We start from the raw sequence: 72,089 nt of genomic DNA on the forward strand, positions 1-72,089 counted from the left end.
TTGTTTTCTTCAAGAAACTGCCTTTTTGTAAACTAAAAACCAACCAGCCTTTTATTTGCGGAGTTTTCACAGAAAATACCATCTTTCAAATAATTTTCTAAAATTATATGGGAAAAGAATACCTCATGTCTGCTTTTCTGAATATTAAGCTATAACATCTTCAAGCTTTAATGTTATACACAGGCCTATAATAATTATTTCCATAGTCATTATTTGATTTCTAACTTGGCTTTCAGTTAATGCCAATTCCACTAAAATATAATTTAGATTAATATCACTATTAGATTACTATTGTTCTTTAATTGAAAACCAATACTCACAAAAATGAAGATTGTTTAACAGCTGCTGTTAATTTCCAGGTTTTAAAGATAAACTTATCTTTAAAGATAAAGAAACTTACGAGCTTTCCTTTTAAATGTAAAGACAGCACTTTGAGAAACTGTACAAAAAGCTACTGGCGTACCAATACCTAGCTTACTTTCCTCTGAAGTACAGTAAGTATAATGTTGGTTTGTCTATGCAAGTTTAATTATTTTTTAGTAGGTATTTAATACTGTTTTCCTGAAATTTTCAATCATTAGAGAATGTGGTCCTTCAATATGATGCCTAGTTAAAAGCTTCAAATATGGTTTCAGCTCATCTATACTGGCAGCTTTCATTTAGCTTAGTTAGCTTTATCTTGCTTTATCGAAGAATTTTTCAGTTTCTTTGCCTAGATTTTCCCAAGACTTGTGGGCACTTGTGGGGTGGAGGAAAACAGAAATGATATTTCTCTTCACAGCATCACAGTTTTTGAAGAAATGTGGGATTCCCTAGCACTGAAGAAAAATAGGAAAATTATCTACTTGCAGCTCTGAGAAGTTTGTGGGACATTGAGATGAGAAAGAAAAAATCCACTTCTCCAATTAAGCAAATATGGACATATGACATAATATTCATTTGTCCTGCTCATGGAATTCTCAAGATAAAAAATGTTTTGATTTTGGCTTTTTTTTTTTTTTAATTTTGAGTTAGATTTTGTGGGAAATCTTCAGAAAAAAAGCTGATCTCCTCAAATCACATGGAACAATGGTAAACTCATGCCTCAAGCCCCTGTTCACACACATACCCAAATAAGTGGAAACAATTTTAAGCTGACAAGAATACTTATGTGCTCAGACCATTAATGGAATCAGAGCATTAAGGTTCGTAATTTCTTTAAAACTAATGCTGTTGAACAGAGAGATTAATAAACTTAAGAAAATAAGCTTTGTCTGTTGTTTCAACTTACAAGCATTACAAAGTTTTTGGTCTTAATCTGTAATTGTATTTGCTGGAGCTTCATTGTTGCTTACACATTCTTTTGAAAGAAGCTAGAGGGAGATCATGTAGGAAAGTAGCAACATTCAGTGTCCTATGCATGCAGACCATGTTTTAAAACCCAGGGATACTGCTTACTTTATTGCTACAGTTGTCTTAAGAGAAGAAGATCCCTATATGCAAGTATTCAGGTATATAGACTGAGGGCATCCAAAAAGCACAAAAACCCAAATGTCAGTACCTGATACTTAGCTGTATGTTGCTAGATATCCTGTTCCATGTCTATATCTGCTTATTTTTCCTATTTAAAATAAATAAAAACAAAACAACAACCTCCTATAAGCAAACTCAGTCTGATGGATTATGAGGTGTTTGAGACTTGCTTTGAAAAATTCTGAAGTACTTTTTTTTTTCTTTGCTCTAAAGCAAAATTCAAAAAATCTCCTGAGAAAATTAGATCCTCATTTTCTTACGGCATGTTTGCATGACATCTCTGATGTTTCAAAATCCCTAAGTAAACACAAATGAAATGAGACATAATAAATATTAAAAAAAAAAAAAAAAATCAGAGCAAAGCTGGTAAAGTGAGATTTATATTGCAATATGTAAATGTGTATTTTCCTGCCTGAACTGATTTATTAATATAAGACTTGCAATAATATTAAAGTAAATAAACATGAATATTTGCTCAGAGGCAGAGAAGGTCCTTCAGGTTTTACATTCACCAGAGCAGGATTTGGCTCCTCCTGTGTTTTGTACAATACCAACCACCGCGATGTCCCATCACCAGCTGAAAATGTTTAAACTTTAATGCAACATATATGATTAAAATAATAAATAAATTTGATTTAGTCAGTGCTTTAAAGAGACACATATAAAAACACAGCATCTCTGTGGCCTTTTTCTTCTTCCCTTCTCCACATGGTCTTATTCTCCTTTCACTTAGATTCACATCACACTAAACTTCAGAGGAGTTATTCTTCAAGTACACTGATGCGCAAATTGGCTAATTCAGCTTCCAAATCATCAAGGAAGTAGTAAATCCATCATAGACAAATTGTAGGAAATCTGTGCCCCTCAGTATGAGCACACGGCTCTGAGAACCAGCTGGTTTTTGTGTTATTTTCCAGGTGAAGGAAGAGCCTTCCCTCCATGCAGTAAGGAACTACTGCCTTTTGCATGGCATCCCCTCTGTGGCTCCTGAGGGCCAGGTGTCCCCAACCTTACCAAATTGTGAGGGTCCTGCAAGAGGTAGTTAAATGAGGCAATTCGCTGTACCCTTTTTTATTGGAATAAATCAGGATTGCCTTCAAGACATCCACTTTCCTTAAACCCCGCTGAACTGAAAAAGAGCAGTATGAATCATGGCTCTATATGATCAAGGATAAATAGAACACTGAGTGATAGTAAATTAAAATGTAAACTTAAAGGGCAGACACCTGGGTAACCCTACATGAAATGGCTTAGTGTGGGCTCCACGGCTGTCCATATTTTAGCATGGTTTTGATCTCTGTCAGCTAATTCACTCTTCCAAATGAACACGTGAACCATGCTGAGCATGGTTGGGATGATCTGTCAGTGACCCTTCCCTGAACTTTAAGCACAGTCATTCTTTTTGATCACGTGAATCTCAGCCAGGGTACACCATTTGGCCTCTTGGCCAGAGTATGGCTTTGGCCTATTTTCTTACACAACTATGTCTTAAGAGACAAGAATGTTTTCAGAGCTCTCTGACAAAAGTGGTACTTGGAGCAGTATTGTACAAATAGCCAATAATAAAATATTAGGCAATGGTAGTTAAGTTACACTAGATAATCACAATATAAGCATAGGAACAGGCTGCCCAGGGAAGTGGTTGAGTCCCCATCCCTGGAGGTATTTAAAAGACGTGTAGATGCGGCGCTTAGGGACATGGTTTAGTGGTTGACTCAGCAGTGCTAGGTTAACGGTTGGACTTGATGATCTTAAAGGTCTTTTCCAACATAAATGATTCTATGATTCTGTGTAAAATGTAGTCTATAAATGGTGAAAATCTAGGTCATAAAATGTGATATACTTACATGACTTTCTGGATGAGATTAGTGACATTTTGTGTATACTTTGTATATGCAAAGAGCACGTTTCTGTGCCAGTTGTAAAGTTTCAGGGTTTTGCCTATAAAACATTCAATAACACTTTACTATATGGTTTTATGCATAGGTATGGTATTAACAGACAAATGCCTTTAATATAGCCAGAAGTTAAAAACTCATATCTAATATAAGACAGCATTGCACAATGCAGTCCCGTGTAACTACTAACATCAGCATGAACTTTATATCCAGAATATATTTCGTTTGATCTGCTGGATTCTATTAATTTTTGGCAGTAATTCTTTTTTAAGTAATCATAATCAAGCAAAATCCAAAGAAATGTAGTGCTATTAAAATATCACATGATAAATAATCCCAGAGGAAGACGGGGACTAAGAACAGTTGGTTTACCAAGGCATTGTAGACCATGGAAGTAGTTCATCCCATAACGAATTCTTCCTCACATTGCCGTCCTCATAAGCAACAACAGTTCTCCACCAAAAAATAAAACCAAAACAAACAAAAAATCCCAAAATAAACAAATAAACAAAAACAAGCCACCATGTAAGTATTTAAAAGTCGTGTAGATGCGGCACTTAGGGACATGGTTCAGTGGACATGGTGGTGTTGGGTTGACGGTTGGACTCGATGATCTTAGGTCTTTTCCAACCTTAATGATTCTATGATTCTATGCTCCTCCCCACCCCAAACTAAATAAAGCCTCAACATTTAACATTTTAAGGAAGGCCTCTTAATTGAACGGGCTGGCAATTACTTTAGCTGGCTAATCTGATAGTATCTGAAGGAAAACATCTCATAGGTCTGGCAAAACAGCTCACCTGGCTCTTTTGCAGATTATCTCCTACAACAGTTTGACCCACCTCTAGTTTCAATGCAGCAGCCATGCACACTGATGCTGAAAAAGCTTGTCATGTTTACAGTATATGTTTATCGTAGGAAACCTGTGCTCCTCAGCAGGAGCACACCGCTCTGAAAACCACCTGCTTTTTGTGTGTTTATCCAGAACAACACTCTAAGTGAAAGTTAGGTAGCCAAAGCTCCACACTTTTAACAGGAATCATCTTTCATTCAGAAAAAGGTATCTACAAAGTTACAGCAACTGGGGCTAATTCTAGACAAGACTCATAGAGTTTTAGCATCATATCTTGACAAAAACTTGCAAAATGCGATTATTTAGTAAACATATTAGTAATATACTAATTATGTAATAAATAGTAACTATGTCATAGTAATAGCAATAGCAAGAATAAGATTAAGAGTAAGAGTAAGTATAGTAAATAACAGCAATAAAAATAGCAATAGTAAGCATAGTAATTATGTAGTAAAACATGCAGTATGCAGGCAAAGTTCAAGACTCCATAAGCTCCATATGAGCAGTTTCTCACCCATGGCTGGAGCCCAGATGGTTTCACTGATGTTTTAGGCAGATAAAACTATTTGCCTATGAAGAGTGCAACTGGAAGGTCTTCGGTGCACGGACTGTCCTTTCTTCAGCATTTGCTCCCAAGAACGAGTAGCAAATACTAGTGACATATGTGTTATACTTGAGGTATCTAGGGCATACTTAGGGTGTGGGTATACTTATGGTTTAATGCAAAATAAAAATCATTATTATGCTATCTCCAGTCTTATTCTTTGTATGTGTCACATAAAAATATGCAGAGGTATGTAAGTAAAAAGTATCATGTGACATCAGAATAACTGTTTCTGATGACGTCATCCAATGGCACCATATCTATGACAACTAACAGCTCCATCCATGGGATCCACCTCACTAACTGTCTTGTGAGGCCCAGGCAAGCAGAAGAAAGTAGAATGAAAGAAGGGGCTAGTAGCAACTCTTCTCCTCAGTAACTACAGGTTTGTACAAAGAGTAAACCACTATGGGAAAGTAATGACTGTGTGCTTCCACCAGGGAATATTGTGATGATCAAGGCACAAATGAAATTAAAACGAAATGTATTAACAAATTTTTTTTGTGGATTTTATGTTTTTTGGCACCAGATGTAAACATTTTTAGTACAGAAGCAACCAATTAGGTCCAAGATAATGGTTCAGTTTAAGAAGGGAGGAAAAGAGAAGTAATTGATGTCCATAGTCTGAAACATACGTTCTCACTTTCCTTCTCTTTAACTAAAATTTGAGCCCAGTCTCTCAGCAGTTTACTGTCTGTGCAAAATAATGGGAGCTATTATTTCCTCATGAGATATTTGTGAGGGGATTACTCATTTTGTTATAAGCCATTATGATGCCAAGTCATGAAGCTCAGGAAAGAATCACAGGAAATCATCTTAATGCCCCATGCTTAAAGCTTTTAAAAAATTCCCTTCAGAAAGTCAATCTCTTCTGTCATTTGCTGTAGTTTTCAATGCATTTCAAATAACACTGGGTCCTTTACTGTTGTTTCTGATACTGCAAGTAATGCCACTGGCACAGCTTTTCTAAGGAACATTTGAGATTTTCCTTACCTACTGAAATGTTCAAGTGGAAAATCAACAAGATACAGGCAGATGGTAGAAGATAATAACACTTTAATGACTGCAAAAATTCAGCCTGTATAGTTGCATGTCATTAAATTATTCAATGCTTTGCAGTTAGGCACAATAAAGCAGTAGTTATTTATGCGAAAGCCATAAGAGGTTTTGTACAATAGACATAAGACCAGAATTCCACTTTTGACATTTAAGATGGCAATGAGCTCATTGATACAGGAACAGCAAACAATGGTGCAACTATAAACCGCCACAAAAATCCAAGACGTTTTCTAAACTAGCTTTACAAGTGACAGTGATAATGCAAATGTAACTCTAAATACGGTATAATGATCTGACAGCAGCAACTAAGTCTCTTCAAAATGGCAACCAGAGATGCTGAGATGAAAGCTGCAAGACACCTGCTGGTTACCTGGTAATCAGAGAACCATCAATCAAAAGCACACTGCCTTAAGATATTTAGCTTTTGAGAGATTATATGCACATACACACAGAGGATACACTCTCAAGAGAACTAGGACATATTTCTGCTACAAAATTTTAATTGGGTAGCAATAACTGTGTTTATTCAATAAGCTTTGCTATATTTATTTTCTCCAGTTTGCACATCAGCTGGGGGTAATTTTCTTTTTTTGTTTTGCTGCTCCTCTTGGTTCAATTACTTGTATCTCTTTTACATTTTTCAGCACATCTGAATCACTTCTGTGTGTTGCTTCCAACACACGGGAGGGAGAGGGCAGGAGGTTCTCACCCACATTTCTCCTGCTCTTTTCAAAAAACCCATCAGATTCAGAAAGTCAGTATTCTGTACAAACTCTTGACTAGTAGGAATTTGGCTTACTTGCAATGAATTTAACACAAGTTTCATCATATTATTTCAAAATGTAGTGATAGGCAGACCCCGGTGGCAGAGCAAGAAACAACAGGCACGAGTTGCAAAGTTAGAAATTACAATTAGATGAAAGGAAAAAGTTTTTCACTATGAGGATGGTTAAATATTGCAACAGGCTGCCCAGAGAGATTGTGAAATAGTCATCCTTGGAAATATTCAAAACTTGCCTGGGTGAGGCCCAAAGCAGCTTGATAAATGTTAGCCCTGCTTTGACTAGGGGAGGATAGGGTTAGGGATCACAGGTCCCTTCCAAACACATATACTATTTTATATGCCCAGTGGAATCAGTAACGTGTTAGACAAACACGCTAAGAAGCAATGATTTTTCTTTTTTTTTTCTGGAAGTTTTCGTCAGGTGTCCATACTGCAAGCATTTATCACAGTTCTCTTTATGGACGTAAGTATGAACTGCATGAATATTTTTGCTCCTTTTCAGCAGAATTTTGCAGTGCTGAACAGAAAGCCTTGCCCAGCTGTGAGAAAGAAAAAATGACATTTGATCAGATGGACTGTGCCATTTGGATAATATGATCAAGTGTTTTAGCATTCTGTTTTCATTTTATTATGCCTGTGGAAATGACAGAGGACATTAAAAAGGTTCTGCCCCAACTTCAAAAGAACTGCAAACACAAAAAAAAAGATTCTTGTTAAACTTAGAAGCTCTCTTAAAATTAGATGCTCAGTAGCAATTTTATTAGCTTGTCCTACACCCATCCCCCTAAAAATGTGATTTTCAAATTGTCTGCTATTTTGGACAAAGAGAAGCTTCTCTACTCACATATCTATTCATTTACCATTGTGATTTTTCTAATTCTACTTCAACCAAGGCAGTTTTCATTATGTATTTTTCAATGAAGGGCTAAGTTTTGACCTCAGCTGCAGCTGCTCTGGATTATCGCCTCATGATGCTGTGGAAGGTGGGCAAAGGAGTTAAGCAGAAAACTTTCCAGGGATCATCTCCTAGACTTTGTTACTAATGGGCTCTCTGATATGGGAGATACTCACTGGACATGAAGAATGGTGTCCTACCCCCATAATGTCCAGGAATGATTTGTTTCATCTCAGCTACCGACATTCAGATTGGTTTACAATTGTTTTCTTTCCAAACTTTGCTTAGCTACATCCAAAAGAAATTTCATTTACTTCAGTGCTGGAATTTGTAGAAGTCAGAAATAGAGGAAATGGTAAACATGATTTGAAAGTGACACTGACATCTTAAAATAAACCACTGTAAAATAAAAGAAATTTAGCAATTTCCTGTAAAAGGATATAACTATGATCAGTATTTATTTAGGTAACCAAAAAGCTTTTAAAAAGTACATTATATTATGACAGCTGATGAAATGGTTTCTAGTAAATACAATGACTATTACATAATGAAGGTGTTTTTATTTTTTATTTCTTCTTTAATTTTATATTGACAAAAAAAAGATTTCTTTCCTTTTTCTTTCTAGTATCCTTGTAACCTGCACATTTGTCATTATGTCCATTCATTTCTAGAAAACAATTGTTTATACTGTTAATTCTACTACAGTGATAACACTGTGAAAGGTCTTCAATCCAAATGTGTGATAAAGAGAATTTGGTTGTTCTTATTTTCTGGAAAATGTGGCTAAGACTTAAAGTGCCTACAATGATAATATAAATCATGCATTGCTACTCCTTTGTTATAAAAATATATTGTACCTTTACTGTCTTCTTTACAAAGCACTTACTCCAGTAGGAAGCAAACGTTCTTTATGGAAATAGCTGGATTCAATAACTTGATTATTTTGAGAGTAAATCTGAAATCAATAATTGGTCTCCAGATTGCAACCAAAGCAATGGGGAATGTAAAAACAGAGAAATGTCGTGATTCATATAGAGAATGCTGTACTTAGAAAATACCCAGCCCAATTTCTAATCTTAGAGGTACAACTATCTTTTGACTACCATATCTACCACTAATGTAATATACATGTTTCTGATTAACTGTTGTGTGCATTCATTTGTGGGTTTTTTTGCAGAGCAAAGCAACATAAAAAATCACAGAAAACAAGAATAAGAAGAGGGAAGATGGATTAGTTGCTTGAATAGTTAAATCTTGAGGCTGTTCACACCTCTGTCACATATTCTTTCAATTAACATGGTAAAGTTTCTTATATGGTCTTTTAGCTCACTATCCTAGAGGTTGCTGGAAAGACTAAAAGACCACATGGTGTACCAATACTGTGGAGAAGTATCAGGAAAGTAAAAAATCTAGGAAAAGCTGATAATATAGAATATTTTTTTGATCTTCTGCAAAAGGAATAAATCACTGTTAATGCAAAAAAAAATATATTGGGAATTATAATGTCTTCTGTCATGGAGAAAATGAGGGGCAGAACAATTTTTTTAACATATACATACATTATTCTCTGAATAATAATCCACATTTAGATAGACGTTCAATAGAAAATAATTCTGCTCATGTCATTCTAATTTCCTTTTTCCCTTTTGTTTAAATGTATGTATGTATCTCTAATAGAATGGCAGCTTGACCTATTCTTAAAATTTAATGTATTCAAGGTAGACCACTAAACAGAACATTTTAAAATAAGAAAAAAAAGAAAACAAAAATATAGTCTTTTGAAGGACATTGTAAATTCTGCAAACATACATGTGAGTGAAATGTCCTAACCTGAATGTTATTAAAAGTCAACAGTAACAACCTTGTCTTATTTTTTACCATTCCTGCCATTTGTTTTGGAACCATTCAATGGAAACACTAGCCTTTAGTGTATCTTCCTGCAAGTATTAATTCAAGCCTGTCAATAGGACTAGATAAGACAATTTCACTCTCTTTGCTGACAGTTCACTCTTGTTTATTTCTCCACTATTCTGTCTGCATTTTTAATATAAAGAGGAAAGCTTATATATCCAACCGTTATGTTCATAGATTTTTTTTATGTAATTGAAAAAGATATCTATTTAATGGATGTAAATGTCCACATAAGTATAGAACATAAAATATTAAGATATAAGATGAAGTAATGTGTAGCATATTTATGTATGTGTATATGTATGTATACATATATCAAAACAAGTTACATATTAAAGGCCTTATCATGGATAATATTTTAATAAGAAACTTCACATTTTTCATTTTTTTTAGATGTTCTTTGGACCTCACCTACACGTACCTGGCAACCAGTTCATTTGCATACAGTGGCAAGAACTCCCTCACAGAGGTTACCAGTGGTATCAGAAAAAATATCAGGTATTTCTGGATGTTCAACAAAAGACATTATTTGACATTATTAAAGACATCCAGCAGTACAAGATATTTTTATTACTTCGTATGATGTAACACCATTTGAAGAAATGTATGTACAAGAGCAGATGAAACTGCTTCAGATTGCACCTGGCACTAGGTGATCATAAAAAAAGTCTGAAAAAATAATTATAAAATAAATTTGGCTGAAGAAAAAGGTTCAGTCAGAAATTCTAGCTTTAGTTATCCCATTATATTGACCAGGTCTGAGCATTTGAGTGTTTTTTGCAAGACAGCAATGACTATCATAGTCCACCAACTATAAGAATTGTTTTATCGGTCTCAGTATATGTTCAAAATACTAATTAAATCACAGTTAAACTGGGAGAAACATGGACCCACACAAAATGAGCTAAGGAAATAGTCAAAAGGTAAACAATTTTGACAGAATTATTATCAAGGTAAAATAAGTAAATACATTTACCTTCAGATTTATCTTTGTGAGCTCTTTATACCCAAAAAGTCAGAAGCTGGTCTTTATTTATTCTATTTTTTGTCTTATTTTTTAATTCCACTGTGCTAATTACAGACAAGTTTGGTATTATTAGATGTTTATAATACCGCAGTAACATCCTCTAATCTCTCCTTTCCCTAGATAACTACCTCACAGCTCTGCAGATTTTATTCCTTTAATCACTTCCTACATAGCAACACTGTAGTACATGACTAAATACAGTCATTGTGACCTTTGAGAAATACCTGGATGCACATATTCCCCAAGCACATATTATCTCTCTTATATGTTACATTCCCTTCTAACACTGCCTTGTCAGTTCCTTTTTTCCCTCCTGTTTTGTACACACAGGACACATCAGCCCAGTGGGCACTGTTCTGTTGTTGAAATATTCTCCCACTTTTACCTATTATCAAAGGAACATGCAAAATTGACCTATTTCCAAAATTTCCCTATGCTGTAACTTTGCAGTCAGTCATGTCTCATTTACACCTTTCTCATGACTTGCTTCACTTAGTTATCAGTCAGTTTTATAAAGTTGCACAACTTTTCACAATGTGCTTGTTTTTAAGTTTTTTCTTTTACTGTTAGTGTTGTTAATAGCTGCTGTTTCTTCTGTCTTCTCAACATGTTCCATGATCTATCTGCATTTACATTTTGCCTATTTTAATGTTGTAGGTATGATAAACCCAAGACAAAAATAGTTGAAGTAATACGTTACAGAACTACAAGTCCTTTAAAAATCTCACCTGACCTTGAAGACAATCTATTTTACGAAAAAACCTCTTCTTTAATTTTTGTGTTCCCAGGAAAAAAAAAAAAAGGCTCAAGGAAGTAGCCTTTTACCACCACAGAAATCATTTTGCACACAATACCCTTTACTGATTTTAATCGGGATTTTTCTGTGGCCTTCACAAGGCAATTGCTCTCCTCCACCGACTTAATGACTTCCTCATTTCAGTTGCTAATGGTTTTTTCTCTTGACCTTGGAGGTGCCCTCAACTTTGGGGACCTTTCCATCTTCCTGCAGCTGCAGACCACCACTGCAGCTGTGTCTGTCGGATGTTTGTTACAAGTGCCAGTAACCTCATTTCATCTATCTTGTGTCATCTGCTCACTACCAGCGTCTCTCCTACTTTACAAATAACTTTTATCTTACATCTCACTTATTACCAGATACTAACACGCCGCGAGCTTTACCCCCTGTGTCTGCTTAGACACATCTTTAAACGTTGTAAGTGAATACAAATGTTAGCATGCCACCCACATTTACAATGCTAATAAATAAACAAGGAGGACCACTAAATAATGTGGGGTGCTGTTTGTTTTTGGTTTTGTTTTTTTCAGAAAAAGCTAAACATCACTACATGACATTCATTGTCTAAGCACAGCATGTTAAAATCACAAGCTTAAAGCTCTGTTTGGACAGTTAAGCTGAAGGTATTAAATCTCAACATTAGAATCCTAGAATTAATAAGTAAAAAACCCCTCAAAACCAAAACTAAAACCAGTTCTCAAATATTCTTTAACTTTCAGCAGTACTGTGAATAAAAATGTAAAACATTTACATTTCAGTTTAACATTGGACAAATTTCAAAGTTCCTGAGCATTTAACAGACAAGTATGTAAAATAACATAATAATGAAAATAAGGAATATAATTCTGGATATGATAGGAATGTAAGCAGCAGACACACAATAGCAGGTCTGTGAGATTGGGAGTCATTTTAGTGGCAGAATTACAAGAAACAGAGGAGAGTGTGGGAGTGGCTGTGTGTGTCACTCCTAGCAGGGAAGGAGATGATGGCTGTAGCATTACAGCACTGGCAGGTGCGAAAACACCCATCTTTGTCCTGAGTGCCAGTGGCACTTTTATTATCAGAAGCTTGTAACTGCTCCCTGGCTGTGAATGATTTCCTGCACTAGCAAAATTCTGTCTGATTAACAATTATATGCCACCTTTGGACTGTAGCTCAGAGTACCTGGAGAAAAATCCTGCTCACAAAAAGTAGAGGAGGAATAGGCTGATGAAACCTGAATAAACTATTTATAAGGATTATTTTAATGGATGACAACCCTGTCTTCAAATGGATGACAACAGCCTCCTCAGAGATATGTAGGTACCTAATTCCAATATAAGAGTCTGCAAAGCCAGAGGGATGTGGGCACCTGAATACAAATCAGAAGCCAGCAGCCCTGGAGAATGAAAGGCATTGTCTCCACTTGTGTGCCTCATATTACAAAGCATTCACAAACAGATGCAAGCTGTCCAACTTATTATTACCTGAGTTTTTCTTTAGCACATAATAATTACCAAACAGCTCTTTCTGGAAAATTCACAGTTTGCTCTATTTTCATTGTTACAGTAATAGGTAATACTATTTTTATCTTCTGATTAAAGATTTAGGAACTTACTCAATTAAAATGAAAAGCAAATAGTAAATACTATGATCTAATAGACAATTTATGCAGTATTGCCCGTATTAACTTGTCAAGAAAATAAACTAGAATATATGGCTTGTATGCCTACAACATTCAAGGTGTGTTTGGTTACATGATTATTTAATATTGACTCTTTTCTGCGTCTTATTTCAGTATGCAAATTTATACAAAACACTGTAAACTGCAAACTTGAAATTTGTCTTAACGAGTGTTTGAATGTTTATACTTTTAAAGAAATCCTTTTGTGAACATTTGTCCTTAGTAAAACATAAAATATTTAATATCTATGGAAAACTATGGGTAAATATGGCCAATGTGTAACTAAAATTCCATCAGAATTAATTTTCAAGAAATAATTTCCCACTTTTTGGAAATTATTTATTTTTACTTGTGAAGCTATTAGTAGTTACAGATCTTTTACACTGCATGTAAGGTGCAGGGGTTGCATATCTTTAGAGAAATCAGACAATTGTTATAGCAAGGTATTCTAATACAGAGCACTAAACTTTAGATCAGTGAGAGCGACAACTATATTTGTGAGAAACCAGATCTAATGTAAGCAGAGAACAGTGTTTTCAGCATTCAAAAAGCAAAAATAATAACAGAGACTTACTGAATTAATGTGCTGCAACTTACATACATGCTATGAATCCCAACCTAGGATTTACTTCCAATATTCATAAGTTATTTTTGAGCTTCTGGTCATCAGAAATCTATCATTTCTAGGAACTCAAATAAAACTTCATGACACTTTGAAAATTAAGATCTTCTTTGTGTCTGCTATTAATTCTGACAGCTTAGGGTAAACAAATAACCACTTCAATATTAGACAGGATAAAGTCAAGGTGGTTTGCTCTGGTTGTTTGGCTGTGACAATACTAGTTAATGAAATGAAGTATATACCTTTTCCTCCCCACAGTTAAATCAAATGTTGTTTCAGCATGTAAGTTTTCGTTTGACTAGTTAATTCCATAAATTTTAGGTATCATATTCAAAACAGTGTACAGATAAATGTATGTTATGAAATGCTTATGTTTCAGTTTATTTATATTCTCAGTGCTTGGAGGTTTTCAAGACTGGACTACACAAACCCATGTGATCTGATCTAGTGCTGGCAGTAGTCCCAACCATGTGACAATCAGGTCTGGACCTCCAGTGGTCCTCCATCAAGTCATAGAATCATAGAATAGTTTGGGTTGGAAGGGACTTTTAAAGGTCATGTAGTCCAACCCCCCCTGCAATGAGCAGGGACATCTTCCACTAGATCAGGTTGCTCAGAGCCCCGTCCAACCTGACCTGGAATGTTTCCAGGGATGAGGCATCCACCACCCCTCTGGGCAACCTCTGCCAGTGCTGAACCACCCTCAGCGTAAAAAATATCTTCCTTATATCTAGTCTGAATCTACCCCCCTTTAGTTTAAAGCCATTCCCCCTTGTCCTGTCGCAACAGGCCCTGCTGAAAAGTTTTCTGCCATCTTTTTTATAAGCCCCCTTTAAGTACTGATGGGCTGCAAGAAGGTCTCCCCAAAGCCGTCTCTTCTCCAGGCTGAACAACCCCAACTCTCTCAGCCTTTCTTCATAGGAGAGGTGTTCCATCCCCCTGATTATTTTTGTGGCCCTCTTCTGGACCCGCTCCAACAGGTCCGTGTCCCAATACGGACCCCTGCAGGACACCACTCATCACCAATCTCCATCTGGACATTGAGCCATTGACCACTGCCCTCTAGATGTGACCATCTAACCAATTCCTCACCCACCAGACAGTCCACCCATCAAATCCATACCTCTCCAGTTTAGAGAGAAGGATGTTGTGGGGGACCATGTCAAAGGCCTTGCAGAGGTCCAGACAGACGACATCTGTAGCTCTTCCCTTGTCCACTGATGTGGTCACTCCATCATAGTCAGTGACCTCCATTGCTCTTCATAATGTGGGACGTGGTTTAGTCCTCATGTTCTCTGATCTAAACAAGGAAAACATTCCTTGGCCAAAGAGGCTGGACTTAAACCTATGCTCACCTGCTTTACAAAATCAAACACAGACATTGAACTTTAGCAGCTATAATATCACCTTCATGTAGTCTCTCATCTGTGTGACTGAATCCCATGGACCATTTTAGCCTCACATATCACCTTCCTTGTGACTACTGAATTCAGTGAGGGTAATCAGTTTGAATTAAACTTCTGTGTGGCCTTTTTGCTGAATCAGGGACTTGCAGTCTTCTTTTTCCAGATGAAACTTCAGTAATGGAAATCTTCTACATCTTACTTACCTGTTTTAATATCTTGAAATAAAAGAGGTTGTCATGCAGTAAGGTCTGTTCAAGCCCTTCTCACCAAGCATTAAACTATACTACCAAATGAAACTGGAATCTGTAAAGTAAGTTACTGTACATCCAGGATATTATACTAGAATCAGACTTTTGTATGATATAATGCCTTTGTTCCAATAATGGCACACTGAGATGAAAAACATTATCAGGAGTAACTTGATTGATACCTCGTATATTAACCATTATTATGATTATTATTCATTGATGCATTGATGATTGTTACATGGAACAGGTGTGTGAAGAAAGAAAGATTTATTTAGATTACTCGTAACATCACCAAATTCAGATTTGACCTTAGTAACTATTGTTTCCAGTATATATTTGTACCAACTCATAGTTTTTCTAGTATTCAGAAGGAAACTTTGGGTTTCAAGACCAGTTATTCTTTTTACAGTCATGAATGTCAAATATACTCTATTTTAAACCAGATTCTACTACACTCTCCTGTGACTTTAGAAGCTATACACAGCTACAGATTTGAAGAATAGCAGTTACCAATGAGAACTTTTTCCCCTGAAGTCCTACTTTGCCTTTTCACTCAGTTTTCATGTAAGTGCTCCAAAATTTAGAGAGATCATATTTCTTAACTGGAATCCTTGTCAAAGTGATCATAGTTTCCTCTATTATAAGATATGTAGCACATGCTCATTCTAACACAGACTGTTATCAGCAGGTAGATGTGACCTGGATATTCCTTCTTTTGCAAATTCTTTAAGTTTCTGCTCTGCTCAGATAGCTATAACCAATAGAGGCTGCCACATGCAATTAAAAAGAACAGAAAAAATGAAGTAGTTTTATCTATAATGAAAGATACCATCATCACCAAAATTACAGAGAAAGGATGTTTACATGAAATGATAGGAAACACAAATGCTACTTGTCCTCCCTTGAAAAGTTTCTGCATTTTCTTTATCTAATTAGAATGTCACACTTCAAAAATCAGTGCCTCTCTAATGCTTTCCTTACTGCAGCTGTGCCTTTAAAAAGACATTTATTATATATTAAGCTACCACTGATGACTACCATTATTTCCCCATTCTATAGTTCAATTGCATACTCTCATGAAGCATTATCACACAAGTCTTGAGCAGCACTGTAATTTCCTCAAAATTATTGGAAATTTTGGGCAAGACTGTTTAGAGTGAATTGGTATCATTCCCACAAATATACTCATATTATTGATACCATTTTTGCTCTACTCTTAGACATATTAGTTCCAGTCACTTATTTCTTCCACCTACTGTAGCTGCTGTTAACAACAGCTCTGATCCATCGGTATGTGTGATGCTACATACGGCATGGTAGTTTCCTAAAGTAAGGACATGCCGTATATTATCTCTGTAGCTTCTGAAAGTGCTTTGTAAAACAGGTGCAAATATCTATCTTACAAAAGGTAGCCACAAGTAGAGATTATAAAGGCAGGTGCAATGGTTCTGGCAATGCACAACAACTGGGGTTGTTTAGCCTGGAGAAAAGGAGATATCTAGGAGTTATCTAGGAGAAAAAGATATTTTGAAGCTATGCACACCAGAAAAGGAGGCTCAGGGGAGACCTTATCGTGCTCTACGACTACCTGAAAGGAGGTTGCAGCGAGGTGGGGGTCAGTCTCTTCTCCCAAGGAACAAGCGATAGGAGGAGAGGAAATGGCCTCAAGTTGCGCCAGGGGAGGTTTAGATTGGACGTGAGGAAAAATGTCTTTCCTGAAAGAGTGGTGAAACATTGGAAGAGGCTGCCCAGGGAAGTGGTGGAGTCCCCATCCCTGGAGGTATTTAAAAGACGTGTAGATGCGGCGCTTAGGGACATGGTTTAGTGGGTGGTGGTGGTGGGTTGACGGTTGGACTCGATGACCTTAGAGGTCTTTTCCAACCTTAATGATTCTATGATTCTATGATTAATTAACATATACATATTCTCTGCAATTTCTGTAAATGATAGACTGAAACATAGATCCACTGCAACACAGGGTAAAAATAATAAATAACCTACTGCCATCTGCTGCTCATAAGTCTTAGCTGTCATTTGGTCATTTGGGTTTGATTTACTTTTGTGTTGTATTTGGAGGAAACAATAGATTTCTGTTTCAACATGTTTCCACAGCATATAAAAAAACCTTACACAAAACAGTTCAACACCAGAATTTTTCACATGAAGTTACTTTTTCCCACAGCATATCAACTGTGCTCTAGCAAAAATTACAATTGTACGACTAATGGTATCATTCTTGCTTCTGAGCTTTTGAGAAATATGTCCTAAATTTTGATAATCATTTATTCAGTAACTAAGACACAAATGCTGGAGTAGCTCTGTAAAAAAGGGATAATTTATATTGTGAAAGGCATGGCCTGGAATACACAATTTTACCACCATTTTTTTTAGGCTTGGTACATCACTCAACTTGATCTTTTCTATCTCTATGACTAAAAATTTGTCAGTTTTGCTAGTGATTTCCCTAGAAATATATATATAAATTTTTGGCAGTAAATATTCAAAATGTTGCCTATTCATTTGCATGACTGAATGGAGTAATTTGATGAAAAATGTCCTTGGAAAAATGAAATTATTAACTACGTTACAATTATGTTATAATTAATCTTGTTTATCCTAGAAGAAAAAGCAATAAAACTCTATGGTCTGCAGGGTTCCTAGCTGCTACCTTTTTAATTAGGGAATTCTTCCATAGGAGCACAGATAACTGCATTATTAAACAATTTTTTCCAACTTATCTTATTAATTATATTCTTGAATATAGTCCATAACTCTGACCAAATGAGCATTACGATTTTCTTCAGTTAATGGATTGTGGGTTGATTTCTGACCACATTTTCTAGCAGCCTTGCTTAGCCATGCTTTACGGTAGTGTCCTTCACCATGGTGGTAATTATTACAGTGTCACTTTTTTGTACAGACATTGTTATTAAGTATAGGCTGTCTTTTGCTATAAAGTGATGACAGCAAAGTAATTGCTTTGGGAGCATTTTAAGTTCTTATACCTGAGGCTAGTATTTATTGTAGTATAATACAACTGCACAAACCCTTATTTTATATGGAAAAAATAAGTAGAATAATTGAGAAATCCTACATATTTCAGTTGTGTATTTAGAAGGGATTTTTGGAAGTGTTCAATATTGACCAAGCCCTGCTACTGTTGGCCTCAATACCTTAATCGGAATGAGAACAATGTTAGGTCAGTGCTGCATGCTTTTCATAATCCAATAAGGGTTTTATTTGTGACAGCGTGTGAAAATACCACTCCAAACCATGTCCTAAAATAACACAGAAAGTCTATTCCAGAAAAAAAGGTCATCTGTGTTTCTGCTGGCCCAACTTTCAGCAAATGTAACTGCTCTCTGATAATGAAAGTCGAAGCTGATGGAAAGTATCTTTTAAAAAAGATATTTTGAAGCTATGAACACCAGAAAGCCTTTGAAAGAAGAAGAAGTTTACCTAACTCCTTTGGAGTGTTTGGGCAAATAAAGTTAGTTTTTTATTTATATATATACCCTATTTCCTGGGTAGGAAATACTCATATTCTAAAATTTATTATCTCATTATTATGAAGGAACTAGAGATTAATAACATTATTTTAGGACTAATTTAAATATATTTTGATTAAAAACCAGAAAGCAATAGGCTTATAGGCTTATAGTACTTCCTTATCCCCAGCACTTCGCAAAGAATTCCTAGGATTAGGCCTTTTTATGTATAATATGTAGCCACATCTATATTGTCTATAAATCTGCATGCTACCCAGTGTTCAGAGACTCTTCCTGTAAAAAGGAATCAGAACCTATCAGAGGATGAAAAGGACTTTATTTTCTGAACCAGCACCAAATACTCCCAAATCTATTGTTGCCCAATGATAGCAGAGCATGAATGCAATAATTTTGGATAAGTATTTTGGGTATAGTCCTCAATGCTTCTTGAACCATCTCCCCATACTCCAAAGCCTGTAATTACTGTGCCATTTAGAAACACAAAAAGGTTCATAATTACATAGTTTTGTAAATGTTTATTATTTATGGTCCATAGCTTAATGTTAATAGAGCTCTTATCTGAAACATGAAAAATTTTGCAATGGTGATAATTCAGTGGAAAAGAAAGTTCATTTCTGAGAATGAAAGAAAAAGATACAAAGATGATATAAGCAAATCAGCCACTTCATTTGCATAACAATGCATTCAGTGGCATTGATCACATAGCTTGAAATGAAACTAAGTAAAAGCACAACAAGGATAAGACGTATGTGCAACATTTTCTACTTTATGGTGAAGGCTGCTAGCTAAGCCTAGCCACATTGCATGGGCATTGATGAATCAAGCAGTAATATGCTTTGACCAGCTCTTCAAGAGGTGCATCGCAATCCAACATACCTTCCATCCTATCCTTGCCTGAGATCAATAATGTATGGCACATTTTCTTCAGTCATTAGATTGGTGTAAGTTGAGGACAAAAAAAATTTCCAAAAGACAAAGCTAAACATAAATTTAGTCTCCAAACCTAATATTCGATTCTTTGTAACTACAGGTCTTTATAATAGCTCTGTCAAACAATAGTGGCTTAAAAAAAAAATATCCCATAACATTGAGTTAATAAATTTGCCTCTCATTTTACCAAAAGACATGACAAACAAACATTTTTAAATGACAAACAGATATTTTTAATTCACAACTTAATACGTGTTCTGCTATTTGAGGAAGAATTAAAGTAGGCAAAGGTAGTTTCTGTCAAAAATAACCAAAGGGGCTACCATGGTTTTGCTGGAAGAAAATTCTAATGTGTAATCTTCATAACACTCAAAAGGAAAAGACTCTAACAGAACTTGCAGAAATATTCCCCCATTTTAATTAATAATACAATACCATGGTTAACCTAGAAGAAAATAATCTAAAGCGATATCGGTTTTAAATATGTCAGGTATTTGGAAATTCCTGAATGCTCGACTTACACTGATGTCTTTGAAAGTCCTTTATAAACTAATGCTCTCAACTAAGTCTAAGACCAATTTTTCAACTTCTACGGATGTCAGTAACTAGATTCTGTGAGATTATGAAGACTGCAGCCCAGGGAAAACATTAAGTCTGGATTGCTGCTTTACAATATACATTTTAACAACACTGTCATAAATCACTCTGGTTAAAAAAAAAACCTACTTAAATAAAATCAGTGAAATAGTTCTAGAAACCATTTCAACTGGAGAGAAATTTTACAAACACTTTTATCACCCAGGGAGAGTTTAATCATGTGTTTAAGTACCTAAGACACCATTTTTCATAAGTGTATGGGTAGATAATTCCTATCTAAATCAATGGCAAGAAACTTCAGAAACTTTTACTGAAGAAAAGATTTGCAAAGGCCTTTAGATAAACCCACTCAGAAGTTATCTATTTTCTTCTTTATCTCCCCCCCCCTCCCCCCCCCCCCGAAACCAAGATGTCTACAATCTAAATGAAGCTTTCAACAAAAAAAGTTCCAGGAAATTGTACGAAATTGTGTTCTATTTTATTTTGAATTACCATTTTGTTTCATTTCAAGGTTGGGATTTTAATCTAAATTTCTTATTCTTGGTGCCAGCTTTCTGTTCATTCTATTGATTTATGTTAGTCCTCTTGTCATCAAAATCAATAACTCGCAACTGGATTTTGCACGGTTATTGAAGTCCGTGGGAAGCCCATTATGTATTGAAACATGGGAAGTACTGTGTGATTCTGAAAACTGAAATTGCAGAAAGAATGAAACCTAAAATGAAAAGCAATTTAATTGGTATCTAATAACAAGAATATATACTACAAACCTAGAAGCCAAAAACGAGTAGAGGAATAGAGAGGTTGGTTTGTCATCCACCTGTTAATAACTTGTATACGATCTAGAAAAATCCTCGAACACTGTACTCAGCTCTGGTTGAAGGTTTAAGGAAAAGAAGATCAAACTGAAAAGGGTGCAAGAAAGCTGCTAGGATGCCCAGGAGAATTAGAGCACAGGGTACAGGAGAAGAGTGAGAAAAGAAAAGATTTACTTGTCCATAATTGGAAAATAGATATAAAATCAGACAAAATCATCTGTACAGGTACCTCAGAAGGCAAAAGATAAGAGAAATGCTAGATAAACTCCAGAACAATATTTGGCCCAACATTCGCACAAGGACAAAGGAGAATACATTGATGATGGTATCTAAACTTGGATTGAGGTAAATGTTCCCAACAAAAGAACGATTTTTAAAGAAAGGTTAGTGGAAAATTTCTTTGTATTCAAGAACAGAGACAAAAACTTTTATGATAGATTATACAGTGTGGCAAGTGATTGAATTCCATGCTTCAAGGGATTTTTCAGACCCTGTATTTTTACAGTGTATTTTACAGTTCAGTTTACTACAGTATTTTAGCTTTTACTCAGTAGCCCGCTATCAAACTCATTGCCGACCTCTGAACTGTCTAGCCAAAGAAAGATACGAGATACACAGAGTCCAAATACCAAAATCATAGTGGGCTCCACCAGAACTGGTGGTCAATTCATTATACAAATTGACCTTGAAGAAATCAATTAATTTCTTTCTCAGGTACAGGGCAATGCTAATTTATTTCAAAGTGTCTAGTTAAGAGCAGTGCTAATGAAATGCATTGGATACATTTTTGACAGCTATTGTTATTGTCATAGTGACTCAGCTTTTCTCCTGAAGGACAGATATTTATTAAATAAGACAGACACAGACCAAATGTTAAAGCTGTATAAATGTCCAAGCAGAGGGAGTCAATCTTTATTCAAGGCTGTACTATTAAAAATTAAGCAAGTAGATTAAGTAAATTAATTAATCATTGATTCAACATGAACATGATGAAGTCCTTTGTCAGAGCCATCTAGAGCACCTAAATTCTAAACATGATGTATAATAAATTGAAACTAATGCAACACAGCAGGGGTAGAGTGTAGGAATTAGTGAGTAGGTGTAATGGCTTGTCCTGCAGGAATACTCCCTCCTACGGTCTGTGAAGCAGATGATGGCACGTGACTCTGAAGTCCTGAAGTAGTAATGTCTAGCAATATTTTGAAATGTATTTTTTCTAGAGTCCTGTCACATTGCTTAGAACAAGCTAATGAACAAACAAAAAGTCTAAGTATCTTGCTTGCAATTTTGCATTACTTCTTGTCTCTGTTTTGCTACTTAGTAGTTATTGTACCTCGAAGCTGGTTGGATCCATTACTACAGAATTTTTTCATCTCTTGACAACTTTGAGGTGTTCTTTTGAAAACTGTTTGATTGTCCAAGACTTTAATCTTTATATTGATGACCCATCTGCTTGGGGAGTTTGCAGTTGTCTCACAGCACTGAAATACGGAGCTTTTTTCCCAGCTCATTAACTTTTCTGCTCACAGGCACAGCCCAATAAAGATTAGCACCAACATATTAGGTTTCACCTCTTTTTGCCACCCCCAATTTCTTTCTTTTTTCCTTCCCCCCCCCCCAAAATGCCATCAGTCATTTTTTATTTATTTCCATTCTACCTCAAATGAATTTTTCTCCCCAACATATTTTAACTGCCTGTTGGTCCAGTAGATAGTGACCTCTGCTGCACACATCTGCTTTTCATTGCTCATTCACAAATAGTGAATTGTAATTAATGTCTCTCTCAGATTGTCATGACTTAATATGGCTAACATATAGTAATAATTTTATTTCTTTATTCTAACATAATTCTCTTTTATATGTATACACTTTGATTATTGTGGGAATTTGGGACCTGATGCTGAATCACCTGATTTCAGTGGAGCTCTCTGAAGTCTTAAGAGATGTATTTATGCCAAGATTAATTCTAACTGGCTTATATAACATAATATAGTATATATAAAAAATATATAATCTTTGGAATAATATTGTTACAAAAACAAAATTCTGTCTCCATTTTTCTCTTGACTTCATAGAGAAAAAGCTGTAAAGGTCATAAAATGGTGTGGTATCCTTGGGAATACATTTCTATTAAAGTTCTCAAATTGGAGTTGTTTAGATACTGTTATGAATTTATGAACTGATTATACTCACTTCATGTTCACCCTCAAGCGGAAATTCTCCAGTTATCTGCAATGAACATATCTTGGCTCACCCTACGGCTCAAGTGAGGCAGCCAGTTCCCCCACTGGGGAATCTCAGGCATGAAAATGGGCTCTGGCTTGCACTGGAGCTCGGACTCGAGGCATCCAACCTTCTGTGAGAGATTGGGAAGAGTTATCAGACAGCAGTACACATAAACATATATATATATATATATCACACTCAACAAAAGGCATTTCCAAATTACTTAGGAAAAGGGAGAGACCCTGGAATTTTAAAATGTTGTACAACAGATCCTCCATTTCTTTTTCTTTGTGGTAAACGATTGCACCTTGCCTTAAGTTCTGAACCATGAGATTCAATGTTTTTTTTCCAAAACATGGTTTCTGATAAAATACAACAGCAGACACTTTTGAGAAGTCAGCAGCACACATTTTTTCATCGTAAGATCTTTGCTTTACCTTACAGTAATGACGTCCATGTCTGACATAATATACAAATTCTTCTTAATAATTGCTCGCAAAAGAAAATTATAAAACCAAAGACTAAAAAGTATTGCAGCTTTGTTCTCAAGTGCTCAATACTACTCTGCTTGCCATTTCTGACTTTTTAAAACTGTAACTTTGTCCATTATTGATAAGAATAGGCATTTGTATGAAGACTGACCAAAAGTTTCATATGCTAACCACATGATATAAGGTAAATCATTATCACAAAACACTGGAAAGGATGTTCTGGGGAATGTAGAGTCAGCTAAAAAGCTAACCATTATCCACCACTCACAATTGTACAATAGTACAATTACTCTCGGTAATTTTGAATTTATAATTTTTTGTTTTGTTTTGTTTCATCAATCCATCTGCTTTATGTGGATTTCCAAAGACATTATCAAAGTTTCCAGATGAACTCAGTGAGTATGACTTGAATAATATTGGGAGCTGATGTGGTGGGTTAACTTTGGCTGGCCACCAGGTGCCCACCAAGCCACTCTATCACTGCCCCTCCTCAACTGGACAGGGGAGAGAAAATATAATGAAAGGCTCGTGGGTTGAGATAAGGACAGGGAGAGATCACTCACAGGTTACCATCATGGGCAAAACAGACTCTTCTTGGGGAAATTAATTTAATTTATTACCAATCAAATCAGACTAGGATAATAAGAAATAAAACCAAATCTTAAAACACCTTCCCCCCACCCCTCCTTTCTTCCCAGACTCAACGTCACTCCCAATTTCTCTACCTTCCCCCCAGCGGCGCAGGGGGATGGAGAATGGGGATTGTGGTCAGTTCATCACACATTATCTCTGCTGCTCCTTCCTCCTCACAGGGAGGACCCCTCACACTCTTCCCCTGCTCCAGCGTGGGGTCCCTCCCACAGGAGACAGTCCTCCACAAACTTCTCCAGCATGAGTCCTTCCCACGGGCTGCAGTTCTTCACGAACTGCTCCAGCGTGGGTCCCCCACGGGGTCACAAGTCCTGCCAGCAAACCTGCTCCAGCGTGGGCTCCTCTCTCCACAGGGCCACAGGTCCTGCCAGGAGCCTGCTCCTGCACGGGCTTCCCACAGGGTCACAGCCTCCTTCAGGCATCCACCTGCTCTGGTGTGGGGTCCTCCATGGGCTGCAGGTGGATATCTGCTCCACCATGGACCTCCATGGGCTGCAGGGGGACAGCCTGCCTCACCATGGTCTTCACCATGGGCTGCAGGGGAATCTCTGCTCTGGCACCTGGAGCACCTCCTCCCCCTCCTTCTTCACTGACCTTGGTGTCTGCAGAGTTGTTTCTTTCACCTATTCTCATTCCTCTCCTCCAGCCGCTGTTGTGCAGCAGTGTTTTCCCTTTCTTAAATACATTATCAGAGAGGCGCTACCACCGCTGCTGATGGGCTCAGCCTTGGCCAGTGGTGGGTCTGTCTTGGAGCCGGCTGGCATTGGCTCTGTCAGACATGGGGGAAGCTTCTGGCAGCTTCTCACAGAAGCCACCCCTGTAGCCACCCCACTACCAAAACTTTTCCGTGCAAACTCAATACAGGTGATCATAAAAAACTAAGAGGAAATAAACTCTTTTTCAGACTCTAAGATTATTTTTCAGAACTATCAGCTAAAGACAGAAAGGACAAAAACCCCACACACTCTAGGTCTGCACTGCCCAGTTTATTCACAGCTCAGTGCCATCTTTACAGTAAGATATTCAGGTCTATTCATTCTTCCACTGTCTGAAGCACAGAAAACAGGTGATGCTCACCTACCACGCAATGAGGAGGAGTGGGAAGAGCTTTATTTCCCTCTCCTACCACTGGTCATAAATGTAAGTAAAAGTCCTTGCAGTTAAAAACAGAGAAAAGGTAAACAAATCTGTGTCACATAAACACCATGAGATAACTTCTTCTCAGTCACTGACTAGCAGAGGCAAGAGGAGGATTTGTAATTTGAATTAAGTTGGTCTCAAGGGTTTTTCCAGTATGGTGTAACTACAGTAAAGATTCAGACCATCTGATTTAGGAAGTTATCCTTGTTCGCCTGTCCCTAGAGACACAGTGATGAGACATGAGCTCCTACAAAAGGTGATTTTGAATATTCTGCTCTAAACAGCACTCTAGAGCATCTCCATTCACTCCCTGGCTATTATGCTAGATAGCAGCTGCCTTGTGTGTTGCTCTTTTCTCATGGCAGATAAAACCAGCAAGACTTTTCTTGCTATGACTCAGTGAGATGTAGCATTTCTAGCACAGAGTCACATATTAATGAAACCGTTCTTCATTGCTACCTATCTGTATTAGAATTAGGTCTTTGGGTAGGGGGAAATAGCTTTGGACAAATGAAAAAATTAAAGCAGCTCCAGTTTCTCTTTACGGTCTTCAGTTGTGATACTATCACAACTACACCAATCATCCTCTTTTTACCACCACTTTTATGCAGCCCTTGTGCTCTACTTTCTCCACTGGTGTTTAAATGAAGCCTATCCTTTTCTTCACTGTTGGGGAAAATACTCCATTTGGTACTCCTCTTTGCCCTTTCTCTTAAGCAAAAGCAAAGCAAAGCAAAGCAAAGCAAAACAAACAACTCCAAAAAGCTCCTAGCAGACCATCACTGCAGTCCTTGCACTTTTTGAATGTGGGTTTTTTTTCTGTTGTGTCGGGGAGGGGGTGACCTAGGCAATATGAAGAATAGGTCGACCATCATTGAGAAGACAATAGCATTATCCTTTCATTTGGGATTCACAGAGGGAAAGGGGAGCAGCAGTGAGAGTTAACAGAATGGCGCTCCAGAGTACCTGTGTGTACCCAGAGCATGTGTTCAAAGCAGACTCTGGCTGCACGCGGGTGTATGGGTCAGAATAAGTAATGCCTTGGCTGTGCTTTAACAACAAGGGAAAGAGATAGGAATCCTGTTGGGAATGAAGACAGAAAGTCTCACCGCTGTTCCTGCTGACTTTCTTTTATTATTTTCTTTCAGGATCACCATGACCTCGATTGTGTGTGAAGTTCATAATAATGCTTCAGGTTCACTGCACGTTCCTGGAGGGAAATAGAATTTCCTGCCAGTTGCAGAGGACAGCCAGTGAAAGCAGTTATACTTTCTCTCTCAGTTATGCTGCCTATTTTCAGCCTTCTTTGCCCTTCCAGCATTCAAAAAGACCCATACGTTTTGACACACATGGGGAAGACATGTTTATTTAAATCCTGATTTTATACATTTACTGAGTTAATAAATAGCTAGTGGGAAAGCAAAAGTAATTCTGTCTTCTCACTTTATTTTCTTGCTCCTTTATCATATATGAAACACTATTGCATTTATTAATGCATTCTATTTATCATTAAAACCAAGAAATAAACCAAACTCTCATAGCCTCACTAAGTAGCATCTCATCTTGCTACTTCTGTAAATAGTGTGCTACGCTAGATGGACCACTGATCTCACTAAAAGGGCGATTTGTTATGTTCTTAAATCCTTTGGACTTTTATTGACTCCAAGGGAGAACTGTTGAGAGTTATAGTCAAAAACCTGCATAAAGGAACTCTTTTACTGGTATGTTACAAGTTTTATGAATTCAACAAAATTTAGAGACTGCAATATATATATATATTTATATTCACCTACAAACTACTGACATGCTAATCAAATGCCTTTTTATATGGAGTATCCCTAAAACAAGAGAAAACAATAGAAATACCTATCCTGAAAATAGAAATAAGTTTACCTCAAACTCCAAAAAGCAATATGACCGAACTACCTAGAAAAGAGTTTTTCTAAAACACAACTATTGGTTCATATGACAAGCCTGACTGAGACCCAGGTCATTTCTTGCACCCTTGAGTTTGTCTATGCCTTATGAAGTGCAGTCGCCACAGGGTAGTTGCCGCTACCCTGTTACTCCAGCAAAGGGCATGCCCCAAGATGGGCAGTCTCATTGTGAGATATCTCATTTGGAAGTTTTTTCCTGCTCCTTTGAATGAATTGTTGCAGAATTGGGCTATTAACACAGTGCTCATATTTATGTAATATAATGTGTATTACTATAATGACTATAATGAACACTCTACTAAACCTAAATGAATAACTGCCTTTGATCCAACTTAACAGTCATTTTGTTTTATCACAATTTGGAGAAGATCCTATTTGGTGTTGTTGATTGTGACCATCAACAAGAGTCAAACACTAGGAACATTTGGAAATCTGTGTGTACAAACTGTGTGACCATCTGTTTGCTTAACTGATATGAGAAGACACTAATTATATGAGAAAAGAGCCAGTTTGCTGCCTGAGAAATCATGAAAATGTGTGCACATCATAGATATACAAATGAAAGCTCGTATTTTGGAAAACCTTTTTAGGCAGCATGTGTTTGAAGTGGTAGATATGCCCCAGGTCCACTGCAAACATGAGGGGTTGTTCACCAGCCTCACTTCTTACATTCTGTGGAGTTCAAAAATACTTAGCTATATTTTGTCAGCTACACTTTTCTTTATTTAGGACTCTTCCTCTACTCTCTGGTCTTCTCCCTCGCCACACAGGCCAGCAGCACAAATAATAACTTTGCTTTTCTTGATGTTTTGGTGCTTGACTTTCATTTACTGTAAATCCTCCCCGAACCATAGAGAGAAGCACTCATTGCTCCATCTACCTTAGAGGACAATATTATATTCAGATCCCAGCAGAGAAAGAAAGTATCTCAGATAATCCTGAGCTGAATATGTTTACATATATTTAATAATCTTCAACAAATAATTCTTCTCCATTATTCACTACCTCCTCTTAAACTCATGGAGGGCTGGGATTTATACATACCCCTAGATCTTTAAAGATTTTCTGTCTCAAGAGCCATAAGAAGTTATTTCTGATGAGAAGATAATTTGCAAAGATGAGATGCTATATATAATCTTTAAGGTATGGATTCCTATGAGATTGGCAAACTCAATGCACGTTTAGTAGGTTGTATTGTAACTATGCCAAAAACATCAACAACCTTTCTTCCTTCTCACACAACAGATACAAGCACTCAACCAACTTCTGACAAGATTTTGAGACTTCATGTTTTATTCTTTGAACAGTGTTGAAGATACATTATTCTGTTCAAAAGAATGTCAGATTTACAAACCAATTATTGCTGTATTAGGCAGTATCTGCGGGGTTTTTTTATGATTTCCAGACTTGATCATCCTCATGCTAGATGAAGGATTACCTCATAAGAGTAGCATAAGTTTCTGAAGAAAGAACTGGTTATAGTGACTTTTAGGACTTATTTCTAGCAATCAGTCATTTTAATGGATACATTAGCAGCCATTTTAAACATCTAATGCATTTGAGATACAGGATCCTGTCTATTCTGTGTGGACTATAGCCTCAAAGGACAGTACTGGAGCACAGACTGACACGTAGAAATCCTTATTCCTGTAGAACATAGAGTGAGACTTTGACTTTATAAGAGTATGTGTGTGTCTATACAGCATGCAGTTTTATTAGAGTTAAGCCTCAGCAAAAGAGGAACAAAGAAACTGTGTCTGGGTCAGAGTTATAGGCTCTACAACAGTATACAACACTGAGCTTCTAAGCAAGGCGATCACCTTAATTAGTTTGCAAATTGTGGTGCACAAATTCGCTCCTGTAAACCAATGCAGAAATGCATTTCTGCTTGGAAAATCATCAGTAGCATCCCTGACAAGGGATTGCTTCCCTGTTTGGGAGATGTTCTAGCTTTTATAACTCTGTCGGTGAAAAGCAAATAGGCAAAGTCTGAGACAGTGTCAGGAACAAACTGATAACATTGTGTCGGTCTGATCTACCTACTGTGTGTTTTATTAAAACGACATCTGGATGCATCGCACCCACGGTCTGAAACAACAGTGGAGATGTTTACTGATCTGTAGCTCTGATGAAGACTGAGAAGCAAAGCACAGTGAGACTATTATCATGCAGTGATGTGGTCACCAGGGGTGGCTGCACAAGCCACCTCCCCAAAATAAACCTTGCCCCATTTCTTGATTTCATAGTCACATCCATGAAAGAGGTTCTGCCAGAACAGGGTGCTGCTATTAGAAATCTGATTAATTCTGCCTCCTACAGTTTGCAGCATTTGTTGATCCGCCAACAGTGTCCCTGCAGAGGAGTTTGTCAGACAGTTACGGAGCAGGCTGCACTTGGTAGTGAGGATTGATAGCGTACCAAGAGTAGGCTATATGTGAAAAGGTTTCATGAATTATGCAAGGCCTATCTGGTACATATGTGCCCATCATCTCTCCTTTAATGGTGCTGATGAGGAAAATGCCGATGAGAGTGGATATCTGTTGACTGCCGTGATCAACTGTGAGCAGGATGTGAGAAGCCAGAGAGTTCCCAAAACCTGGCTGATCCGCCTGTGTTCTGGCTGATGAAGTATGGTCCTGATGCGAGAGCACCTGGCAGAAGGAGGTTTAATTGCACACTAAGCTGCAATTAATTGCAGGATGGTTGTAAAACGTGCATTTGGGCAATTACAGGCAACTTGAGGCTGCTTACACAACTGACTGAATGCAAAAGGGTAGAATTGCCATGTGTTGCAGGGGAGTCCTTTGCACCGCATAACATTTGCAAGGAAGAGGCGGTGAGCATTTCCCAGGGGTGGGTTGATGTCAGTGTTCATTTACACAGAAGGAGGAGGCAGCCAGAAAATGCACCTGTGATAACAGGGTCTGACTCCAAGAAAGCAAAAGAAATAATGGGATGCTGTATATGCCCACACGCTTGTTTTGCAGAGCAAATTATCATAACAATGTAAAATGATGGCCAGGGAGGAGCTGTCATAATGGATAATGCAACTTCAGCAATGTATCTCTGACTTGACAGATTGCTTTTGGAGGTTCTTCCCCCCCCCTTTTTCTGTCTTTCTTTTTTTTTTTTAAGAGGGCTGAAGTAGTCAAATGTATGTGAGAATGTATTAAAGGCAGAATTTTATTTTAATTAATGCTTCCTTAGGATTTCTGAGTTATACAATGCAACACTACAGCCAAAAGTCTACATTTACATAGAGAGTAAACAATCACATGGAAATAAAAGCAAAAAAAGCACATCTCATTTGAATCCCTTCCTATTCCATCCTGAAAAATAAAACTAAATAAATGCATAAAATAAAACAGTATAGGAAGTGCAGACAAAGCTTTCTACCAGCTGAGCAACAAAGGGCAGCAACAGATTGGGAGGAGGGGATATAATTTGAAAAACTGGTATATTACAATTATTACATGTCTTGACTAAATAGGAAACCTACAAGAGCTCTCTCCATGTTTGTGTCACATGCAATGCATGTGATTCTAGATATGCTCTTCCTCCCTTTTTGCTGCACTTTTCATACCTGAAGGAGTACCTGTGGTCTATGTTCAGTGAGGAGCTGAGCTGACCTTGCCCGTGAAGTCCTCGGGGCAGAGGAGAGGCTGCAAACGCAGGTTTTCAATGTCAGGTAGCTGCTCCATCACCTCCCCGTGCTGAATTTGCTGTTTACTTTGCAGCTTTCTGTCATGCTCCCTCATGGCAACAATGTGCTAATAATAGCTCACCTTTTTCATCCACCTGATGTTCTCCAGAAACTTGTTTGTTTCGCTGGGAAACTCCCTTTAACATTGCAGCAGTTGGTTTCTGGCTGTTTTTCTTTCGTCCTGATGATTCCCACATCTCTTGCTGACAGTTGATAGGGCTCCCCCTGGGCAAGAGGTCCCTGAAAGCAAAGAGATGGTGTTTATTTTTCTGTCTATCAAGAGGAAAAAAAATTCTCATACACCTGAAGCATCTTATATCCCTCTGAAGCGTCCTCAGAGAATGTTTCCTTTTTAGCTTTGGTGCAAGAAAAGACATTTCGGGGGGGGGGGGGAAGCTAATTCTTTACCCACATTTGCATACAGATTTGTATCATCATACTGTTAGCAACAATGTTTGCTTTGTGGGTTTCCAGGGACATGTCAAAATAAACTGGTTTTTTCATGATGAGAAAGCCATATGGGTTGCACAGTGACACCAGAAAAACATTTTGACTTCAAAATGCGGTACCTACGCACTAGAAATAAATAAGGAATGAAGATTTGACTATCAGTCCTTCCACAGCTTCCCCCTAACCCATGAGCCTGCTTTTTCTTGCTGTGAAAGCAAGGTAGCAGAGGAAGAGAGCACACATTGGCTTTCCCCTTCCCAGCACAGCATCACAGAGTGGCCTTACAGGTCTCATTATTTAAAAAGAGCCTCCTTCACCCCGAGTAGGAAAAAATCTCGTATCCTATTTCATGCTTTTAAGACTTTTTACAAGTCATTGGGTTGGCCCAAAAATCCACCCAGAGGCCTGGTAACAAACACGGGGAATCATAGCTTGCAAATAAGTAATTTGACCACTTGACCATAAAAGTAGTTATATTCCAGCAGTCAAAGAAATGAACTTTTTCTTGAATAAGGCCTTCTTATAAAAGCTTTGCTCTTGATACAAAGTCAGTCTTGCCCTAAGGATTATGGAGGCAATTGGAGTTCTCAGTAAGAGCTTTTACCTTACAGAGGAAGTGCAACTACCTTCCCAGTCCTGTGATCAGCATTTCATATTGCTTAAATAAAGTGGCTTATTGCCAGCTTTTCGTTACTAGCTTTTCTGAATTATACTTTACTACATTTTCTCAAATAGTGACAGTGAGAGCCACAGAAGTACTAGACGGTGGACGTCAATTTCTAGCACGCCAGCAGGACCGCATAAGCCGTTTTTTTGTTGCTGAGGAGACAGTCTGGCGGGAAGAAATCCTTAGCTCAGGACTACAGCCCTGCCTGTACCTGCCTGGACAGTATTTAAGTACCCTCAGACTGGATTTTGCTACATACAGGGAGGAAGGTTTAAAGACATAAAATCTGATTTATTTGCTCTTTTTGAATGAGGCGCGTTTAGCTAAAAATTGCTACAGAATGGTTTAAAAACATAAAGGGCTTCATTAAATACATCTTTTAGAGGTGTCTTTTTTTTGGGGGGGGTATCAAATAATTACCTTAAATATTATATCTTGATTTAAAAGACATGCATTCCTTACTGACAGTATTCTGATCTGATTATCTGAGTCATGCAGCATTTAGCAGATTTTTATGAACTTTGTTCATTTCTGTCCTTTATCTTCTGGAATTTATTCCAGGTCCACGAGTAGAATGAACATTTTTCCCCATCAGAGTGTTTACTGAACTATATCATGAACAGCCACACACGCTGTAGCTGTGAATGAATGAATTTTGTTTTTCCACCCTCTCTTCTGTACTGTTTTTGACAAGCAATTCATTATTTGATCTCCAACTTAGCCCCCAAATCTGCTGTTTTGGTAGAATACCTGTGTGCTTTTAAAGCAGGGGAAAAAAATCACAAATAATTTTGAGTTGTCCTACTATTGGCACATTTTTTGCAGATATGGAGGTAATATAGGTTCTATTTTCAGAAACAAATAAACAAAAAATTACCTCTAGTTGGCCAGGCAGTTAAGAAAATATACGATCTGACTTGCCTTATGTAGTAAGGACAAATTCATTTTCTAGTTTACATATGTATAAGCAGAGCACTTTTTCCACACAGAAATATCACCTGATATTTATACTGGAGATTTCCCTGTTTGGAGCAATTTGAACAGTACTTTTTGGAACAAACTGACTTTTACAAATATACCATGTAAAAGAAATAAAGTCCATTCCAGAGAAGGTATCTTATAAGGATATAGGAAGAATTAAGATCCAGCATAAAGGAATAACAGTATTCTCTCCTTGACTCGGAAAACAACTTTTCCCTTTCTAAATCTCCCTATTGTACTGGCTGTGAAAGTCAACTCTGCTATTCCATGCATCTTTTTATGCTTCTACAACTATTCTCTATTGCCTATTTCAGTTGTATTATTTGGAATGCAATTGAACACGACTTGTCCAATTATCCATAAAGAACCCTGTATATTTAAGGATCTCAAAAGCCTCATAGAAGCAGTTCTTTAATGAAAAGTCTGGAACCAAAACTTTTTCCATGACCAAGGGGAAGCAGTCATAGAAACACATTTGGAAATCTTGCCTGGATTCATAAGTGGGGATTTAAGCATCAAAGAAATATGTGTTGTTGAGATAAGATAAGGAGCCTTCTAACTGAAGACACCCATTTATAAAACAAAATTATTCCAACTAGTAACTGCAAGATTCACAGTGGACAGGTGAGTGAAGAAGGAATCTGTAGCTTTACTAGCGAGGGATATACAGTGAGGCAAAAAGCAGCTTTTAAACACTAGAGACAGTTTCAGGGATTTAGATATAAATTTCAAGAAGAGATAAACATCTTTGAGCTTTCCTTTTAGGCATCTAAATTCCCTCTTCAAGGGAAAAAAAAAAGGCCTTTCTTTCAAATGGATGATGTGCAGTCCCTTTAGTATATAATATACCATTTTCACAAGGAGTAGGAAAAAATATTTCAGTTGAAGAGAGAAGTGTGTGGCTTCTCTGACTAATATATAACTGGCTCTAAAATATGGGGGTTTCTTCACAGGGGCAAGGAGAGCTTCCCAGAATATTGCCTTGTGATTCCTTAGAGGTGGGATTTAAACCCGAAATTTCTGTACTGGAGTGCTCTAGCACCAGTCTACTGTGTAAAAGGAGGAAACTTCTTCTGTCTTTTGCACAGGACTGAATATCCACGGAACATCTCCATCAGATGAATCTCTGTAAGTAAAACAAAAAAAGAAATACTTTTTCATAACTCTTATTCAAGTGTAAGCATGAATTAAGTGTGTAATTAGCTCCTGGCCACAATATCACTGTATCAAGTGCAGAGCCAAGTCTAAACCAATTAGTCTTGTTAAGAGGCAGAGTACACTACCTCTAAAAGTGGAGTTAATATTGTTGCTTGATATGCTTTTACCTCATGGAGATATGCTAGATCCCAGGGCTGGCTGAGGGATCACTACAACATTGTGCAACAAGCAGAAGCCCATCCCAAATTCTCCTTGTGAAACTAGTCCAATAAACCAGCGCACTTTACTTAATTGAAATTACCTTTTGTGGAAGAAACAGAGGAAAAAGTATCTAACAACTCTAGGCAGTCTGCAGTCAGCTATTTCAAAAAAGCTTAAAAAGTCCAGGTATGAACCACATCACACACATACAACATACAAACGATTGATGTAGATCCTTTTGAAGAGAAGAAAGAGAATACACCATGGAAGTTAGAAGAATTTTCTTAAAATTGCAATAGTGCTCTCCATTTCATTGAGAAAATTAAGCTAACATTATCTTTAGGAAAGAAATATCTGTAATTGTGTGGAAGGCACTGTAAGAAAAGGTAATTCATTTCACCACACAGACTCATTGAAACCAATACTCTAAGATGAAATAAGGTTGTACACAGCAAATAACAGGAAATCTTTCTAAATGAAATTTTTCTGAATACTGGAGAACTATTAGCTCCTTGTTATCTCTGAAGTTCAAAACACACTAACCACTTTGCACACAGACAAGGCAAGTCCTACTATTTAGAAACCTTTAAGCCATAGGTTAATGGCTTAAATTCACTAAATGGCTTAATTCACTAATCATAGAATCATAGAATATTTCCAGTTGGAAGGGACCCATAAGGATCATCGAGTCCAACTCCCTGCTCCTCACAGGACTACATAAAACTCAACCATATGACTTAGGGCATCACCCAGATGCTCCTTGAACTCTGACAGGCTTGGTGCTGTGACCACTTCCCTGGGCACCCTGTTCCAGGGACCGCCCGCCCTCTCAGTGAAGAACCTTTTCCTAATGTCCAGCCTGAACTTCCCCTGACGCAGCTTCATTCCATTTCCTCGTGTCCTATCGCTGGTCACCAGAGAGAGGAGATCAGCACCTCTCCCTCCGCTGCCCCCCTTGAGGAAGTTGCAGACTGCAATGAGGTCACCCCTCAGCAATAAGGTCACCCCTCAGCATTCTCTTCTCCTTGAACAAACCAAGTGACTTCAGCTGCTCCTCGTAAGACTTGCCCTCAAGGCCTTTCACCATCTTGGTCACCCTCCTCTGAACACACTCTGATAGTTTGATGCCCTTCTTATATTGAGGCACCCAAAACTGCACACAGTACTCAAGGTGGGTAGCTATGCTGTGCTTGATGCACTCCAGGACACAGTTGGCCCTTTTGGCTGCCAGGGCACACTGTTGACTCATGTTCAACTTGCCATCAACCCAAGCCCCCAGATCTCTTTCCACGGGGCTGCCTGTTAAATTTCATATGGTTGGTGATTGCCCAGCTCTCTAGTCTTTCTAATCTAATGTTTGTATACAGGCTTATTCTAGGATTCTTTAAAATTTATTTCTAAATTTCACTTCTATAGTAGGTCGTATAGCTATTTTGCTTCCAATAGTTCTAACAAAAACATTTTCAGCTGCAGTAAAAACCTTTCTTGTTACATGAATCAGTACAGTTTTAGTGATTTTATTTTTCCTTTCTGTTTCTCCAAAGCTGAGTCTCTTAAAAAAATTATTTTCTCTTTCATGCTTTGACATAAAGGTACTCTAACAGCATGGAGCCAGAACCATCAAGCTCACCACCAACAGAGGAGCACCAGACCCCTTGGGACTGCAAGCAAAGCAGCACAGGTCACTGCCAGCCTCAGCAGCAGCCAGCTCAGCATGTGGTGGTTGGTGTTGGTACAGCCTAAATCAGAAGGTGATTTATTTTGAGGTGACCACTGAGGCTGAGCTAGGTGGGATGTCACTGCAGTTCTTATTCATCACAGGGATGGAGCGAACAGGTTAGAGCAGCTGCAAAGACTTCACCAGCTTCCTATGTGTGACAAAGCTCCATCTGACAGTGCAGGACAGAGGCAGAGCATCTGTGGGAAGGTGTCATTTTATTAAAAAACAAAGCTGAATATGTGTTTGTTTTTTTTATTTTAAATTTAATCTGTAGTAGATAAATCTTACAAAGTTACATCTCTGAAGCACTTCCTGCAAACAGTGGAGAATTTCCTTTCTGATGGATTTTATTGTTAAGACTTTTAGAAATTAGTCTCTGTCAGTGAGTTGCATCACAAGATGCAACTTACTGATACCAGAGGTGGCTATAAGTCAAATGTTGAAGTCAATATAAGCTCACAGAAATCAGTGTCCATGGTACTATACAGATTAGATCTAATAGAATGTAAATAAGGATATCTAATATGTGTCCATACACTAAAATACTCTCAGAAAAAAAAGTCTTCTCTTTCTGATCCGTATGCAGCAACCAGTGTGAGCAGATATGTCTGCTGTCAACCCTGAAGACCAACAAATTTGTATTTCAGTTGGTGAGGGCAGAGCTGTTTCTGAAGCTAGCGACCCTCCATCCCAAAAGTAAAGCAGGAGTGAGCTCAGATGCTTCCTCAGCAACAGCAGAGGCCAGCTGGAGTGGAGAAAGGGGCAGCCTCTGTCCCCATGATGGTATCTCACATGGTCCAAACCAAAGTTCAGAAAATGAGCAACCACTGAGCTACAGCTATTCATCGACCTGGAATACGGTAGCTGGCTTATTTATCTTTCCCAATTAATAAGAGTGAATTGTTGTAGTCTGTCCCTGAGAGACAGACAAATGGGTCCTGGAAACCAGATTTATATCATGGTGCACCTGCCTGGCCAGATGCATCTGCTAGAAAGCTTTCCCAGTCACTGGTGCTGCGTGACTTACTAACAGGGGCTACTGAGGGGATGACCCTCATACGGCGAGCGTCAGTAGTCTAGGGTAAGCACCCATCTCTGCCCCACCTCTCAATTCTTTTCTTAATGCTTTTATTTATCCAGGTGGATAAATAAAGTAGAAAATCAGAAAGGTCCTTATTTTTTCACAGCAACCTCCGTTAAATACTAAATGAACAGTACCTCAGCATTGGTAGAGCAATTCAAAAGATGTGAAACCAAAAACTACTAGCTTCATGGAAATACCGCGGTCAGCATGTCCTTAGTAACCCTCGCACCATAACCTTTTTCAAAGACACCAGACTCCTCCCCATAACTGCAGAGCAGCCAGCATGGAGCCCCTCCACAAGTCACGAGAGACCCTTGCGTACACAACCAAACAGCCGTTCTCTCCCACCGAAGGCATGAATGTCTCAGTATTGCAGGTTACATGCAGAATACCCTTCTGCAAAATACTGGCTATCAGATTCATAATACGTAGCTCTTACCCACTGCTGAAAAGATTCAATCTGAAGCTATTTTTCTATGGAATGGCTTCCCGTCCTCATCTTACCCTAAAACACAGCCAGTCTGCTTCAAGCCACCGTGCATCAGTCTCCTTGCAGTAGAACAGTTTACAGCTGCTGATCAGTCTCTTCACGGATGACCTGAGATACCTATATTCTAACCCAAACTGCAGTGAAGGCTAAAGAGATTTCCACTATTCTGCAGCAGCCTAAACTCTTAAGCTGGAGATATATAAAACATGGTTTCTTTTACTCCTGCTCTTGTAAAGGCAACCCTGACTTTGGATTGCCTTGCCTTCTGCTCTGCTGCTGCCATTGAATACATCCCAAAAATGCCTACCAGTGAGGACTTCTCAAGAGCAAAGCAAAGCAGGCATGTACCTCAGAAACGCAACCATCTGGGACAGTTCTGCAAAAGTAGGACACTTTCAAGTTAATTCAGAGGCTTTCAGAGTTTAGCAGACTACACTCATGAACTTTCTATGCCACGTTACATGTTCAGACTCAGGTAACATCGTGAACCGGCTTAGTTGTAAGTGCTGTTGGGTCTACTTAAAAATAACTAGCTCCTGACTTGCTGAACTAAAAGAAAAAGCTTTGAAAAACAGTGGGACAGTCTATCCTTAACATTGTGCTAGTGACCAGTTTGCAGAAATCTTCCGGAAGACTTTACACACTCATGCATAAATTACAGAAAAGGCTGAAAAGAAAAATTTTCAAAAACCCTTTGAAATTAAGACTTCGACAGAACAAAGAAAAATGTATGTAATCTAAAGTCTAACCATTTCACCTATCATTAGCCATTCCATATGAAGATACAGTAACATCTTCAGTTTTCTCCTCCAGTTAAATAAAGAATTTTTTTAAGGGCTCAGTGTTGACACCTGATTGGTGTCACTCAGGATTACCTCAATTTAACAGGGAATTCAATCAGTGCCAGTACAAACCAGGGAGTTAACTCTTTCTACCATATATAATGAAGAGTCCTTGCACTTTGTAACTGTTCATTAAAGCTGCAATGAGATAAAAATCCTAATTTCTATCGGTATATTTAGCTTTGCTGTTTGTCCATGCCAAAACTCTATCCAAAAGAACAGCTGTAGCTTTTTTTTTTAAAGCTGATTTTGATGAAGTAGATCAGAAAGCAACTTACAGTCTCAAAATAGCAGGAGCTGTTACTTGCAGAGGGACATTCCTTTTGGATCAATATTCTTTTTGTCTTTAAAATTACAGAGAAAAATTATTCATAATGACAGGATAATAACTGTGCAGCCAATTTAAAGAGGGCTATATTTATGCTAGATATAGGGAAAAGAAACTAAGTACTTGACAATACTAAAAAACACTCTGGTGGCCAGATGTGTGACAAAAAGCATTATTGTAAAATACATGTGGTAATTATAATATACCTATAGGCAACAATTTCTATTAAACAGAACAGTTGTGGCTTTTATAAAATATGTGCTGCTAATTATCTTAAATCTTTGAGAAATACTGTGATCTACTGCTTCACCAAAATAAACAGAATTTCACTTAGGTAATCATTCTGGCTGTAAAGGATACTGTAACTTTGTGGTTGAAATACTACATCAAAGTTCTTTTTCCAGGTATTTTAACCAATATAATGGTCACCTCAAATATGACCTTTAGTTTTTCCATTTTTATATATATAGTTCCATACGTACTTAGATCAAATATAAGGAAGCATATATCCAGACAAAAACAAATTTTTAAATGGAGAGTCAGTGATAAAACTGCTATATCCTGTGCCAAAACTCAGTTAAGTAAACAAACGCTCTCAATCCTAATTCTCAACATTTACTGGATCTGTTGGTTACCAACACAAGTGAGCTAATCAGAGACGTCAAGATTGGAGGCAGCCCGGGCTGCAGTGATCATGCACTGGTGGAGTTCGCAGTCCTGAGGGAGATGGGACAGGCAAAGAGTAAAGTCAGGACCCTGAATTTTAGGAAAGCAAAATTCCAGCTGTTCAAGGAGTTAGTCAATAGGACCCCCTGGGAAACTGCCCTCAGGGACAAGGGAGCAGAACAGAGCTGGCAGATCTTGCAGGGCGCTTTCCATAGAGTGCAAGAGCTCTCAATCCCCACGTGTAAGAAATCAGGAAAGGAAGGCGAGAGACCAGCATGGATGAGCCGAGACTTGCTGGTCAAACAAAAGGGCAAGAAGGAAATGGACAGGTATCCTGGGAAGAGTATAGGGACACTGCCTGGTTGTGGAGGGATGGGGTCAGGAAGGCAAGGCACAGCGGGAGCTGGACTTGGCAAGGGATGCAAAGAATAATAATAAGGGCTTTGATAGGTATGTCAGCCAGAAAAGAAAGGTCAAAGAAAGTGTACCCCCTCCAATGAACACAGCTAGCAAACTGGTAACAACGGACAAAGCAAAGGCTGAGGTACTCAACAACATTTTTGCCTCAATCTTCACTGGCAATCTCTCTTCCCACACCTCTTGAGTGGATGGACCTCGAGGCAGGGAGTCGGGGAGCAAAGTCCTTCCCACTGTAAGAGAAGATCAGGCTCGTGACCACCTGAGCAAACTGAACATAATACATATGTATATGTAACAAATACATAAGTCTATGGGACCTGATGAGATGCATCCAAGAGTCCTGAGGGAATTTGCTGATGTAGTTGCCAAGCCACTCTCCATGATATTTGAAAAGTCATGGCAGTCAGGTGAAGTCCCCAGTGATTAGAAAAAGGGAAACATTGCACCCATTTTTAAAAAGGGTAGAAAGGAGGACCCTGGGAACTACCGACCTGTCAGCCTCACCTCTGTGCCTGGGAAGATTATGGAACAGATCTGCCTAGATGCTATGCTAAGGCACATGGAGGACAGGGAGGTGATTTGAGACAGCCAGCATGGCTTCACCAAGGGCAAGTCCTGCCCAACCTTGCTTTCTATGATGGAGTGACTACATCAGTGGACAAGGGAAGAACTACAGATCTCATTTATCTGGACTTGTGTAAGGCCTTTCACACAGTCCCTCACAACATCCTTCCCTCTAAATTAGACAGATATGGATTTGATGGATGGACTATTCAGTGGATAAGGAATTGGCTGGATGGTCACATCAAGACCATTGAGTGGTCAACGGCTCAATGTCCAGATGGAGATCAGTGATGAGTGGTGTCCCTCAGGGTCCATATTGGGACCGGTACTGTTTAATATCTTCATCAATGACATAGACAGTGGGATCGAGTGCACCCTCAGCAAGTTTGCAGATGACACCAAGCTGAGTGGTGCAGCTGATATGCTAGAGGGACGGGATGCCATCCAGAGGGACTTAGACAGGCTGGAGGAGTTGGGCCCATGAGAACTTCTTGAAGTTCCACAAGGCCAAGTGCAGGGTCCTGCACCTCAGCTGGGGCAATCCCAAGTATGGATACAGGCTGGGGGTTGAGTGGATTGAGAGCAGCCCTGCTGAGAAGGACTTGGGGATACTGGTGGATGAAAAGCTGGACATGAGCCAGCAATGTGCGCCCACAGCCCAGAAAGCTAATCGTATCCTGGGCTGCATCCAAAGCAGCATGGCCAGCAGGTCGAGGGAGGGGATTCTGCCCCTCTACTCTGCTCTGGTGAGACCCCACCTGCAGTACTGCGTCCAGCTCTGGAGCCCTCAGCATAAGACAGACAGGGACTTGTTGGAGCGGGTCCAGAAGAGGACCACGAAAATGATCAGAGGCATGGAACACCTCTCTCATGAGGACAGGCTGAGAGAGTTGGGGTTGTTCAGCCTGGAGAAGAGAAGGCTTTGGGGAGACCTTATTGCAGCCCATCAGTACTTAAAGGGGGCTTATAAGAAAGATGGGGACAGACTTTTTAGCAGGGCCTGTTGCGGCAGGACAAGGGGGAATGGCATTAAACTAAAGGGGGGTAGATTTAGGCTAGATATAAGGAAGACATTTTTTACGCTGAGGGTGGTGAAACACTGGCACAGGTTGCCCAGAGAGGTGGTGGATGCCCCATCCCTGGCAACATTCCAGGTCAGGTTGGACAGGGCTCTGAGCAACCTGATCTAGTTGAAGATGTCCCTGCTTATTGTAGTGGAGGTTGGTGTTGTGGTTTAACCTCAGCCGGCAACTGAGCACCACACAGCCACTCGCTCACTCTCCCTCCGCCCCAGTGGGATGGGGGAGAGAATCAGAAGAGTAAAAGTGAGAAAACTCATGGGTTGAGATAAGAACAGTTTAATAATTGAAATAAAATAATAATAACAACAACAACAGCAATAATAAAAGAATATACAAAATAAGTGATGCACAATGCAATTGCTCACCACCCGCCAACTGATGCCCAGCCAGTCCCCGAGCAGCGGCCCCCCTGGCCAGCTTTCCCCCAGTTTATATACTGAGCATGATGTCACATGGTATGGAATATCCCTTTGGCCAGTTGGGGTCAGCTGTCCTGGCTGTGCCCCCTCCCAGCTTCTTGTGCACCTCCAGCCTTCTCAGTCGGCAGAGCATGGGAAACTGAAAAGTCCTTGACTAGTGTAAGCGCTGCTCAGCAACAACTAAACCATCGGTGTGTTGTCAACATTGTTCTCATCCTAAACCCAAAACACAGCACTGTACCAGCTACTAGGAAGAAAATTAACTCTACCCCAGCTGAAACCAGGACAGTTGGACTAGATGACCTTTAAAGGTCCCTTCCAACCCAAACTCTTCTATGATTCACTGAGTCTATGAAAAGTAAACTAAAAGTTGACTTAATCATATTTTTGTCTTCACTCAACCACTCCTTCCAATAAGTAGTTGTGCTCTGAGCTAATAAAGGTATTTTGCTGGAATTTATTTATGGAATTATGAAATTAACTTATAGTTCTCATAGCTATCTATTAAATGGTGCATGATTATGAATTCCTAGGCTATATTGCATTTACCAATCAGAATAACCATATGTAGGTTATCAGAGTGAGTCAGCCTTCTACTAATGGAGCGTTAGAAAGAAATGGTTTAGCATCATATATTATTTGTATTGCAGAGGTCTAGTAGCTCAAACTTTCTCCCACAACCCCATTATTCTACCAAAAAAAAGAAAAAAAATTCCCTGCATTATACTATGTACTAGCATTTAATGATGGCTTGCAAGCCAGCTGGTTTGGATGTGGGCTCACTAGAACAAGGTTCAGCAGTCAGGAAGTTCTAGTGGTTATTAAGACTGACCTACTTAGGCCACTAAATTTCAGTGCCACAGAAGATGGTAAAAGCTAGTGAAATTACTCTGCTGACCAAAAATATAATTTCTAAATTGAGTCATTCTACTAGTAATACAAAAAATTAAGCAAATATTTCCTAAAAAATTATTTCAAATGTTTAGGTTTAATTACTCCCTTAAGTCTTTGCTTAAGGTAAAAATGAAATAATAAAGAAATCCACAGGACTACATTTTAAGATCTTTTGTTGAAAGCAGGGAAGGTGGTCAATGGCATCATCTGAAAAGAAAGCTTAACCTCTGTCTCTGCAGTTATTTCTTTTTATAAACTGCTGCATAAATTGCAAAAAATATATTTATTTCTTTTTTCTTAACTTCAGTATGTCTCTTACTGTACACATTCCTACAGCTCTTATAATGTATGTTTCATATCAACTGCTAAATGACTTCTGTTATAATAGCAATAATACCATAATCCATTTTCACCCAGTCTGCATTTTGGGTAACTATGAAATGCATTGTGTATACTTTTGGCAGTGTATATATTTGCAGTATCAATTACAATAGTCTTTATATTGAATCAAAATATATTAAAATAGGATGTATGCTACAAAATTGTTTGATTTTTTTTTCTTTTGTGATCGTTAGCTTAATGTAAGGTATCATCTTTCACCACATTTTCTTTCCCAAATTTACACACTGCCAACATTCAGATGTCAGTGGTTTTATAAAAGAAAAGATGTTACTCTTATAGTCTGGATGTAGTCAATGTTTCTAGCTTGTTCTCCACAGAAAATACTGCAAATTGAAATAGATCATAGAAGAAAAGCTTAATGTTGCAAAGTACCCAAAGAGCTTATGCCAGAAAACATAAGAATTTGCCAAACAAGCTTGAAAAAATTTGTGAAATAGAGATGTAAGGTGATGAACTGATTTGGATTCTCCACAGGTAAATGCTTTAGTCAAAAACATGTTGTTTTCGCTTCACTAATGTAATGAAATACAGGATCCATTTTTTATTTTATTTGACAGGCCAGAGAAAATAATGATTAGTGTGTGGCAACACAGTTTGTAAAATGAAAAAGGAGAATGTGTAAAACAGTAAGTATGTTCTATGTTCAAGTAGAATAGTAAATAAATATTTTTATAAAATTTGTAGAAAATGCCACTTGTTACTAGAAAAATGCAGAATTAAAAGTAATTCTTAACAGGAAATTTTGGTTGTGAAATAGTTGGGAGGAGACTAGGTTAAACCTAAGTGTAATAATTTTTTTGTCAACTGCAACTCTTACCATAATTTTTTAAACCTTTTTTTTTAATCATAACTGGAACCAAGAGGTAGGAAAACCTTTGTTTTCTCTGATTTGGAAAAGGCTAAGGGTAAAATCCTACACTAAGAATAGGGTCCATTCATGTAAACATTAGTCATTCTTATGCTAATCCCTATCTTCACACTGACCCAGAAAAATCTTTAAGTACGTGCTTTATACTGAGAGTGTGCAGGTATCTTTTAAAGGTAAAAGGCTTATAACTGTACACACCATTCTGCCAAGAACAAAATCTGCAGTTGGAGATTGGTACAGTCTCTTGGTGCAGAAGACAGACTCGGAGCCACTGTTGTGGTTAAACCCCAGCCAGCATCTCAACCCCACCAGCCATGCGCTCACTCGTCCCCAGTGGGATGGGGGAAAGTCGGAAGGGTGGAAGTGAGAAAACTCATGGGTTGAGATAAAGGGAGCTTAATAGGTAGAGCAAAAACTGTGCATACAAGCATGATGGTTACCTGGGAAGACAGACACCATAACTCTGAACGTCTTCCCTTCCTCCTCCTTTCCCCAGCTTTTATTGCTGAGCATGATGTCACAGAATCATCGAATGGTTTGGGTTGGAAGGGACCTTCCACTAGATTAGGTTGCTCAAAACCCCATCCAACCTGACCTTGAACACTTCCATGGAGAGGGCATCCACAACGTCTGTGGGCAACCTGTTCCAGTGTCTCACCACTGTCACAGTAAAGAATTTCTTCCTAATATCTAATCTAAATCTACCCTCTTTCAGTTTAAAACTGTTCTCCCTCATCCTATCACTACACTCCCTCCCCATCTTTCCTGTAGGCTCCCTTTAAGTACTGGAAGGCCTCTATAAGGTCTCCCCAGAGCTTTCTCTTCTCTAGGCTAAACAGCTCAACTCTCCCATCCTCTCCTCATAGGGGAGGTGCTCCAGCCCCCTGATAACCTTCATGGCCCTCCTCTGGACTCGCTCCCACAGGTCCATGTCTTTCTTATGCTGGGGGCCCCAGAGCTGAACACAGTACTCCAGGTGGGGTCTCACCAGAGAATCACCTCCCTCAGCCTGCTGGCCATGTTTCTTTTGATGCAGCCCAGGATACAGCTGACTTTCTGGGCTGTGGGCGCACATTGCTGGCTCATGTCCAGCTTTTCATCCATCAGTATCCCCAAGTCCTTCTCAGCAGGGCTGCTCTCAATCCACTCAACCCCCAGCCTGTATCCATACTTGGGATTGCCCCAGCCCAGGTGCAGAACCTTGCACTTGGCCTTGTTCAGCTTAATGAGGTTTGCCCAGGCCCTCCTCTCTAGCCTCTCTAGCCTGCCAGGTGGTATGGGACATCCCTTCGGTCAGTTTGGTCTCAGCTGTGTCCCCTCCCAACTTCTTCTGCTGGCGGGACAGTGTGAGAAGTAGAGAAGGCCTTGACACTGTGCAAGCACTGTTCAGCAACAGCTAAAACATCCCTATGTTAGCAAAACTGTTTTGGTCACAAATGCAAAACATAACACCATAGGATCTGCTATGAAGAAAATTATCTCTATCCCAGCCACAACCAGTGCAGCCATGAAATTCACTCCTTCATGGATGCAAAACACTCTGTATCTGACGGGCTTTAAAATAAATTCAAAGCTCCCTGCCTGTGGCGGTGTGCTCCTCCCGCCCCGCGTAAGCAATAATGACCAGTGGGGGTCATGAGGGCTGCACCCAGCTTATGCTGGACTTCGGGGACAGATGGCCACACAGTGGCCAAGGGCTGTGTGGCTGTCCTGGTTTCGGCAGGGATAGAGTTAATTTCCTTCCTAGTAGCTGGTACGGTACTGTGTTTTGGATTTAGGATGAGAACAATGTTGATAACACACCGATGTTTTAGTTGTTGCTGAGCAGTGCTTACACTAGGCAAGGACTTTTCAGCTTCCCATGCTCTACCGACTGAGCAGGCTGGAGGTGCACAAGAAGCTGGGAGGGGGCACAGCCAGGGCAGCTGACCCCAACTGGCCAAAAGGACATTCCATACCACGTGACATCGTGCTCAGCACATAAAGCTGGGGGAAGAAGGAGGAAGGGGGGGACGTTTGGAGTGATGGCGTTTGTCTTCCCAAGTCACCGTTAGGCGTGATGGAGCCCTGCTTTCCCAGAGATGGCTGAACACCTGCCTGCCCATGGGAAGCAGTGAATGAATTCCTTATTTTGCTTTGCTTGCGTGCGCAGCTTTTGCTTTACCTATTAAACTGTCTTTATCTCAACCCACGAGTTTTTCTCACTTGTGCTCTTCCAATTCTCTCCCCCATCCCACCGGGGGGGAGTGAGCGAGCGACTGCGTGGTGCTCAGTTGCTGACTGAGGTTAAACCACGACACTGGCACAGCGACCCAGACCTCTTGCTGGTATGCAAATATAAGTCAATCATCTTACTCTATAGGACAGCCCAGGGCCCGTTGAGCTCTCCTGCACGGCAGCGGGCTGCACGGTGGGGTCTACCCTTGAGTAGGGACGCCTCTCAAGGTTACTCCTCGAGGTTGAAAGATTCCTTGCTGCAACAGATTCTCAGTAAGTGACTAATAGTGTGCTAAACTTTGAAATCTTAGCTAAATTATATAAAGGATTGATTGCGCATTTATAATCCTTTAGACATAAACTGTTGACCGAGTCTGGGACTAGAATTGGATCCAGCCGCAGCTAGACTCCTCTCCGAGAAGGAGTCTAGAAAGCAAGGGGGTCCTTTCTGAACCTCATGGCTCAACAGGAGGGTCTCCCTGACAGTTTTGTCTGACTCTGTCCTCTGCGCAGTAAATAATGAAGTGTACCTTGCCATGGAATCTTGTTAAACCACTGTCACGTTTACCACTGAACTTTGTTAACTCACTGGTTTATATCAGTAAAGTATATTGTTGCTTGTCTCTTACAAGTGAAGTGCACTCTCACTCCATCCACGACACTGCCCCATCCCCAAAAGAGAGAACTATCGCCATTTTCCAAAACGAACTCTAATGCTAAATAATACAGTTTACAGTTTAAAATTTGAGAGAGAGAGAAAAAAACCTATTATCTTCCTGGTAGAAAAATATTTACAAGATTGACACCAAAGCCAAGGGTACAAGATTTAAAAGTTAGGCACATTATTTTTAATAGTGGAGCAAACCCAGGAAATCAAGAATCATAAATTCTTCATTTTCTTTGTTTTTCACATTAGGGTCATTCAAATGATTGATTTTTGGTTTGTTACTTATTTAACGTGATAAAAGTTTTTTTTTTTTTTTTTTTCTGGAGCAACACAATAAAATAAAATTAAACTCACAAAACAGTTATAGAAATAGTACGCACCTTACGCCATATAGTCAGCGGTTACTTCATTCTTCCAAAATATGGAGGACATGAAACCAAATACTCTCTATTTGATACAAATGTACTCAACCTTCAAGCTTACTGAGTATTCCGTGCTGAATTTCAATAAATATCTGTAGGTAAAGTTGTTCCAGAAACAAAATAAATGTTACCAGTTAAGATACAACCTTATGTGTATAAAATTAAAGCTATACTAGTCACACAGCTTTAAGCATGTTAAATTTCACTCAGTCACAAATTACGAGTCTTAAGACGGAAGTAACTGGATAAAATCCAATAATTTCTCAAATGTAGAATCACATCAGATAATACAGACCTTCAGTGTAATATAAGGTGTCAAAATCTACTTATCTACTTACCTAGATTCTTGTATTGACATTGAAAAAAAATCTCAGCACTAGGCAGGAATTTAAAATAAGTCAGATTCTGATTAAGAACTCTCTGTTTTTCTTTGTTGACTGTAACGAGAAGCTTGGTGACTAAGTCAGTGTCTCCACATCTGTATCATAGATGGTACAGATGGATGAAATAAGCTCCACCCTGGGGGTCTGAGCAAGCTTGTACATAAGGAAATCTCTAACTTACCTCCACTCCTCCCACAGAACAACCTCTTTTCTGAACACATCCTTTGTCCATCCTCCCTATTGAATGAATGATCGAAAATCACAAGCATGCTTTCATGTGATGTATAGTCCACTGTGTATTTTGGCAATGTGCCAGGCAGCAAAAATGTATGAAGACAAGTTCTGTCCTGTTGTCTGCAGCAAAGAATTAAATCGTACTTTCGTTATCCTGTGTAAGTTTGACTGTGTAAGTCAACAGGACAGGAGGCAGTTTACTACATACTTTTTGTTACAGACATACCCAGCCATTTACTATTCATACTTTCATGGTGAACCTGCATCATATTGTTGTTTCACACAAGTTATTTTACCTACTGTTCAATCTGAAAGAGAATCAGTAGAATACAGTAACATCTGAAAACAGGACTGCATTTTGTTAGATGTAGTCAAGGCTGACAAATACCGTGGAGTTCCCATAGCTCAGGAGTTTATTATCAGCTTATAAACAAAGAAAGCCTCAGGTTATTTAAATAAATGGACTGCTTAAGAACATTCAGATCAGTCAAGTGAATCTGTTGAGTATAAATCATACAGTACTTCTTCAGACAGACCTTTCTGTGAACTCTACTGAAATTTTCTTGGAAAACTGTATAATAACATGGATCTAATTAAAAAGGATTTTATGTGAGGCTATTTTTTTTTCAGAACAGATTAATGGTTAATGTTTAATATGTATGAGTTTTCATAGACAAAGCCCCAGATCCCAACCAGAAGAAAACTAAAATAAGACTTTAACAAACTTTAGGCACCTGTCTCTAAAATTGCACTCTAAAAACATCATTTCAGTTGCCATCTAACACAGATTCACCTAGGTAAATCCAGATTTGATGTGAAAATGCTTAGCTGGAAAATGTTTAACCTGCCATTTTTGTTTGTTGGATTTTTTGTTTGGAGAGGTCCAGAAGTTCCTGTCCTGGGCACAACTTGCTTCTTCCTAAGCCCTTTGAAATACTCTGTTAGTTGGGTAGAGCAACACAGAAGGGACACTCTTCAAAATGTAACTAAAATGTATGGGATCGGTAAGTACTGGTAGTACTGGGATCCTTGAAGAAGAGTTCCTTCCTAAAATATATTGTGACCACAAGACTGGCCCATATTCGTATGACGCCCCAATCTCAGACTGGAAATGGATATTTATTTTTGTATAAAATAAATACAACAACATTCAAGTTTTCAGATTCACATTTCCACCACCTGGAAGAGTAGCTAACCCACCATCCTGTAGTTTTGGCCAGCTGGATCACCTCCAGCCTTGGTGAAGTCTGCCCACTCTGCAGAAAGAAATGGAGATCCAGTGGATACCCTCAGGATGGGTAAGTGAGAGATTATCTCTGTAGATATGTGCTTTGGAAATTCATCCTAAAAAAATTCATAGTCACTCAACCGTAGAACTGTAGACTTTATGGCAAAAATATAGCTCTGATCTGACTTACTCTGAGATCATTCACTTCAGTTAAGCCATTCAAAATTAATTATGCCATTTCCACAACAACTGTGCCCTGAAATGACTGTTTAAATTCATCCACCCTCAGGATGGACACTAAGGTCACATTCATGCATGAGCATACCTTGATTTTCTAACTTGTCTTTAATTCCAGTTTAAAATACACCATGTATATTCTTAGGCACTCTCCTGATTAATACTCTTAAAATGAAATCCACTTCTTGATGAGTGTCAGATGACAACAATAGTACATAATCTATATTTTTGTGATTAAAATAAAAATCATATGAATAAAACATTTTTATTTCAAATTATTAAAATAGAAGAAACCATCTATTTTAAGAAAAATTTAGAAATCATACTTTTGAGATGGAATATCTAAAATAATTGACACTGTCTAAAACAAAGACCATTTTCCAGGCTGTTCAGAAGGTGAATTAGAGTACTGACTGAAGGCAGCTGAAATGCCTGGAAAACACTGGTTGCACAGACCTCAGACAAGATTTTGAGGCAGAGTGCTGGATGAAAAAAAAAAAAAAAACAGCAGCTGTGAACAGCAACAAAAAATTTATTTTTCTACAGTCCTAAACAACATTTGTTTGGTTTTCTTCTGGTGCTACAAAGGAGCTGACCATTCTGTGAATAGAATCAGCACTGACAAAGTCTTCAGAAAGAACTTTGTACTTTCATTGGAAATGGTTTTATACTTGATTCTTCTTATTCTTCTTACATTCTCTGATGTAGTTTTCGGAGAGGAGAAACCATTAATAATATGGGATAGCCAAAACCAACTGAAATTCATTGGAATATGTAATTTACAAATGTGGCCTTAATAGTTAGACCTCTTGCATTTTGTTTTACCAGCACAATTCGTGAATCACTTCTAGAAACACACATTCCAGTAGGAGAAAATATTATGTTTTGAAAGATAAGTAACGGGTAGTGAAACCAAATATTTGGAAAATGGTCTTCTTTGTTCATTGTTTCTGCAAATATTTTTGCTTGCTAAATAAGCACCTTCTGTGTTAATATTTTCTTTCCCTACGCAAGTTTAACTAACCTGGACAGAGCTAATAATTTGGATATTCCATGTCCATTATGCAAGCTAGCTCAATCAAAGCCTAAAACATTGTACAGTGGAGACACATTCTGAGTGTGAAATCAGAGAGGGTGAAGGGTTTATAATTCTACATATTAACAATTCAACTCCTAAAATGGCAAAATCTCCTAAGATAAATTCTTCTAAGACTGAATTTTCAGATTTAAATAGGAAAAAAGAAAGTCACATAAGACCCTTCTATTCTAATGAAAATAGAAACAAATTAGGACACAGAGGACACCAGAGAACAGCAATCTTACAAATATAAAACCAGTACTTTAGGATTTGCAATTATTCTTATTGCAATCCTCTTGATAGCTCTAGACAGCTACATTCAAACATGCTCATTTTTCCTTATTGTTTACCTGATCATTTCCATGAACGCTAAAGCTGTAGCTGTTTGGGTTAGCAACAGGGATTGCAGAGAGTATTTGACTTTCATTACTGCCAGCAGTTATCTCAGATTCAAGTTTGCAGTGCAAATAGAGGGGACTACAAATTAATTTTTATAAACTTTCTGAATCAGTTTCTTAATATTCTCATTCACTGAACTCAGAGATAATTTTTTTAAATAATTGGAAACAGGATGGTGACAGACAAAGATCTATAGAAGCTATTTTACTTTAAAAATAGAAGATTGTGGGACATTTTTCAAAAGCTATGTGTTTTTACTTACAATACATGAAAATGGCTATACATATAATGAGTTTTTTTCCCTGGTTTAACCTGTAGAATGGACTTCAGACTGCTTCACTAACTTGAATAGACTTTTTGTAGATAATTAGGTTATCTCACATGAATGAGACTAGAAAGAAGGAGGGAAGCATTGCACTGATTTAACCCAAATTACCTCAAATTAATAGCAAGTAAAATAAATCAATTGTAAGACCATATTATTGTAGCAATCAGTGAGGAACATTCAGGAAATAAATATACTGAATAACTGACCCAAAGACAAGAAAAAAACAATGCTTTTTGAAAGTTCATAGTGTAATCAAAGTTGCCATGGAATATTTCATTCTATAAAGACTCTAGCAGAAAGATTCATTAAAAGATTATCATATTGTACTCTGATCTACAGTTTGTGTGCAATTCAGAGAGGAAAAAGTCTGCAGAGCATATTGCTATGCTTCCTTACTCTTACAAGGTAATGTATTTTTAAAGGTTTGTCCGTTACCAAGACTTTCAGTTAAGCTTGTTGGGAAAGTACATCTTGCTGGGCCAAAGCAAGCGGCTTACAAGACGTTTTAAGTGGTAGCCCATTGACCAAGTTTTCACACTAAGTGGGATTATCACCTAAACCCAGATGTATTCGCTGCTTTTCCTTCATTGATCTTAAATATAGTCTTCAAGAGACTGTCTGGACTGAAACTAAGAGAATATGCTATAACAAGTATCAACCCAACACTGTGATTAAGGCCAAAAATACCTTTCCCAATTATATATTTTGGGCCTTGTTAGGGAAACTTGTTGCTCTCAAGCACAGTTAGAGGAGATTTGACATATAGACATAACTCTTCAGACCTGCTAACAAGAACAATCTCCCCTTCTCCAGTTTATTGTATAGTGATCAGGAAAAGGAGAAAAAACTCAATCAAACCTATCCCTAAGAAACTGCAGCCACGAGTCACAGAAGAATTGGTATGAAATAAGAAGCACTGAGTCATCATGAAGTTACAGAGTCTAATACATCCAATTTATCTGAGTCTGCAGACCACACCAACTCATTTGTATTGACTTACACAGGGAAAATAAGCCGGTAATGCTGCAGATAGAGAATTTGTCAAGTAGTGGTCCTTTGACAAACTTGATCTTGCCTCCACTTCCCCCCCCCCCCCCCCAAAAGACTCAAATGGCAACTTGTGGAAAAACTGATGAACTTAATCAGAAATTAGGACAGGCAGCAGAATAATGAAAAACTGTGTTACTTTTCTTTTGCAAATAAGATTATGCATTAGAACAAGTAGAATTCAGTATTTTTCTATTTCTGCATCAGTAAAACCTGTTCTCTCTCTTAAGCGCGTTCCTGTCACAGAGACAAATTAAGAGTGCAGAAATCTGCAGAGGTAAGAGTCGAACACTGCTTATTTCCATATAAAGTCCAAATTTTAACAATTTTAAGGTGAAGCAGTACATTCTGCAGAAAAGCATATGTATATATATGTGACCTCAGAGAATATATGAATATTAGTGCTTCACACTAACATTGAAATAATTTATATATTGCCCTAATATAAATATGTATAAATATGTACAAGTAAGCCATACAAGGCACAGACTTACTCGGGCACTGGTACGTGGTTGTCCACATTATACAGCTCTTATCACCCTCCCTGACATGACGTTGGCTCATGACAGCCAGCACTGCCCCAATGCCAGGCATGATTTTGGAGGCATCTCTTGCCAAGGACCAGAGGATGAGATTTCAGGGTAGAATGAAACGTATGACAAAGAGAAAATCTAAACCCAGCTTTTTTGTATCCAGCCTCTGTAATAGAAATTTCCATATGCAGTAGACAATATAGTTTTGCCAGCCAGTCAGCATAAGTTTCTTTTTAAAGTCCAGTTAATTATACAATAGCAGTGAGGACATTTTACCCCATACAGTAACATGCAGTTCCAGAACTTGTATCTTTGTGAGATGAATATGGAAACTGAGGTTTTCAAAGTATGCAGTGGGCTTGGGAGTAGCAAAACCGTGTCCCGGAGCACTGCAAGACAGGGAGACAAAGTGAGATGACCAGGTTTCTCACAGTGGCCTTAGCTGTCGTAGAGAGGTAATAGAAGACTAAGAGCTTTCAATTTAAAGTGCCATGCCAGCGCAGTGAATTAGTTGGGGTAAGAGAGTAAAGAATTCATAACTGGCTTATGAGCACTATCCATATTGTGGAATGGCTTTTGTTCCATCTCTAACTTATTTCCTCCTTGATAAGCAGAGTTGCTTCTCCAAGGTAATGTTTCTCAAATGCAGCTTCAGTTCCTTAGCTTTGGTTCTCAGAGCAGAGAGTTTATTTTCCTTTAACAAAGTATACCCTGAATAAAAGTTTGACTTCTGCAATCCATTCCTACAGGAATAAAATCTGAAATTCATGTGAGCCATTCCTTAAAATTGTGTTAGAGACTGACAGCGTGCTTCAATAAGCTTTGACAAAATCACAGGGAAAAGTAAACACAATAAATGATTTTTGGACAACACCAAGCAGCAATCTTTTAGCAATGTTAATAAAAAGGAGGCCACATCAAGGGAAAATAAGTTAGTTTAGAATGCTTCTCCCCCCCCCCCCCCTTTTTTTTTTCTGGGAGCAATTTAAAGATTCCACAATGTACTGTTTTTCCATGAAACAGTGAACTATATTCTGTCTGAATTCATGTTTTAAAGGCAATGGAAATATGCACATTTTAAACTGAACCTCTTATACTTTGTCTATAATACTGCCTCATTGCTCATTGTGGTTCAGCCTAAAATTAAGGCTTATTAGAAGAATACAGACTAATATGAAGAATAATATATAAAACAATAACTGATATAGAATTTTGTTGATATGTGTTGTTTTTTGTTGATATCCATTATCACTATTTTAAATAAAAAAAATCAGGAAATATTAACACCTCAGTAGCTAAAGTCCATTGTAATTACACAAAAGACTTGTTTTCTAATGTGCATTCTGGAATTCTTGGCATTGTATGCTATCTTTTTTGGATGTCACATATCAGAGCTAACTGAAAAAACAGCAAAGGTAGGTCTGCAAAAAGAAATAGTTAATTTGTCACATTTTCCCATTTCTCTGTATAATTTTATTGTTATTGAGATGTAATTAATAGTTTGCCCAAAATGTCTGATTGGAGGAACAGTCTGGGGTAGCAATTAGGAATAGCTACTTTTCTCATATTGCATGTGGACATTTATTTTGTGATTTTTCTGTTACCTTCCTGACTGTTAGGAGATGAATTAAGCTAAACTGGATAGAAGCATGCCATTTTCATTCTGTGTTTGTAGGAAATAATGTAGCAACAGCATAGCAAATGCGATGCCTGGTATGAGGGGAAGGTGATTTTTTCTTTGGAAGAAGATTGATTTCACTCATTTGTACTCCAACTCTCACGTCGACACGTTCGCTGGCACCATGACACGTGTGTGCCCAGCTACTGAATTGTCCTCATGGTTCCTGGGCTCTTCTTAGGTGTGCAGTCACATTTGGATATGTCTTTTGCATCCTTACAGAGCTAAGAGCCATCAGTCCATACTTTCCTTTTTCTCCTAACCTTGGTCTTCTGGGAAAAGATGTATAGAGATATCTGTTAATATCGCGATAGCCTTCTGCTACTCTTTCACATGTAATATAATGATTACAAATTGCAGTCTTTAGACCCTCAGGAGTCCTCCTGGTTACTTCAGAAGCATCTGTTAAAATTGACAAGGAAAATTAGAACATAGCTGCTATGCATCTACACACGTGACATTCATATGGGAGCCTGCAGCCTGACATTAAAAAAAAATAAAAATCAGAGGTCCAGAAACTGACAGACGTTTAAAATTGCTGTCCCAAAGCATTCAAAATGGCCTAAAAATCATACCAGCATTTGCATGGTTTTCCTCATTTCTGTTTATATAGCTTATCATCATTGGTTCAGGTCCTTATAGCTGCAAGTGCCTGACTGCTCCTTTAAAGGATATTGCATTTGTTAAGAGTGTGGAATAACAGGATTCCTCTGAAGTCACTACACATACTGTGATTTAAATTCTCACCTTAACCTTATTGATAATTTTGTTTTGCAGTTAAGTGCATCACAAAGAACTGAACCTGTAATCTAAACTCTGCTTGGCCCATACACCTTCCCTGTCTTCAGATAATGCCACTGGTTACTCCTGAGCAAACTCCTTATCCGCTGAGAGGGATGTAGAGTAATTAATTCAGCACAGTCTGTAGAGCCCAGGTTAAGTGTGAAGTAATGATAAAATGAAGCAGAAAAAGCATACTTTTCTATCGTGCCACTTTGATAAGTTATCCATAAAATAACAAACATGAGACCTTGTAAGGGTTGTGTGATACAAGAAGCATGCTGCGTTTAAGTTTAAAATGTAAAACCTACACAGAACAGGGTGGGGAGAACAGGAAAAAAGAGCAAAATAGATGTCAATCATAGGACTGGGTTTTTGCTGTTCCTTTGCAGGAACTTTGAATACATTTCATCATATTCCCCAGAACATACTGAGAGAAAGCTGAATGTGTGTCACACTAGTCAGCTCCTTTGACTGTGCCGACCACGGTGGGATCCAGCGAATCGTCGAGATGACTGGATATCCAGATCAGGATGTTTGAAGAGCTTTTCAGTAAGACTGACAGCCATGAATCTGTCAATCAAAATACGTATGCATATACATTACTGTCCCAGACTGGCTTTACTGCCTACAAGGTTGTGTAGGTACACCAGAAACTTCCACCGTATAGCTGCATTATCAGCAGGACACATATGCAGTTCCTTGCCTATGATGATAAGCTCCTGGAAGATAAATCACTTTGTTGCAAAAAAGTCAATCTCCCTGCTTTTCAAAAGCAACTGGTAAGAAGCTCACTACACTGAGTCTGCAGATGTCCTTTGGAGTAGGACTACTAATTAATGAGCATAACATGGAGTCAGATAAGATATTATTAGAAGCAGTGGCAGTCAGGTGATGATGATGTGGGGTAACAATTTAGTTCAGTGTCATCCTTTGTCAAATCTTATAGCTGTTTGAAATTTTAATAAACAAGTTCTATGCATCTTCTATGTTTATAGGTACTTTATGTGCTATTTCGCTATGAAGTATATAAAAATCCTCCTATTGATATCTCAGTTGTGTGGTGTCTGTATTGCATCTCAGTATCTTTATTCTTTAACACAGGGAGTTTCTTAGTTTCAGAAAGTTTATCATATCTTTCAGTGATCTGAAGAAAGAGTGAATATGTCAATTTTCACATACTCCTCCTACACTTCTTGCATTCTGCCTCATTTTATTTGATATAAACTTTTTTTTTTTCAAAATCAGGCTTTCTTCCTCCTTCCTCTGCTTCAGACACTGTATCACAGAGTGTGCTCTTTTCACTTTAATTCTTTTGGTCTGTAAGTAATTTTACACAATCATAATAAAAAAGAAATGCCAGTTTGGGGAAAACAAATAATCATTTTATATCTCAGAGTCTTTACTGCTACAATCGCACTGCCCCAAAAATTAACTGAGGAGAAAAAATTGCACAGATGAAATTATGTATCTGAAGAGACTAGGTAATTTTAATGATTTTAGGACATTTTATTATATGACATTTCTTCTGGATGACTTAGAATGGATGATTAAAAATCAGTGCAGAATTTTATTCTCCTAATTTTTAAATTTTACAGCAGGTAGTGGGGATGGAGAGTAACAAGGTGTCGTGGTTTAACCTCAGTCAGCAACTGAGCACCACGCAGCCGCTCGCTCACTCTCCCCCAGGGATGGGGGAGAGAATTGGAAGAGCACAAGTGAGAAAAACTCGTGGGTTGAGATAAAAACAGTTTAATAATTGAAATAAAATAATAATAATAATACTATGATAATAATAATAATATGATAATAATACTAATACACAAAGCAAGTGATGCACAGTACAGTTGCTCACCACCCGCCGACCGATGCCCAGCCAGTCCCCGAGCAGCGGCCCCCCCGGCCAACTTTCCCCAGTTGATGTACTGAGCATGACGTCACATGGTGTGGATTGTCCCTTTGGCCAGTTTGGCTGTGCCCCCTCCCAGTTTCTTGTGCACCTCCAGCCTTCTCAGTCGGTAGAGCATGGAAAACTAAAAAGTCCTTGCCTAGTGTAAGCGCTGCTCAGCAACAACTAAAACATCGGTGCGTTATCAACTTTGTTCTCACACTAAACCCAAACCACAGCACTGTACCAGCTACTAGGAAGGAAATTAACTCTATCCCTGCCGAAACCAGGACACAAAGAGAAAAATTCTCTTTATGAAATGTACTATGAAGTTTTGCATGCTTATGAAATTAATTCACATAATTTCCTGCAAGAGTATGGAAGCAAATATAGATAATACTTTAATAGTATTTCTTCAGCACAGTGATACAGGGGTTAGGAAAATATCAACATGGGTGTAGATCCCTGTCTTTATTTTTCTACCTTATGCAATTCTACCTGTATTCGTGACTTGTTTAGAAGTATCTAAAAAGTGGTTGCCATTGTGCCTCTAATAGGAGACTAAGAAAAAGTTGAGCAGCCAGGTATGTTTGACAAACATCTCAGCCTTGAAAAAGAAACTGCTTACGATCAGTTCCAATCATTAACTCTCTGACATTTCTAATGTGATCTCTTCGAGGGATGAGACCCGGAGGCATCAAAGTGGCATCTGAAACACTGCAAACAGTGTAGTCCTGCCTCAGAAGTGAAGTAGTGACAGAAAGAAACCTTAAACAGCATCAAATAGCTGTTACAAAAGCACTTGTCTCAGCTTTCCGTGAACATGAGAGAAGTAGTGTGTCTTTGCTGCAGGCATGCAATGCAAGAAAGCCATTATCCCCACAGTGCATTAAAAAGGCATATAAAGAATGGTATAGCTAAGACTTTGTGGCTCAGTGGACTCTCAGAAACCACTGGACTGTGCGATGTTAGACAGACACCACTACCAACTGTCAGAGCTGAGAATATCATGTACGCAAGATGGCCAGAAGCACTGTTTAGCAGGTCAGTTTTGCACAAAGATTGTATTTTTGCATTATTATTTGCTTCACAGAGAACATACCTGTGTAGACTACTTAATTCTTATGCATTGTCTTGCAATTTTCTGAGCTGCAATATGTCCAATTTATATAAGTAGTAAGTGACGATTGGTAGACAAACATGCACTTTTGACAGAATAATTATTTTATTTGAAAATATGCTGAAGCAAATAAAATTCACTTTCCCTGTACAGCACGGTTCTAATGGCTTCAACATAGCTCACAGTACTAAATTAACAGCTAATTATCTTTATCCTGAAACTTTTTAGGGCAGTGTTCTGGATCCATCAAAAGGCCCCTATGGTATTCCTGATGTACTACTGATGAGTATCATCTATGCTCATTTTAAGGCTTTTTCCTTCTATTTGTAGGTTCTTCCCATTATCTTAAGCTGGTGAAATATGGGAGACTCGACTAACAAGTCACAAGCCAAAAACACGAGAGAATGTATGCTAATGAAAAAAATTTGTATTTCTGGAAAAGTAAGTCTCTCCTTGGAAATACTAATTGGCAATGCAAAAAAAGATACTTTGTTTCAAAAAATAGACTGAATTAACATTGCTATGTTAATTTATCCAATTAAATATGGTCAAATATGCATTCACAGGGCTTAGGGTTAGCAGGTAGGGGTTGTAATTCAGTCAGTTAGAAACTTGAGTCTAGGTTCAAGGTCATTTTATACAGTTTTTGTACATAAATGTCTATCACCTAAAACCAAATTTACTTTTGAGGCTGTTTTCCTTGGCTAAACTGAGGAAAAAAAAAAGCCTTCATTAGTCTGCTAGTAACATAATTGCACTAACTTACCACAAAACCAAGACTAAAAAAGCAAACAAAATGGCACTGTTGCACAGTGACTCACATTCTTATTTCTTAGTTCTTATTTCTATTTGTCTTATTGACAAATGTTTAGTTTTGAGAAAATACAGTTTCTTACTGCTGCCAGAGGAAGCTGTATGAACAGTGAACCCCTTGCTGTCTTCTTTATTCCTCCCTAAGGTTTTTGTTCTTTGGACAACTTAATTCATATTTTTTAAAAATGAAAACGAAACCCACACAGATGAATAAGGTAAACTCCCAATAGCCACCTTTACTCAATAAATACAATATGGAAAGCTTCATAATGTAAATGCTCAGGTGTTGGATTTTGAAGGCTTCTGAAACAAAATAAATGGGGACTCAGTAGGAAATTTGCAACTGAATAGGGGCTTCTAACTCTTCTTCTATTTTACATCATCTGTTTAATGACAGTTTCTGAATTATTTTTTGCTTCCGAAAATGTAGTCACTGCAGTTCAGAAGAGATGCATCAATGAAAAAATGTAAGCTGCTTATGGTAATTTCTGTCCCATCTGTAACTGATGTTTACAAGTAAACAAAAATTCCCACTCCACTGGGGATGGAAAGCAAAGTCTGAGCATTTAGATTTTTCTATTTTGGATCCTATTACATTTTCAATATCTGAAATTCAATGTTTGTGTTCTTTTAGCTGCTCTCTAAGTCATTTAATAAGTGTAAAGAGACAATACTAACTAACTTACATAACAGCACCTAACAAACTGAATTTCAACTGCTGACTGAAATAGTCACAAAAATCCCTTTAAATGTAGAAAAAAAAATTAAATAGAGTGTCATGGTTTAACCCCAGCCGGCAACTAAGCATCATGCAGCCGCTCAGTCACTCCCCCCCGGTGGGATGGGGGAGAGAATTGGAAGGGTAAAAGTGAGAAAACTCATGGGTTGAGATAAAAACAGTTTAATAGGTAAAGTAAAAGCTGTGCACGCAAGCAAAGCAAAACAAGGAATTCATTCACTGGCAGGCAGGTGTTCAGCCATCTCCAGGAAAGCAGGGCTCCATCACGCCTAACGGTGACTTGGGAAGACAAATGCCATCACTCTGAACGTCCCCCCCTTCCTTCTTCTTCTCCCAGGTTCATATTCTGAGCATGACGTCACATGGTATGGAATATCCCTTGGGTCAGTTGGGGTCAGCTGTCCCGGCTGTGTCCCCTCCCAACTTCTTGTGCACCCCCAGCCTGCTGGCTGGTGGGGTGGGGTGAGGAGCAGAAAAGGCCTTGACTCTGTGTCAGCACTGCTCAGCAATAACCAAAACAGCCCTGTGTTATCAACACTGTTTCCAGCACAAATCCAAAACACAGCCCCATACCAGCTACTGTGAAGAAAACTAACTCTACCTTAGCCAAAACCAACACATAGAGCTTAGAAATACATGTTAATAATGAATCAGTTGGGACTTATGACCAATAAGCACATAAACTGAACATTCACTTGGTTGAATTTCCAAACTACTTTGCAGCATTTACTTTTTTTTTTATTTTAGTTTTAGCTGGATTTCCTATTACTAATCCAGAACAGGAAAATCCAAGCCATTTCAAGCAGTTTCTTCCAAATATGTTCATTTTTTTCTGGCAAGTTAAACCTGTCCTAGATTTCTGGAGCAGTTGATGCCCCTCTACCCCTGAACACCTGCAGCCCAGCTGCTGCCCATGCAGTAGTCCCAGCCTGGCCATGGCATGCCTGGAGCTCATGAGCACGTTCCCCGTACAGTAGTGTCGTGGTGCACAAGCCCTCTCATATAGGTGCTTACGGCTGCAGTGAGCCCACACCTTGCAGCTGAAGTCTCCAGAGGCATCTGCTAGACTCACTGCATCTTTGATGCACTGCAGCTCTGGGCCAGTGCAATAAAAATCCAATCTTTACCTTGAAAGCTGAATTTACTGTGCGTTTCCAAAGTAACTGCATAAAAATGTGCAAACCAGTCCGTCCAAGACAAAAATGTGGAATGTGACCCTTGTGCACTCCAGTTTGAGAACCAGCTGGGCAAACACCTAGAAACAAGTATCACTAATCCCCTGGGACTTCAGATGAGAAATCAGACACCTACAACTAGGAATTATTTTTCAAGACCAGGGTTTTTTGAGCCACTTTAGAGAAATACTGAGAGAGAGATGTTCAAGATGCTCAGCATCTTTTATAAACAGGCTTAAATATTACACGTAAATATTACTAGAGAGGTTTAAATGTCTGCATATGTGTCAACTACACAAAATCACGTAAAAGTCATCTGTACTTTGTTCAGATGTTTAACTCAAAACTGATTCTTCAGTTGCTGCTTCACGTTGAAAACTAGAGTGAGTGAAGTCTGGATATCATTAAAGTACACTGAAAATCTTTCTGAATGCCAGCTGTACAAAATATATCTAATAAATCATGAAACATACATTTTATTTATAATTTGCCCTTTTCTATATATTGATGTACTTAAATATGGAAAAATGAAACATATCCAACCATGAAGGATGATGACAAAATTTTTTGCAGATTTCTCTTTTGAACCATGGTATTAACTCTGTATGACTTTAAGTATACCTCCATGAGAGCAGACATGATACTGAAAAGTTAAATACAAGTTCTACATATCAAGTACAATCCTTTGTTCCCAGTTCTTACACTGTCAAAGACTTATGTTATAAAAACCTATTGAAATATGCACTGAGTGGGTTAAAATTATTCCTTCTGAAAGGCATTTTTCTCCCTACTTGTTAATGAAAGAACATCTGTTCTTAAAAAAGTGAATATCATTGTGATAGATACCACTAAATGTATTTCAAAAATATTTCTTGCACCCTAGATTATATCTGATGAGTTCCACTTACATACGAGTGAATTTGTATGTAGAAAGGCTAAAAAATGCTTAGATAATGAGACATCTGCAAATAGTTCATACATATGTGTTTGTATGCATATATGTTACTTATAAATGCAATTAACCAGATGTGTCAGTTATCAAAGAAAGCATTCTGGTTATATCAACTCCCTTTCTGTTTCCCTTTTGCTGCCTTTGCCTTTATTGACTGAAAGCTATATAATATTCCCTCCACATCCCTCCTCCTCAGACCCCAAACTTGCTGGATGACCTGCCACAGATCAAGGACAACATGTAGCACTTCAGCTGAAAAATGAAAACAGTGTGACCCTATTTACACACAGTAAAATTTAAGTATGAACCAAATGTTATTTAAAATTATATTCTGTGCAGAGGTAAGGACCTTACCAATTTCACACCAAATAATAATTTAAATCACACAGCAAAGGTCCTTTTCACATTAGAAAACAACCTCCTCAGAAGCAAACAGTCACAATAAAATGTAAAGCTCTATGTCATCAAGAAGGAAAAAGCCAAAACCCTTTGCACTTCTTCTAACTCAAAGGAAAGTAATTTGAAGAAAAAGAGTACATGATAATGGTAGATGGTTTAATTATTTGCTTCAATATTGGTCATTTCACTGAGGAGATTTAGTAAATGTCCCATTTAACATAGTTAACATACTAAATCATGGGGCATCTTTAAGAGTTATACCAGGGAAAAAACGCAAGTGTACAAGTGTCTCTCCATGCTACAGTCACAATGTATGCACACAATAAATTTCTTTGCTCATCTTTGATTATGATGAAACAGCCCAGAATGACCAGACTAGTTTGTTCAAAAGGACACAATATTGTCAGGAGCTGGAATCAAATCTGGAGAAAATGCTTGTTGTGAGAAAAAATGGCAGCCAGATTACAAAGCAAATTATAGCCCTGAGTGAGGACAGTCATCCAAAGGGTTGTTAAAGGATCGCCGCAGCTGGAGAGGTAGTGCCTTATCAGATTGGGTGCAGAGTCTTTATATCAATAACCTCACTCCCAGGAAGCAAATGGAACACACGTGGGGAAACATTGCCTTTCACAAGTTAAGTTTTCTATAATTGCCAGTCATCCTTTATCTCTTAATCAGAATTCAAACAGACGAGCAGTACTTTTCCATATGTACATCATTAAATCATATAAATGAAACCCCCAAAATAGTCATTTGGGGATTAACATACATTAAATGAATTTCATATTTTATCCCAAATTATGACAATCAGTCAAAATAAAAGGTTGTGTATAATGCTTAATTCAGAAAAGCACAAATTTATTGTATGAAGGAAATGCTGAGCACAGGCCAATTTTGTATGTATTCATCTCAGGTAAACCTCAGTTTCTAATTTTCTTTTTTTTCTCAGCAGGTGAAAAATATATTTTCATATACAATGGTGGAATTTTTTTTTCACACATTGCAAGAATTATATTGTTCTACCACACATTTTTAAAATTTCCTTCCCTTTCCGTATTTCTTTTTTTGCCATGCTCTGAAACTTACATTGAAATACAATTTCAAATGTGCTTCTGCATTTTCTTGTGCCAACACAATTGTAATTTGCTGGTCACAACACATAATGTTGGGATACTTCTAAAAAATATATAGAAATCTGTTATATTCATATATTTCAAACTAATATTGCACATAAGGTTGTAAATTTATGTTAATGATGCCAGAATTTATCATCCATGAGTATTATAAATATATAAGAAAATTAGTTTTGAAAGCTTTGCTTGCCTGAGTTGTTACGAGTTTTTATATATATTTCTGAGCTATACTCTGGTTCCTTTGGAAAAAATTCTCATGTAACCTTCTGGCACTTTAGAAACAGATGGACTTTCATTACTGTCTAGTTTCGTCCTTCTGTGTCATTTTTTTCTCCTTTGATGGGAAGTGGAATGGACTACCTAAATATTTATGACTATGTGATCGGGCCTCCTGCTAGCATTCCATTTACCCTTTAGCACTTAATCAGGATGGACATATTTAAAACATCAAACCTGAATCTTGGCCTTCCTGTAGTCAAAAGGTATTTTTCCATAGATTTAAACAAGTTCATGACTTCATCCTCTGAGGCTAGCTTCTTCAGAAAGTGTTCTTGTGTTGTTTGCTAGGAGTTAGTCGTTACCAAGCACTTCAGATACAACACGGTTAGCAAGGACAGTGTAAACAAATCTCAAAAGTAGTGCTAGGATGACTTTTGTATTAATTTCCAGATAGTCCTTTATGTCTCTTTATAACTTTCTAAGTTTGATATTTTTTGTAATTTTATTTTTCTCAGACTGCAAAAGTATCATTCACAATAAATTGAAAATAATCACTTTCATGTTACTCTACTACACTAATTCTACCACTTAATTTTTCTTTAAATTTTCATGCTAAGAATGTCTCTCCCTTACGTCTTTAATTTTATTCCTGTAATCCCATCTGCATACAGTCATGGGCTTTTACACAAATTAGCGATAGATGAGCAAGTAAGAAATGTTATTTTTTATAAATTCATCACAAAGTATAGCTCTTATGGATATTGACAAATGTCTTCTGTTTTTATTAGCATTTTGAAATTGTAGCCATGAAATACAGTACACGCCAATGGAGATAAGAAAAAAGTTGGAACCTCATTTATGCAAATTGTTGAATTTTGGTTTAGTTTAAATTTTATTTCAGATCTTCAGTCTAGACCAGAAAGAGGTTTTTGAATCCTGGACTAGATCTTAAACTAGAGAGGCTCAGTTTACTGTTTCCGTTCTGGGTGTGTCAATGGGATTTGATGGATACAAGACTAAAAGCACTACCTGGACATTAAATAATTTAACAAATTTATCATTAACAAAGACAACAAATTCACAGTCCATTTCAAATTACTTCTTTATAAATTGGGCAAGCTTTTTTTCTCTTTTTTTTTCCCCTATATAGAATTTCACATATGTATAGAAATATTTTCACACAGACTGCAGAGCCAACCATTGTATTTATAATGTGTATCGCCACCTCTGCTTTGAAATGTTGGTGTCTTCATTTAAGCTCTTAATGAAAAATTCAGGTCTACTGTCTGATGTCTACATCAGCGTAGTTTTGGATTTTAGAAAACTAATTTCAAGGAGCAAAAGTAGTGGCAGAAAAATGACCATGTGATTGAAAGAGGTGACATACAATGCGCAAAGAATGTAGGTGCCAGGATAGAAAACATAATTTGTAATTCCTTTGTAAATGGAAACAACACTAACCTAATGGCAAGATCTATTGATCAGTATAATTAACAGAATTATTGGCCAGCTTCATATAATCTGATTTTACTTTTCACTGATCCTAACCTTATACAACAAGATCAACAGTTAAATTTTAACTTAGCCATTTACGTATAACTCCATCTGACATGTCAGACTACATAGCTCACTGTTGTCACACAGCACAGACTCTGTACTTGTAAAACAGGCTGTTATAGATGCCTACAGATATAAGTATATGACTCCAAGTGAACAGCAACCAAATTTTTGGTCCACAAAGATTTATGTGGCAGCATTTGACTTGTTTTGGCCCAAAGGAAGAAAGAAGAGGAAGGGAAGGATATAAAAGGTTATTAGTGCTCTGTGTCAGTGTACACAGTGTGGAGATTAGGTATGACAGAGAGAAAGGTCCAGGAAAGTGAGAAAAAAAAAAATGTGCCAGTTATTAGCCTGCCCAGTGTAGAACACGAACGGTATAGAACATTCTCCATACAGCAAATCTGCCTGTGCCTCTTGTAGTTCATGACAAGACCTCAGCCAGTGGCATGGAAAAGGAATTTATAAGTTAAAGAAAAATTTGTAGACTCAGTAGCCAAATAACAAAGACCAAAATCTGTTTGATGTGAAGGATAGCCCCCATCTTCATATTATTTTAAGTATAGATTTCTGTCTGCTAGTAACAGAAGAGACCGACCACTAGTTAAACAAAAGAGCTGAAAAGCTAATGACCTCTGCAGACCTTCATATTGTTTGTTTGATGACCAAGAACAGATTCAGTTTTGCTCAAATGAAAAAGATCATGTTGCCCAACATGAAACTAACATCGTTTCTGAACAGAGGACCAAGAGGAATATATTTATATATTTGTGCTAAATTTTTCAAGGGTAAAAGTATCTTGAAGTCTCATTAAAATAAGGCTCTTGAAATAAGAAACATCATCAGATTTACTATGAAATAAAATTTTAATACTATTTACACTAGCACAACTTTTATTTACAATATTTATGGCATTTTATGTTCAAAATTTTTCTGGGAACTATTAACATCTTTTCCCTAGAGCTTTTCATAAATAACTCAGTATTGTACTTTCTTTAAAATTCTGAAAAAATGGTTATTAGCTCAGTGTTTCAATGAAGCAGCAAACTGAGATGAAGACTGAATGGGAGTAAAAGAGTTATACATAATATTATTTCTCTGTATGTAATACTTTCATTATAAGTCTGTCAGTCAGTTCAGAGGACTCACCAAAGAGCAACATTTGATTACTGTTCCTGGTCTCTAAGTTTGATCATTCTTGCTTTTAAACTACTACACACAGGACTACCACACCTAAGAGCTCAGAGGTGCTCTCAGGTCCTCAGGACAGGTGCTCACACAAAGTTCTTAATTGACTGGGTGTTGAGAAACAGGTGAGAATATATTCTTGGAAATAAGGCAGGGATGCAAAGAAGCACATTCTGAAAGTGGTTCACTCAGTAATTCAGCTAATACGGTATTTTGATGGATGATATTATTTCATTATTAATGTTATTATTAAGACTTTTTTGCTTGTTTAATGCTGCTGTATATAATTAGTAGTATATGGTAAAGGTTGGTTACAAAATATCTACAGTTCTTATAGTTCTCACTTTTTACTATTATAAAAACTTTTAAAAGACTCTTAACTAAGAAAAAAAATGCATGTGGTTGTAAATACTTCTAGAACTGTTATATTTTATATGTGCATACCCAAACATACACAGAGAGCATAAAAGAATTTGTACAATGCAGATATTTGCAAACATAGTAGGAATTTTCATTCCTTCTTTACAGCCCTCTTTTTATCATCAGCACCCTATTGTTTAAAAATGGACTACAGGGTCAAATGCTAAAATAAGGTCATGAGTTTTTCTGTTACTTTTCCTTATTTACAAATTCACGTTCAGAAAGTTGTTCTCTCTTTTCAGTCGTCTTTTTTACTTCCTATGCAAATGTTTTCTCAGAAAAGAGAATAAGCCATTAAGCTTATCAACTCAGCTACTCCTGTGCTGTGGCAATGGTAAATCACAGAAGTCTATGGCAAAAAAAATCCCATTGATTTGGGATAACACTTTGTTCAATATTTTAACAGCAATCTTTTTTTAATTTGTCATATGCATTCACTGGTTGCATGTATTGTTCTCCTAATATGTTATGATGTGTTTTGTAGGAAGAGTAACAGAACAGTATTGTGAATGAAAACCTTTTCTAATCATTTCCTCTGTTCATTACAGACAGCACATTGAAGAACATTCTTGTGGATCAAATGTTTTTTAACTATGTTTTAAAAAATAATAAAATTAGTCATCTTTGGTAATATAGGTAAATGTTATCCTTTTTTCTTTTACATATTTCTAATGCTTAAAATTTATTTTTAAAGTTCCTTTATATTTCGTGCCAATGGCACCAAACAGCATACAATTTTTCAGGTTTTACAGTATAGATTGTTACGTTTAAAAAAGACATTCAGACCCCCTTGAGTCCTGGTAAGAAATCATTACTCCTACAGATTAGTATGGTATTTAGTGCCTCCAAGACTCCGCTGAATGCTTGATTGTAGCTCAGTGTTTCTGCGAAAAATTTGAAGTTTTCCAGACCTGGCCAAGCTTCAACCATACAAAGATCACCCTTTTTCATTTTTGGTTTTTTTTTTTTTCCCTTTCTGTTTTCAAAATAAATTTCTCTTTGAATTTCTGCTTTGTGAGAAATTAAAAATAAATGGGTTTATCCCATATGAAATTTCTCACAGAAATCATGTTTTGACCAGCTCTTCCAACAGAACTACCAGGGGAAAAGTCTACAGAAACACCCAACTGCAAGCTGCAACAATAAAAGTGTTTGAACTAAAGCTTTCTGGTGCTTGTGTGCTCTTGAATTTTGTTAGCTTCTGCTACATTTTCATGGCTCTATTTACAATATCAGATCCAACAATTACCTCGATTCAATTCCAGATTGTGATGTGTTCAAAACTAACAATAACCTGGTGAGGGCTAGAAAACGTGACAACAAATAAGAAATATACTGGCAACTCAGACATCCATCACAACAGCCCTGGGCAGTACCACTGACTAGCTAACTGTCAGAGTCTCCAGACCATGATTCTGTCCTAAAGAGAAGAACTCTAGCACCAGTGGACTGCCGGAGAAATACTATTTGCAATATGCTGGCTTCCCCTGCTGGTCATCTCAGGGCTCCATGACAGTCCTTCCAAGCCCTCGTGAACAGTCCTGCTCTGAACAAAAAGGAAATTGAGAAAAATTTGTCAACAAACACTTACTTGGTCATTGCTCTATCTCCAACCAACCTTCTGCTGTTCTGCAAAGAGCTGTTGCCATTGTCCCTTTCTCTGTCACACAGCAGAAACTGATCTCCTTGCTGATATCTCATGTTGCATTGATGTTAACTGCTGCTTCTCTGTCAAATGATCAGTAATACCTGGATGCCAGCCAGCCAAGAAGAAATAAGCCACTGACTGGCATGAAGAGACCCACTGGAAGCTGGCAGTTTGGTTGTGGGACCTAGCAACTACAGCTAGCTGTGCCATGCACCCTACAGCTGGGCAGCAGGAAAAGAAATTGGCTTTCAACAAGATGGACCCAGAAGCAAAGTTAGGGATCATTGAGCACCAGCCTGGGACTGTCAAGCACTAAATCTGCAGAGTTAGGTAACGTGGATGGGCTCAGGCTTCAGTAGAAAGCAGGTTTCTACACAGGTATGACTATACCAAGTCAGCTATTTAGCAGTGTCTGAGACACCACAGCACACATGTACCATAGCTAGTGTGAATTAGCACCAGTGATACGTAGACAAAGCCCGAGTTACTGCTACCATTCTTTAAGTGGATGCCAAGCATTAATTTAGACTATTGTTTCAGATGATTTTCAACCTCTGTCTTTGTGTGCTGTCAAGTCATGCACACGATTGGTTTGGTAGATAAGGGGAGAGCTTTTGACACTCTCTCCCATAAGATCCTCATAGAGAAGCTGATGAAGTATGAGCTGGATGAGCAGACAGTGAGGTCGTTTGAAAACTGGCTGAACACCCTGGCCCAGAGGGTGGTGATCAATGGTACAAAGTCTAGCTGAAGGCCAGTAAATAACAGTGCTCCCCGGGGTCGGTATTGCATCCACTCCTGTTTAACATCTTCATTAATGAGCTGGATGATGGGGCAGAGTGCACCCTCAACAAGGATGCTGATGACACAAAACCAGAGGGTTGTGCTGCCATCCAGAGGGATCTCAACAGAAATGTCATGAAGTTCAACAAGGAGAAGTGCAAAGTCCTGCCCCTGGGGAGGAACAACTCCATGCACTAGTAAATTCTGGGGGCCACTCAGCTGGAAAGCAACTCTGCAAGAAAGGACCTAGGGGTTCTGATGGGCACCAACATGAACATGAGCCAGCAATGTTCCACTGAGACAAAGAAGGCCAACAGCATCTTGGGCTGCATTAGGAGTGTTGCCAGCAGGTCAAGAGAGGTGATCACTGCCCTTCATTCAGCACTGGTGAGGTCATACTTGGAGTCCTGGACTCCCCAGTGCAAAAGAGACATGGACATACTGGAAAGAGACCAGTGAAGGGCCACTAAGATGGTTAAGGGACTGGAGCACCTCTTCTATGAGGAAAGGTTGAGAGAGCTGGGACAGTTTAGCCTGGAGAAGAGAAGGCTTAGGGGGAATCTCATCAATGTGTACAAATACCTGAAGGGAGTGTGCAAATAGGATGGAGCCAGGCTCTTTTCAGCAGTGCCTGGTGACAGGACCAGAGGCAATGGGCACAAACTGAAACACAGGAGGTTCTGTCTCAACATTGAGAAACACTTTTTTACTGTGAAGGTGACTAAGCACTGGCACAGGTTGCCCAGGAAGGTTGTGGAGTCTCCATCCTTGGAGATACTCAAAAGCTGCCTGGACAGGGTGCTGGGTAACTGGTTCTAGGTGGCCCTGCTCAAGTAGAAGACTTGGAGCAGTTGACCTCCAGAAGTCCCTTTCAACCTCAACTATTCTGTGATGCTGTGATTCTGTGACATTCCCAGTGACATCAAGAGGAACTTGGATCAAGGGCAAAATGTGACATTTTGTATCTGTTCTTAAGAAAACTTTAACATTTTCTTTTAAGGTTTTCATATAGAGTCTTGAAAGAACAACACTAAGTTTCAATACAGAGGCAGAATCCTTATCTGAGCCTAAAAGCAGTCTCGTTTCAATAGCTTTATTCTCTGCCTATGTATTCTCCATGACTGAATTACACACGAGCATAGTAAAGTATATTTGAAGTGTCTGTGTAACCAGCACCTGAATAAGCCATGTCATGTATGCTGAATTTATCTGTCCTGTTTCACACTCTTTTTAAGGCCTAATAAAAAAACCAGCTTATTGAATTCAAAATAGTTATTCCTGAAAGAAGGCAGTAAAACTGCTTCTGAAAATAACCTGGAAAAACTAATCTTCTATCTGACTATTAATATATGTTCCAAAGAGACACATCACCACATCAGAACATACTATCCCCTGTATTTCCCTTAAATGCATAGGCTTCTCCATATTAACCCACTTGTAGCCGCAAAATATAAGAGTTTTTAAAGGATTAACAAATTTATAGTGTGTATAAAAGAGAATCAATCTACTATTATATAGGTTATTTATTATTGCATTATTTATTATCCTAGTATGTTAAATATCCCTGCTGTTTTCTTCTCCATCTTTCTTTGTCTTTAGCTGGAATTAACTAATCCCAGTGACTTAAAGCTACTCAGTTATGGGAGCTAGAATAATGATAGAGTTTGAATTAAAACAAAAGATAACTGTGTTAGGAGACATAATGAATTATGAATCAAATTGTTCTCAAAGAAATATGAAAAATAGTAGCAAAATAGTGAAGAGCTAGACCCTACAATGAGACAGCACATTGAAAAATGGCTAATCTTATTTTCTTGATGCCTTGTTTCAGCTATTGCATATGGTAATGATGACTAACATAAGCTTAAGAGTGAAGGTTATATAGTGCACCCAGAAAAATTCGACCATTACTATGGAGGTCATCATGCGGGAACTTGGAAATACGTATCAATATATGCAGAATTTAGTCAGCCTAGTTGGGTCTATTCAAGCAAAGGAAAAATACAGAAATTATTCACATCTTAATTAAAAATATTAAAGATCACCTTTAAATGGAAAAAGCACTTAATCTGTTGCATAGGGTGATGGAGGAGGTCTACAGTCCTGGCTCGGTCTTTAGTATTCTCTGTGACTTTGTAAAAAGTCTCTTCGTCTCACCTAATGTCAGACATGTATAATACAGACACTTACATCTGAGCTAGTTATCTGGATGTCTTTTACAGTTGTCTGAGAGAAACGGGCACAAATTATTTAACCTATTTTAAACACCTATTTTAGGATAAAATTAATTGTGCTCTAGAAATGCTCC

At 38.1% G+C, this 72,089-nt stretch overlaps 1 long non-coding RNA gene across 1 annotated transcript; it reads right to left on the bottom strand.

Annotated features, from left to right (window-relative positions):
• Positions 1-6,891: 6,891 nt before the first annotated feature.
• On the bottom strand, positions 6,892-31,584 carry LOC143172638 (uncharacterized). The gene is made up of 3 exons (XR_012997379.1): positions 31,363-31,584; positions 23,326-23,488; positions 6,892-7,249 (listed from the first exon to the last, which is right to left on the bottom strand). It is a non-coding gene; the product is annotated as an uncharacterized LOC143172638 (long non-coding RNA).
• Between the last annotated feature and the right edge of the window lie 40,505 nt (positions 31,585-72,089).

This window comes from Aptenodytes patagonicus, chromosome Z (assembly GCF_965638725.1).
Source record: "Aptenodytes patagonicus chromosome Z, bAptPat1.pri.cur, whole genome shotgun sequence".
In the NCBI taxonomy this organism is placed as follows: domain Eukaryota; kingdom Metazoa; phylum Chordata; class Aves; order Sphenisciformes; family Spheniscidae; genus Aptenodytes; species Aptenodytes patagonicus.